A 70,169-nucleotide genomic window follows, 5' to 3' on the forward strand; every position below is an offset into this window, starting at 1 on the left:
ACCCGTAAGAGCAAGTCTATCCCTAAGAATTTTGTGCCAGCATCCAGCTTATTTATCCACTCCAGTGAACAGTAACAGACTCTAATGAACAGTAATAGGCCAATGCATCTCCATCCCTAAAAAAATGCGCTGGCACCCAGTGAAAAAATGTGCTGGCACAAATGATCTCCATTCCTACAAAATGCGCTGGCACTCAGCCCATTTAAAATATTTTTAAATTTTTTCTAAAAGAATAAAAAAATAAAATAGTTTTAATTTTGGATGGTCATTTGGATATGGTTTTTGTAGTGTTTGGCGGCGAATTTGGTCACGGTGAGCTAGGAATTCTGTTTAGGTTGAATTTTGTGAATTTGAATTTATTTATTTACCGGATGGATTTGCATCTAATTTTGGGAGAGATCAAACTATCGGAAATGTGCCTTAAAGGTCAATTATGAGATGATACTTTACAGACGTTTTACATATTAAATTAATTTAGTTTAATTTAAGGGCAGAGATATTGTTTAAAGTCGTCTCATTAAATATTATACATTCAAACAATAAGTCCAAAGAATATGTAATAAAGCCTTTCTTTCTCATACACATATCCTAAACATTCTTGTTCATAGGATTGTCAATTAAACATGACAATTCGATAAGTTCAGTGCATACTATGACATTATCTTCATAGGAATGACTAGTCTCGAGTCATTGGTGTGATAAACACAAAGGCAAGTATGTAGGTGCTCAAATAGAGAGTAAGTTCACCGAACACTATCAAATAGGAGTTCTCGTACTCATGTCGTATGAGAACTTACTAGTTGGGATAATGCACAGTAATCATTTGACTTGAGACACCACAATTGTCTTGCGGTTATGTCTTTGACCATTTGAGGATGCGTCATAACCTCATTGTTTGCTCCTTGCATTATTGGGATCACTGATTTATTCACATAAGCATGTGAGAGTACAACAAGGGATCTCTAACCTTCAAATTACTGAAGGAGAATACCCTATGATATTATTTAAGAGTCTTTGTCTAGAGCACATAAATATGATTTAGGAAGAGTACATTCCAAATCACATTCACAGTAATCATATAGACAAGAGAATCACATTGTACAGTAGACACGAATAAACTATAAACAAACAATGTGATCAAGAGTATTGATATAGATAAGAACTGTATTGCATTGCAATTCCAACTAAATAGGTTCTCCACCTCTTCTGCTTAGCTTGGGTAGCCATGACATACTGCTAATGTAACATCCCACATCGCCCAGGGGAGTGGATCCTGTAAGCCTTATATGTATATTCTCATCTCTACCTAGCACGAGACCTTTTGGGAGCTCACTGGCTCCGGGTTTCGTAAGAACTCCGAAGTTAAGCGAGTTCGTGCGAGAGCAATCCTAAGATGGGTGACCCACTGGGAAGTTCTCGTGTGAGTTCCTAGAAACAAAACCATGAGGGCGTGGTCGGGGCCTAAAGTGGATAATATTGTGCTACAGTGGAGTTGAGCCCAGGATGTGGTGGGGGCCCGAGTCGGGATATGACAGCTAAGTGTCACTCATGGCTTGTGGGAAGCCCTGAAGTTAGCAATCATTAATCTTCATTAAAGAGAGAATTAAAAAGTAAGTTTCAATTCATAATCGATTAGTAAGAGTTCTAATAGCCCCTTATCTAGCTCATCGAATGAGTATTTTTTCGCCACATCAGGGCTATGAGAATCGAACCAAATTCTTCCAAATTAGAACCTAATAGATCGTATACCGTGTAAGGTAAAGATTGAAGAATACAACATAGTTGAGTAAGTACAATTAAATGGTTTAATTGTTTATGGCTAGGATTAATTAATCAAACGAATAAGTATGTATAACCTTGAGTTAGTTTTGGGATTCAAGACCCAATGGCTTTGAACCGTCAAGCCCATTAAGTTGTAGAAAACTTGAAGGGCCCAAAGGCCCAATAACTCTATATGGTTGTCCATAAAGAAAGAGCTTAAGGTTTTTCCTTTTTGTTAAATGCAATAGACTATTAAAGGGGAGTTATAGCCTTAAGCTCATTTAGGGTTTTGTGAGGGAAATGGGAGAAAACACAACTGTCTCTTTTCTCTCTTGGAGGCCAACGCTTAAGGAGAATTTTACTAGCATCAAATCCTCGCCAAGTCACTCATCTCCTCTTCACACCTCACCTTAGAGGTTCCCTTTTTTGGGAACTTTGGAGACTCTATTCCTTACCTAAATTCAAAGAGCCTAGAAGATAATAAGCAAGGAATGAAGGTCATCTCGTGGGTGAGTAGCCTTTGCTTATGCAAAGAGGAATCTACAAAGGTATAATAAGAGTTCTTTCCTTTCCTCTTCAATTTGGATTGAGTCTTGATTCACCACACTGCAAGGCTGTGGATTTCATGATTAAGATTTGTTTTTGAGTGTATATGTACTAGTTTCCTCTCTTTAATTGTTAAATGCTCAATGTAAGTTGCTCAAATAATCTTAGTTTAGCCAAATTTTTCCTTCACAAACCACATGTAGTTCCAATTTAATTTTGGGTCGCTTGACTTCTGGAGCAGCTTTGTGCCATTTTATCATTTTGAGAACGATCGAAAATTTAGCTCATTAATTGGAAGTGGTTCGCATCTACTAATTTAATATTTGTAATGGCGCAAGTCCTCTAATTTGAGATTGTATGAATTCACCATAATTTGACGCCGTCGAAGTTGTGGACACTTTTATTTTAGACTACTTCAACCTGGTGTGTATCTTTCTAATCAAATAATTTATAGCCTGTCGATATTGCAGATTTTGTGATGATTTAGCCGTAATAGGACTTTCTTCGACTTGAATGCCAAGGGAAAAATCTCCAAATTATTGTCGACATGTTTTACTCCCCCCTTTTTTGTGTGTGAAATGTTTATCGCTAAACACGATGGAAGAGACAACGTCGATGAATCATGTAAGGTGAGGAGTGGGGGGACATTGGAAGTTGATAGAAGTTAAAAGCTACGATGAGTTTCGACAAAAAAAAAAGTACGATGAGATTTTGAGTAGCGGTGCTTTGATATTTTTGGAGCGTGTTTGTACCATACTTGACCAATCCCGAAACTACTGAGCACCGATCAACGTTATACCGTCAAGGACCCAGAAGAGTTTCCTTCCAACCATGAGGCCAATCACAACGCGACACATGTTGACATCAGAAGCCAATCATAGTGCGACACGTGTCAACATCATAAGCCAATCACAACATGACATGTGTCAATGTCAGAATGAAACTCGAAACTCTCTTCTATAAATAAAGATCATTATCTCACAATATTTCCGAATGTTATTTGTACTAAATTATTCACTAGTACCCACTAAAGGAGAGATTGAACCTATGTACTTATGTAAACCTTCACAATTAATGAGAACTCTTCTACTCTGTGGACGTAGCCAATCTCGATGAACCACGTACATCTTGTGTTTGCTTCCCTGTCTCTATCCATTTACATACTTATCCACACTAGTGACCAGAGCAATCTAGCGAAGGTCACAAACTTAACACTTTCTGTTGTACCAAAGTCTTCACTGATTTTATGCATCAACATTTGGCGCCGTCTGTAGGAACGACATTATTCCCACTCTCTTCAGTTTTGTTAAGCTGGTTTCCACCATTCGTACACTCTCTTTTGACCAGGCATCCCTTTCCAACATAGGGAGCGAAGGAAGCACACAGAATGACACCCCTCTTGCACCTGGTGCGAAGCAATGAAAGAATGAACAAAAGAAGTTTGCTCTTCAGGCTAAAGTCGATGAGCTGGAGGCTCAGAACAACAAGATAGCGATGAAGAATGAGATCTTCCAAGAGCAATATGAGAAGGTCTTTGAGACGCTCCACGAAACTAGGCGTACTCAAACACGCGAGCTCGTTGCCCCTGTAGACATCAACCATCATCTTGGTGCCCCCCAACACGGAGGGTCACCTCCATTCAACATAGGTATCCCTGATGAGGAGCGAGCTAATCATCAAAACATTGATCAACATGAGACTTCTCTTAATCCAGATACTTCGACTGAAGCAGGAGAAGTGGAGAAAGACACCTCATTGCAGAGGGGTTGGAAGAATCGAAAGCCGTTTATCGTGACTGCCGAGACTTTCTAAAGCAACGTCGAGAGAATCCTCTCCACATATGCTTGAAGATCAATGACCCAAAGTTTTTGAAAGACTCGATCTCATCTCACGACCCAGGCCAACTACCAATCTAGGGAAGAAATGACAGGTCCTAGATGAACATGAAGGTACATGGGACTCTGAGGTATTCCGACAGATTCACCCCAGAAGTTAGTACGGCGAGTCCAAGGAAAAACCACACGCCCTTGCTCAAACTTTCTTACTTCCAAGAGGCGATGGAGACTTACGAAAGAAAATTCCAGTGGTATATGACTCCACTCAAGACCCCATTGTCCTACAACTCCTTGAGGAAGTAAACAAGTTGTAGGTCGAACGTCGGGCCGAGATACCTGACTGGAACCAACTCATGCCTGGCCCTCTCACAAGGAGGATCATCGACACCCCCATTCAAGTGAACACAAAACAAAAGCTTGGTTTACAACTCTATACTGGAAAAGATGACCCAATTGAACACCTTAACCTCTTTGAGTCCACCATGGCATATTGGATGCACACTGACGAAGAACAATGTCTTCTCTTCCCCTTCACCCTCTCTGACGGAGCTCTAAACTGGTATTGCCGTCTTCCACCTGAGACAGTAGACTTAAATGAGTAACTGAGGAAACTGTTTGTCTCTCAACACATCTTCCAGACCGATCGCTTGCATTCTGCAGATGACTTGTACACTATTCGCTAGAAGCCAGACGAGTCACTACGAGAATATACCGGTCGCTTCAGCCATAAGTATTCTCGCTGGGCTAAGGCAAATGACAAAACCGCCCTCAAGGCCTTCACGACATGCTTACGTGATTGTTTCTTCAAGTACATGATCAATGCCAACACTTAGAAGACTTACCCTAATGTGATGACACAGGCTTACAACCACGCCTCTACCGAAGTAAGGACATACCAAGGGAACCCCCATATGGTTAACCCCTATCAACAAGTAGGAAGTGGAAGTCAAGTTCTACTAAGTGAGAAGATCTTGGCCATTCAAACACCAATTGCATCATCTCTTGCCTTATTTCGCAACTCGTTAAGTAACCAAACGTATCTGTCTCTTGGTAAGAGGAAGCATTTTTACTCTCAGCAAGCCCATTACAACAAGAGGGATAAAAGTTCGTATCAAGACAACCAGGGGTGAACGTACTACCGACTATTATGACTATGGGGCCAAGCCTCACTCTTTCAAAATGGAGGACTAGGTACTGAAGGAAATGATATTATAAGAAAGCATACACATTACAAATGTTTTGACTCTCAACCGCTTGAGATCTTTTGTCACACAAGCCATTTGGCAAATATTTAAAGAAAAAAGAATTCAAACAACTCATTCTGAGTCTTTAGCGTTCCTAGCACTGGAACACTTGGTCTATGCTGACCTATCCTTATACTCCAACTCAGAGCTTCAACATGCGTACTTTGACACAAAATATGTGATACTAAGTGTTACAACCAACATGGTTCACATATCAAAAGCATGGATCCCTTCATGCATAGCAAAACATTCATAAGCATCACTCATATCAATCAACATAAACATCACACATTCCAACATATTCATACATAAACATCATACATTCCAACACATTCATACATAAACATCATACATTCCAACACATCCATACATAAGCTAACTGTGCTTCGAAAGGTCAACATACTTTGTGTCATTCGACACTTGCTACAATGTGCCTCGACACCTTGCCCTTATTCTCACCAACCAGGTGATTAAATGTGAAGAAGGAACTCATCGTCATGCCACCAACCAGGTGATGAAATGTACAACCCGTAACTTCCTTCATGCCACCAACCAGGTGATGAAATGTACAATCCGTACTCTAATATCATTTGGAAACTTGCCACTCATGCCACCAACTAGGTGAAGAAGGAACTCATATTCATGCCACAAACCAGGTAATGAAATGTATACCCTGTACTCTCCTTCATGCCACCAACCAGGTGATGAAATGTACAACCCGTACTCTAATATCATTTGGCAACTTGCCATCCATGCCACCAACCAGGTGATGAAATGTACAACTCGTACTCTCTTTCATGCCACCAACCAGGTGATGAAATGTACAACCTGTACTCTAATATCATTTGGTAACTTGCTACTCATGCCACCAACTAGGTGAAGAAGGAACTCATCTCGTACTCTAATATCATTTGGCAACTTGTCATTCATGCCACCAACCAGGTGAATAAAGAACTCATCCCCGTGCCACCAACCAGGTGATGAAATGTGATGAAAGGTGATGAAGGAACTCACCTTCGTACCACTAACCAAATGATGAAAGAAACTCACCATTCATTCCCACCTACCAGAAGAAGAGTGGTACAACTTGTACATGTGAACTTCTAGCATTCAAAAATAATAAAAAACCCTCAAGCTTGACAACTCAACTAGGGGAGCACTTATGCCCAACAAAAGTTATAGTCACCAACAAAGTCTTATTGCAAGCCAACAACAACTTCAGTGCATGGCATATGAAGATCAAGCTATTCAGCCCTCTTGCATTTGCTTCAGACATTTCCCCTCTGTAACAATGCAAACACTACAACTCATAGAAAGTTTCACAAGCTCTTGATCAAGACATTGTGAAGCAAAACCAATATATGGTACCAACAAGAGCTTCATTAACAGAGTTCAACCACATTTCTTAAAGGTTTCTTGATCAAGACAGTGTGAAGCGAAACCAATTTATAGTGCCAACAAGAGCATCATCAATGGAGGGCAACCACAATTCTTAAAAGTTTCACACACTATTGATCAAGACATTGTGAAGCAAAACCAATTTATGGTGCCAACAAAAGCTGCATCAAAGGAGTTCAACCACAATTCTTAAAAGCTTCACACACTCTTGATCAAGACAGTGTGAAGCAAAACCAATTTATGATGCCAAAAAGAGCTTCATCAAAGGAGTTCAACACAATTCTTAAAAGCTTCACACACTCTTGATCAAGATAGTGTGAAGCAAAACCAATTTATGGTGCCAACAAGAGCTTCATCAAAGGAGGGTAACCACAATTCTCAAAAGCTTCACACACTCTTGATCAAGACAGTGTGAAGCAAAACCAATTTATGGTGCTAACAAGAGCTTCATCAAAGGAGGGCAACCACAATTCTCAAAAGTTTCACACACTCTTGATCAAGACAGTGTGAAGCAAAACCAATTTATGGTGCCAACAAAAGCTTCATCAATGAATGGCAACTACAACTCGTAGAAAGCTTCACACACTCTTGATCAAGACTGTTCGAAGCAAATTCAATTTATATGGTTCGTCCAAACCTTCGACTACTACAAGGTGTGGCTTGCATCACAATCTCTTGCTCAACAGTGTGGAAGCAAAATTTGTATATGTTGTCTCTTCCACATTTCCAAATTTCTAGCTTCAAAAAAAAAAAGGGAAATTCAACAAAGCTTCATCAATGGAGGACAACTACAAATTCTCAAAAGCTTCACACTATCTTGATCAAGATAGTGTGAAGCAAAATCAATTCGTGGTACCCAACAAAGCTTCACCCACAAAAGCTTCCCCCACCACAAAAGCTTCACCTACAAAGCTTCACATACAAAAGCTTCACACTATCTTGATCAAGATAGTGTGAAGCAAAATCAATTCATGGTACCCAACAAAGTTTCAACCTCAAAGCTTCACCTACAAAGCTTAATATATATATATATATTTTTTTTTTTTGAAATTCGAAAATTAAAAAATTCAAAAATTCAAAAATTCAAAAATTCAAAAATTCAAAAATTCAAAAATTCAAAAATTCAAAAATCCTAAAATTCAAAAAAAAAAAAAAAATTGCCTAGGCTTCCTCTTCTTTGGGCCTAACAACTTTCATAACAAATATATATGAAGGAGAAGTTTTGGGCTACCACTTAAAAAGGAAAATGGTGAAGTTTTGTTACTATGGAAATTTGGCTACTAGCAAGACACCTCCTTCGTCAACTCCCTCGACTGGAAACTTGGGGCACTCCTACCATATACTACTGCACCTTGATACTCGGAAGTCTCACGACCACTCAGTGACTTGGATTTTTTCAAGTCTCCAACAGAGAAGTTTTCCTCACTCAGGAAATTAAGGGACCATTACCTCAACCTACATGCTTCACTCACAAAGATTCAACATACAAGCTTCAACAAAAGGAAAAATTCAAAGAACTTAGTGAAGAAGGCCTTGGTGTATTTAACACAATACATTGAAATGAAGCAAAGCTTGTTTATTGATATCTCAGATAAGTTATAAATATGTACATATACATGAATCAAAATAAACAAAAAAGAGAAAACCTTCACAAAGGTTGTTCAGGAGAAGTCTTAGCAGTCAGGCAGAGCCCCATAAAGAGGAGGCACCAGAGGGTGATTATTCAGAGCCTCAGTATTAGGCAGAACCCCAGAAGGAGAAGGCACTGAAGGTTGATCATTTGGAGCTTCATTATGCGGTACAGCCCTAGAAGATGAAGGCAATAAATACATTTGGAACAAATCCACAAACCTCTTATGATCAAGTAAAATCTGACCATTAGATTCCTGCAGCTGGTCGAGCTTCCTTTTCATGTTTGTAGCATAGTCATGTGCGAGCCTGTGCAACTGTTTATTCTCATGCTTGAGCCCTATGATCTCCTGTTTGAGACTTATCACTTCAGCCGCCAATGATTCAACTTGGCGGGTTCGAGCAAATAGGCGTTGGGCCATATTAGACACAAAATCTGCACACTGAACACTGAGAGCCAGAGAATCTTTAACAGCCAACTCATCAGACCGTTTAGAAAGTAGTCTGTTATCTTTGGGAGTGAAAAGGTTTCTGGCCACCACCGCAGCGGCCATATCATTCTTCATCACAGAGTCCCTAACGGTAAAAGAACTAGTAAGGGATAAGAAGGATGGGCGCCATATGTTATCTTGAGAAGGCATGGCTGCCTCTTGACCAAAGTTCAAGTCAAAACGACGGTCGGATGGCCCAGACATTCTCAGAAATGATGAAGAAGAAATGAGGTGCAATAAATCTCTGAAGTAAGGGGAAAATTCCTACAAGCAATAACTCTCTGAATGTACTTCTTGCACACAATTGGTGCCCTTATAAAAGAAAGGGCAACATGGCCGTTGGTTCAAAAATTGAAGAGGCACCACTCTCCGGATTCCAAAGAGGCATAACTTTCCACACACAACATTTGCTCCTCGGGTACGACATATAACTTTGCCAAAGATCTCTGACAAAGTTTAGACACATAAATTTTGAAGGTCCAGCTACCCTACTATTACCCACAAGGGTAAAGGAACAGCACCACTGCTTGATAACTAGAAAGTCTCTATGTGTGTCAACCTCTGTGCTCTGTGGCAAGGCAGACTGGCAAAAATGCAAAACCTTTACTCACATTCGAGAAAATACTCCTAACAAGATTGCTTGCTTAAAATCGAAGAGGCACCGCTCTCCGAATCTCGAGAACCAGACTTCCAACATGATTACTTGCTAAAAAATCGAAGAGGTACCACCCTCTGAATCTTGAGAGCCAGACTCCCAACATGATTACTTGCTCAAAAATCGAAGAGATACATCTCTCTGAATCTCGAGAGCCAGACTCCGAACATGATTACTTGCTCAAAAATTGAAGAGGCACCGCTCTCTGAATCTCAAGAGCCAGACTCCCAACAGGATTGTTTTCTCAAAAATCGAAGAGGCATCGTTCTCCAAATCTCGAGAGCTAGATCCCCAACAGGATTGCTTGTTCAAAAATCGAAGAGGCACCGCTCTCCGAACTTTGAGAGCTAGATTTCCTTGGATAAAGCTTTTCTGCAATCTTCACACGCAACATCAGCTTTCCAGATACCACAGACCACTTTTTCAAAGTGCTCTGACAAAGTTAAAACACGTGAATCTTGCAGCTCCCACTACATTGCTATGACTGAGAAAGGTAAAGGAACAGCGTTACCACTCGCTGTTGGGATAATTTCTATATATGTCGATCTTCATCCTTCACAGCCAGGCAGACCTGCAAATAAAAAAAATGCTCCACTTTTCTTCATATCCGAGATGGCACTCTCAGCAGAGTCTCGAAATGCTCAGCTTCTTTTCCCCCCAATAATTCCTCTGCAAACAAGCCACACCAGAGCAAGAGTATCTCATATCATCAAGGTTAAAAGCAAGAGTATCCCATATCATGCTTTTTCCCTGTCTTTTCCTTTGGCCTTGTTCTTACTTGCAAGACAAGGAGAAAGAGAACAAGCAGTCAGCACTTGGAATCAAGCTTCTAGTCAGGAACTGACTGCCTGGAACCCCTTGCCTAATTACTTACCTGACATTGCTCTCGAGTACTCATCTTCAACATCTTATGCTTCCAGAGAAGATACCACATCTGCCTGATGAACAGATAGGGTAAGTGAGAAGGATACAAGGAAGCATGTGGAGACAAGCGTAACATAACACGTGCTTATACATCCACTACTTTGTCAACAACAAAAGTATCTCATATCATCAGGGTCGAACGTACTCTAGATTTGATGAACTGGTTTGACGCTCAAATTCTTGAGTCGGCCTTATACTCTGGAGGAAACCAGAAAACCCTCCAACCCAGTTCAAGAATAAGCCTGTGGAAAGTTACTTCTTAAAAAACAAAAGTATCTCATATCATCTATTCTACATTTGCTTCTTCTTATCCTTGTTGCTATTTACGACACAAGGAGAATGAGAATAATCAACCGGAAGCTGAAGTCGAACCTCCGATCCAGGTTGCTTGCTTGGAAGTTTGATTGCTTACCTTGTTTGTTACCTCATTCGGCAAATCTCCTAGCTCGGCGACTTGGGGGACTCCTACTATAGGGTTTGTATCGCACTTGACCAAGCCCGAAACTACAAGTAAGCTTCAAGTGAAATTGATACATTACCTTGTGCATCTTCATCGGTTAAAGATACCATCCCTGGATGAAGGAAAAGTACTTCCAGATAAAATGCCACATCTACATATGAGACAGATAAGGCAAATGAAAATGATACCACACTTCGGTACTTAGAAGTTTCGTGATTACTCAATGGATTGGATCTTACAAGTCCCTAACCGATGAGCTTCCCTCACTCGGGAACTTAGGGGAGCACTGTTTGTACCATACTTGACCAATCCCAAAACTACTGAGCACCGGTCAACGTTATGCCGCCAAGGACCCAGAAGAGTTTCCCTAAAACCAGAAGGCCAATCACAGCACGACACGTGTCGACATCAGAAGCCAATCATAGCGCAACATGTGTCAACATCAGAAGCCAATCACAACACGACACGTGTCAATGTCAGAATGAAACTAGAAATTATTTTCTATAAATAGAGATCATTCTCTCACAATATTTCTGAATGTCATTTGTACTAAATCATTCACTATTACTCACTAAAGGAGAGCTTGAACCTATGTACTTGTGTAAACCCTTCACAATTAATGAGAACTCTTCTACTTCTTGGACGTAGCCAATCTGGGTGAACCATGTACATCTTGTGTTTGCTTCCCTGTCTCTATCCATTTACATACTTATCCACACTAGTGACCGGAGCAAACTAGCGAAGGTCATAAACTTAACACTTTCTGTTGTACCAAAGTCCTCACTGATTTTGTGCATCAATAAAGTGATTAGGTTAACTTGTGAAAGAAATTTACCAAGATGCACGACATGAGTCTAGGATCACAGTCGATTTCGCATCCTAGAACAAGATGACTTGCACGTGAAGAAGACATGGCTGCTAAGGTTTTCAGAAGATTGTCTTCCACTCTTTCCCCTACATTAGTTGGACTTATACTTTGGTGAAATTGCTAAACCCTTTTGGTTTTTCCTCCTATCAGCTTGCCTTGCGAAATTGAAGGATGATCCACTGTTAGCCGTTGATATTGATGAATTGTGTAAAACACAGAATCAGAATGTCATGACTGATGTGATGGACGTCACTGAGTTTGAAGAGTGATTGGATGATTTTGGGATGTGAAAAGTTTCTAAAATGACATTTCAGCTTAGCTATTTCAACATGCTTTTAAGTCGTTGTGAAGTAGTCGTGTATTATGTAGAATGGTTTTGTATAGAGTAACCTGGTTGTATGCAATGATGAAGCTACATAGGGGTAAGGAGGGGCAACCGCCCTTCCCCTCGCCGGAAATGAAGCCCAGGAGTGAGTATCCGCCTCTCCTCTCGCCGAAAATGAACCCCTGTTTTCTGCTGCTGCGTGCTGCAATTCAGTTTTTTGAAAACCCCAAGCCAAACGGTGTCGTGTTGGACGTAGAAAAAAGAAAACCCCCTTAAGTAGAACGGTGTCATTTGTATTCATTGAAAAACGTAAATAAATAAGACTGACATATGTGACCACTCTTCCAAATTAACCTTATTAGAGCCCCCACGAACCAGCTCGAGAAGATAAGCCAACCTTCAAGCCACTACCCAGATTCCCTCTTCGTGCCTTCGCCCTTCCCCTCCAAGTTCCAGCCTTCAAGCCAAGCCACTGCCCAGCTTCAAAGGTTTTCAAAGCTTACCTGAATTCCTCTCCAAAACTTGACAACAACAATATATAAGCTTATAGCTTACCTAAATTCCTCAAAGTTGGCTACTTAATCTCGATTGAACCTCCAAATGACACGATTGAAGTCAAGAACACTTGAAATATGAGATTAAAGTCTAGTTTGTATAAAATTTCGAATTAAAAAAACAAAATTCCAAACCTAATTACATGTCCAAATCCTTTACCTAAACTTGTTTGGCTTGACTCACTGAATCCGTAGGCGAAAACCTTTTGTCAAATCGACGAGCAAAAAGAAAGTTACGAATTTTCAATGACTTTTTTTTAGGGAAAACGGAGGGAATCTGAGCTTTCCGGAGAAGCCGAGATTGATGAGAATATGAAGAACCAGATAGCATTCTGGTTTAAAAATTAAACCCACGTGGCTGACTAAATTTGTATCTTTTGGGACTTTGTAACGTGGTGAAACTAGATTTCACCTCATAAGCAATTATGAAGATGCATTGTAATTTTTCATCATTAAAAAAAATAGTGATATTTTTGGTGAATTTCGAGAGTTGTGAAAATTATAAGTTAGTGTATAAACTTCTTAAATTGGTTTTAGTGTTACCGTTGCAACCGTTTCAGTGGAAAGAGCATTTTCTACTATAACCATTGTGAAAACACCATTGCGTAACAAAATAGTTGATCAATGATTGAAGGATAGCATAGTTGTTTACATTGAGAGATATTTTTGCTTTTATTGATAATGACAATGAGCATATTATACGACGTTTTCACAACATGAAACGTCGCCAATAACAATTGTAATTTGTTTGTATTGATAAATTATGATCAACATTAATATTGTCTACTATATATCTAAATGGATTTAGTTGTCTACATTTTTGTGACCTCTTACCCTTTTATATTTCGCCCCTCCCCCCAACAATTCGTGGCTTCGCCACTGATTGTATGATATTGCATATGTAGTACTAGTTGTTGAAAGCACTTCCAGTTCCTTCTCTCTGATGAATTCTTTTAGACTGCATTTGGACAAGTGTATTAACATGAGGCATTTAGTTGGATTGCCTAATTCAAATTGTATACTTGGTTAAATCTCATTATTCTATATTTGAAGTGGTTTAGAGAGTAATTGTGAAAGAACCCGTTAACCTAGTTGTACAATGAACAAAGTTGGAACTCACAAACTTTTTTGGGTCGTGCCATTGGGAAATAGAATAGCTGCAAGTTTGATGAATGCATCTAATTAGACTACTTTCAAGTACATTAATAATATTGTACTAATGAATCCTAGCTATATAGTCTAAAATATTTCAATTGAAGTAGTTTGTCATACTAATTAATATTTAAGATAAAGTTAATAAATAATTTTCTTTTAAAAATAAAGTATATTCAGTAATTCACCTTTATTTGTTAAGAAAATTAAATTAATGGCATATCTAGTATTATACACTTTTTGGTCATTTTACACAGTCACATCTATTTTACATAAATGTTTACCAAATACTATAATACTACTTTTTCTTCCAAAAATACTTTTACAAAAAAGTTTACCAAACAATCTGCTGTTTTATTTCATAACTACTTATTCTCATAGCACAGCAGAAGCAATTTTTTTTTCAAAGCACAACAATACCAAATCAGCCCTTAATTATAGTGTTTTATTATTTTTCCCCCAAATTAATTATAGTGTTTTATTGTTTATATTATTGTATGTTGTTCAATAGTATTGATGTTACAACGTTAGTACGTCCGCCTTCATATAGATTTCAGGACCAGAGCGTGACATTTCGCCCTTTCATGGGATCCCTTGCTTCTTAATTCCACGTAGCAAACTCAAAACACCACTCCCACAAAGTGTATGATAAAATGATCCGGGGAAGTCCAATTTGCATGATTTTTAATTCTTTCAATTCTATTTTGTCATTAGAATTTGGAAGTGTTGTTATAGAAGACTCTCTTCTTCCGTATTTGGCTATGCATGTAGCTTCAAAGACTTGAACTTTCATCTGCATGCTTTTTCATTTTTCCCTGTACAAACTTTTTAGTCCAAATTTCTGCTACGTTTTCCTGGAAATTGATATCATATAAGATATAAACAGAGAGATCAATCACTCTCATTTCACTACATTCTTTAGCTAAATTTTTCTCTCTTTTGCAAATATTTAGGGTTAACAAAACAGACGTACTTCTTATGCAAAAATATCATTATATCACCTATACGTAGACCTGGCATTTTAGATCAACCCGTTAACCCGACTCAACCCACTTGGTTAAAATTAGCATTTTAGTGGATGCTTAATGAACCAGGTCGTTAATAGATGAACCTGTCCTATTAAATAACGGGTCATTTTGGGTCTACCCGAAACCTGTTAACAATCGTTAGTTGAGGGTGTACATGTAATTTACTACAGAAGACTTAGGAGCAAGTTGAGTCGGTCATTTCTTCAAACATGTGATAGGGGTGTAATGAAAGGAGAAATTGGTATCTTTGACGAACCGATGTGCGTGGGTGATCAGGCTTCAAGATGACAATGTGGAGATGGAAATCCACCCTCATTAGTAGAGAAGACATCGTATAATCGCAATCCAGGAATAAGGTTGATGTGTTTTCTATACTAATAAATTTTTAGTGAAATATTTAAAATAAATTGAAAAAAATTTAATAGATTGGGTTTGAGTGAAATATCTAAAAATTTAGCTAAAGAGAGAAAAATTTATTAACAATTCTTTAGCTAAATTTTTCTCTCAATTGCGCACCAAGCCGCCACCCCGCCCACCACCCAGACCTATAAACAGGCCAATTTTATTGAGTTTAGATTGGTTTTAACCTAAGCCGTTAAGTTAATGAGGTACTTTAATTTAACCCATTAAGCTAACAGGTTACCTAAATTTAACTTGTTATGCTAATAGGTCACCTGTTAACATTCATTAACAATTTTTTTTTTTTAGATATTTAATCCAACGGTTACAAACAGAGAGCCCCTTTAAAGTTAAAATAATTATAACCGTTTGATTAAAATCCAACGGTCCACATTAGTGGATCCCGAGGATTTGCCTCGGAGGGCATCCAATTCCGAAGAGAAGAGGGAAAAGCACTACCCTAGACTTTAGATGATTTTAAACGGTTCAGATTAAATATTCTTTATCTTCGGGCACCGAAAATTCCCGGTGGAGGACCCAAAACCCGTACGCCTACCTCTGCAAAGACACAAGGTAGTCGTAGTCGTCCCTCCCGTCTCCCTTACCCTGTGTGCTGTGCTTTTTCCATGCCAGAAATCTCCCGGGAGGCCACACACCGTCGATTCTCCGATCCCCCAAGTCCTTCCCTCAAGGTATTCGCTTCTCTTCAGCCCCTCATGCTTTGATTCTTATATACATCTTTATTCTGTTTTTTATACACTCTATTTTCTGTTTGGTTACTGAGAAAGTATGGGAAAAATTAAAAGAAAAAAGAAGAGAATTACGCACGTGATTTTTTTTATTTTTTTTCTGGGGGTTTATGTTTTGGCATCTTGATGTTTAGAATTTCGATTTGATTAGTTTAATTTTCTGTTATCTTACTAGAAATCTAGCATTTCCAATTTGTGGGATTGAGGATTTTGACGCTGACCCTTGTTTTTTTCTTTTCTAGGGTTTATAATTTGCTTCCAATTTTCAGCACTCGGCTTCATGTGTACGTAAACCCCATTTCTACATTGTTCTAGGTCATACCCAATCCGATATCGAGCGTTAAGTGCTACTTGTAGCTACTGCTGGAGTGTGTGTTTTCTAGGTTATATATCAAAAGATGATAGGGAATTCGTTGGTCCAAGTTTCCACATGCCCCACGATGTTGTCTTTGTCACGCATTTCTGCAAATAGTTTGCCTTATCTTCCTTCAAGATCACCAACAAAAGCAACCCGGATAAGAGCTGCATCGGCAGAGACAGGACATAGCCAACAACCCTCCTCTTCTTCTGAGAAAAAGAATCCACTTGCAGTTGTTTTGGATGTCCCTCGGACTATTTGGAGGCAAACATTACGACCGTTGAGTGACTTTGGGTTTGGTCGTAAAAGTATATGGGAAGGTGGGGTAGGATTGTTTCTAGTTTCGGGTGCAGTTCTCCTTGCACTCAGTTTGGCTTGGTTACGGGGGTATCAATTGAGGTCTAAATTCAGGAAGTACTTTGCTGTGTTTGAGTTCACTGAAGCTTGTGGAATATCCACTGGAACGCCAGTGAGGATTAGAGGGGTCACTGTAGGCAATGTTATCCGTGTTAACTCTTCCTTGGAAAGTATTGAAGCTGTTGTCGAGGTATGCTTCAGTGTCATAATAATCCATTTTCAATGCTGAATGAAAATACAGTATTAGTTTTTTGACCTTAATGAGATTACTGTTTTTGTAGGTTGAAGATGATAAAACTGTCATACCTCGAAATGCACTGATTGAGGTAAACCAGTCGGGTCTTCTCATGGAAACTAGAATTGACATTACACCTAGAGACCCGCTTCCGAATATTTCAGTTGGGCCTCTTCATCCTGAATGTGGCAAAGAAGGTCTGATTGTATGCGATAGGCAAAAGATGAGAGGACATCAAGGTGTGAGTTTAGATGCATTGGTAGGTATATTTACTCGTCTTGGACGTGAAGTGGAGGAGATTGGTATAGCTAACACTTATTCGCTCGCTGAACGAGTTGCTTCCATGATAGAAGAGGCAAAGCCACTGCTATTAAAGGTGTGATGTGCCCCTTTATGTTTTCTTCTTTAGTTGAGAATTATCTATGTTGATGAGGATAATTAGGGCCATTCATTTACATATTTTTATCAATCTTGGATGAGGACCTATTTGTTCCAGAATCTATTTGCTTCAAAATAAATTTGAAAGGCAAAAAGTGTAGGGACTTCCATCAGCCGTTTGGCACGAGACAAAGATTAGGTTTTCCTCTGGCACAACTGTGCATTTGTGGAAGGTCCTGGAAGACATCATTTACATATAACAATGGCAACTGCAATAGGGGTTTACATATCTTCCAGTTTTCTGAGGCTGCATATCTATTAAATAAAGTTTCTTTTTTTCTTTTGGTCTGATCTGTTGAATAAAAGTTGAAGTTACCTGTAAAATTACTGCACAGATACCAAAGTTTGTTTGCAACGGGTGGTTCGCAGATAGGAAGATACATGCAAATAAATATATTTGAATTGTTTACCTTCGTGGCGTGTATTCATGCTGTTTGTGTCTTTAAGATTAAAAAAAATCAAATTTTCTGTTATTTGTCATCTCATTCATTTATCTAACACTTTATACTAATTTTCAAAAGATTTCCAATTAAGATTCTGAGTCATTTGTGAAACTATGAGGCTTTTTGGAAGAATTGTTTGGAGTTATAGATTCTCATTGATTAATTGAATTTAAGTTTTCAAGGCATGAATTTGTTTTTTACACAGGTAGACTTCTGTTGGCATTAAAAGTAAACATAATTTTCCCCCTTTAGGTTACTAGAATATCTCTTCTCATAAGAAACATAATTTGATTAAAAATAAAAAGAACAATACAGATACAGGGGACAATATGAAAACCATCTATTGGCATACAACGATCCTTTATGTGTGTTATGTAGAAAAGTACTTGTACATAGCTTGAAATTTAGATTGCAGGACACTTTAACTTGTTTTGTGTTCCAGTTCGAGCCAATTTGGAACTCTTATATGGATCTTCTTATATATTCTCTTGTTGCTGATGCCCATTTGTCTAGACATGATTGGTTACATCATGGCAGTATTTTCTGATTTTATGCACTGGAATTAGTGTCAATTTGGTAAACACAACAATGGTCAATACAGCCATTCTGCAGAAGCTATAAATCACCTATGTTGCATTTGTATATCAATCAGTATGCGTGCCTGTCTGTCCACCCATATGCATTGGTGTACACTGGATGTTCACTTGCTTCTTACAATTTCAAGTTAATTCATATTTTTACTATACATTCAATATGTTCTCATGCACAAGTATTTGGCTTTGATGTAGTGATCTCTCAGATCCAAGCCATGGCTGAAGATGCTCAACCTTTGCTGGCTGAGTTTCGTGATAGTGGGTTGCTGAAGGAAGTTGATAGTTTGACCAGAAGCGTTACGCAAGCCTCGGAGGATTTGAGGTGAATTTTAATCTGTATTGATAAGAAACTCATTAATCTTCATCATCTATCTTTTATAGTCTCCTACATGTTAGAATGTGAGATCCAACCCAAAACCTATTGGAACTTGGTGGAGAGGTTCAAGATGGTTTAAACTATTAGGGAATAGTTCCCCGATTTATGGGATTCACAATCTCAACAATATGGACAACCTCTGTTTGAGGGCTTTTCATATAGATAGTTTAGAACATTCTTTGGTGTCTGTTGCAGGAGTTGAAATGCATGCCATTAATTTTGGCATGACTCTGGGTTCTTATTTTTCATATTTATTTCCATGGTAGTTAGCTCACTATATATATTTAGTAATTATGTGTGTTCATCTTTGTGGTGATGTTTGTTTGGGTGTTCTAGGTAATTGGTTCTGGACAACGCTGGGTAATTCTCTAATTTCGTACTTTCTCATCATGTTTACGGATACTAGAATATGAACAGTATATTATCAGTGTCATGGTACACAGTAAGAAGTTAAAGAGGCTGCCCTGACAGTTTTTCTAATAGTGTTCTGCTGCATTGTGATTTCTCTGTACCCAATAGACATGCATTCTTTTAAAGGAAAACTTCAAAACTTTTGAGTTTTAATGATAAGGACAAAATAAAGGGTCAAGTGAATAGGACCATGATTGACTTTTTAGTGTAAAAATGTGGTTTTTCGTTAAAATGAACAGTATCGGAAGCTTTTCATTAAAGTTCCCTTCTTTTAATTAATACCACTATGTTGTAGAGTCTTCATTCACTTTCAATTTTGTCCACCATCACCACTTGCCTACCTGCGTGCCACAGCTGATTTCATTATCCCTTCACACACTTGCATTATTCCGTCTTTGTTACCATCATTGAGCAATGACATCTACTCATAACACTCACAGTGCTTCCCTACAAGTTCATTATCATCAACACTTTCCCTGTAATCTGGAGTTTGGAATCCAAGATGAAAGTGTATTATCGAGCTATTTGTAGAAATAGTTAAAATTGTTCTTGGGAAGTACAAGTGTATTTATAGGAAGCTATTATAATTTGTAATAATGATTTGTGTTTCGGAAAAAAGCACTTCTTGTAAAAGCACCTCCTCTAGAAATTAGAATCATTCCCAGCGGCCTTAGAGACTGGTTGTTAGTGTTCAGACTGCAGAGATTCTGGTCATAATATGGTTTATTGAGTTAGTTTTATGATGACCTTTTAAAATATATCCCAAATCGTGTGATTTTCCAATGTCATCTGCAGAAGGGTGCATTCAGCTGTTATGACTCCTGAGAATACAGAACTGATTCAGAAGTCTGTATACAGTTTGATTTTCACTTTGAAGAATATTGAGGTGATCCTAGTTGCCAAACACTTAAATTTTTTTCTCCATATTCTGTGGCTTGTTTTTCTTCTTATCTTTAGAGTTACATGTATTTATCATACGTATCTGTTTTCTTGTTCAATTTTTCTACAACTCATCCACCTTTGCAGAATATAAGCTCTGATATTCTGGGATTCACGGGTGACGAGGCTACAAGAAAAAATTTGAAGTTACTGATCAAGTCCCTCAGCAGGCTATTGTGATGAGTGATGGCTGAAGGTGGACTTAGGATTGTCCTGTGTATCTTGGTCGAGCAGATGCCCGCACTTGGTTTTTAGCATTCGTTATAGTTTGGACAGGAGCAAATTGCGTGTGCCTCCTCGTGACCGTTTCTTTTCTTTGTTTCATTTTTTTAATGCGCATAAAGGTTTCAACTCCAGAGCTACATTTGCGTTCTCCAATCGGTCAGTTCAGGTGTGTTTATTGTTTTCTCATAACGTAGTTAAATATAAAGTCGCTTATGCGTTTGTGCAGACGGCCTGGTGCTTTCAGAAACCTTCTGTTCCAAGTTGAGAACGTTCGTTCCAACCTTCTGTTCTAAGTTGAGAACGTTTGTTCCAAGTATTTATTTTGGATAATGACGCGTTTTACAGCTAATTGTGCTTCATTAAGTCGTGCATTTTGCAAAGTATATTTAGTGGTAATACGTTTGTGTGGGCTCTCCCCTAACCAAAGGGTAATGGCAACCATCTCCACTATGTTTTTGGTGATCTGTCGATATTACTCTTTTCTCTGAACTTTGTCGATTTAACGATTAATGCTAGAGTGAGCACATGTCCGGACTATTGAAGAAAAATTGCTGTTTTGTGTTTCCGATTCACTTCTTTTCCTTTCAAAACTGTAAAGCTTAAGCCCGAAACGCACAGTAACACAAATTAGATGGAATCGATCCATAAGCATAACATCCGAACAAATTAACTCAAGACAAATATTAGGGCAGTCGCATTACGGTCTACTAGTATTCAGCCTTTACTAGTAAGTGAAATGTTTTTAAGTTCAATTCTCGTCAAAGACAGATGTAAACCGTATTATTGTAAGCTCATTATGAAGTTTATCTCACTCTTCTACTTCTTTTATGTTAGCTAATATCATTTGTTAAAAGAAAAAGACCAATATCTGGGCATTTTGACATCTTTCACCAGCAACGATAATAACATCTTTCACTAGTATTGGGCTCAAATGTTGTCTAGATTACAAACACTTTTCGACCCGTTTTAAATAAGGAAAACTAATGAAAATGACATGAAAACTTTAAGTTTTAATTAAAATGACAAAAAAAATGTTGTAAATAAATAGTACCAAGAGTGACTTTTTAGAGTAAAAATATCTTTAACGTTAAAAGTGAACATAGTAACAGAAGTGCTTCGTTAAAACTCCCAATTAATTAACAATATAACATTAAAAAGCTTCTCATATTAAGAAGAGAAATAAAAAATCGATTTAATAAAAAAAAAAGAAATACAAACCCTTTAAAGTAAATATACGAAAATAGAGTCTTGAAACTGATACCTGCATTCCTACAACGAAACAGGTCTAAATCGACATAATTTTAGAATTTAAACATTATCACCATCCTAGTGCAGAATGGAAGCAAAAATTCCAAGCAATGTATTTCGATTACGGTAAAAAAACAACAAAAGATAAGTTTCCAACTCTCAAGTCCTGGTAACCATCTCACAGCCTCAGCTGATTCCAATTCAAGGGTCTTGCACATTCAAACCTACAAAATAAAACGTCATTGAATCCGTAAGAAAAAAAAACCTTAATAGCTTCAGGAAGTGCATCCTAGAGATAATATAGTAAGAAGATGCAATTATGAGACAGAGGCTCAGGGCAAAAGGGATAGAAAAAGACATGAAGTACTTAGAGCTAACAGAAGACTCCGCGCAAAAGTGAGCGCAGTGCGTACAACTTATTTATCTATTGTCTACGAATAATATGAGAGAACGTTCTAGGATTCATACACCCGACTCCACTTAGTGGGATAAGGCTTTGTTGTTGTTGTTGTAAGAGCCAGGAAACATATATGGCATCCGCTAAAATGTGTAGCCACTTCATGCATATCTGATACAAGTGTTACTCTAGCTTCATAGTATGTTGTTAAATAACAGTTTTTTGTTTTGTACGCATCCCAGAAACAGATGATAGTGTTTTGACAACATATTACCTGGAGGGAGAGACTGCTTAAGCTTATCAGCCTTCTCTGTGTCAAAAACACAAAGTGTGTAAAGGTACTTGGAGCATCGAACCTTGAACTTCACCGCATCTTTGGTCTTCTTCATCTTCACAGAGCGTGCGTCTTTCCTTCTTGCAGTGAGAAGGAAATCCTTAATTTCATGGATTTGCTTAGGCTGTCAAAGAAACAGCAAACAAAAACTCTAAGCACCAACTTCAACTTCAACATATATATATGTGATAGAAAACACTAACTCTAAACACTAGACCCAGACTAGAATACGAAACAACTAAAACTGATGTATTATCGTCGATACAGTTTCTTCGAGATATGATCGAAAACAAACGAAAACTTTATATTAAATTGTTTTAGGGCTTCAAAACATTCTTGACACTGGTGAACATCGGCAGTTGCTTATAAAAAGACTGTTGTAACTAGTTATATACAACGCAAAGAATTATGTCAAAAAGTAAGACGCAGTTGCATTGACACCACCACAATAACAGCACCGGAATCTAAGATCAGAAAACCAAACAACTCCGAAATGCAACATTATTTCAAACCAGTTCAGCTACCTAAATATAAATACAACATTATTTCGAGGAAATTCCTCCCTCTTAACCTCTTCCACTATTTTCTGTATAACTTCTACATTTTCTCTAAACAATCCCTGAATTTTTCACTACATGCCAATTAACTCATACCTAAAACGCACCTCATCAGCCTTCCAAGAATCCGTGTATCCAATTCAAAAACCTCAACTATGCACTCACTTAAATGTATCAAAAGTTCAAAACCAGAATTTTCAAATAACCCCACAATATTTTCAAAACCTGAACAGAATACAACTCAAAAGTTTAAAAACAGCCAAAAGAGAAAAATCGAAGAGAACCCATTTGACTACATGATCCGTTCACATATATATATATATATATATATAAACATGTCAAACGGAAGCAAAAGAGGGAGAAGGAGAAATTGAAGATACCATTTTGATGGCGGAGAGCAACCCTTCGTTCCCTTTCCTTCCTGGTAAAGTAGATGGACAAGCTCCCAGCCGCGAGCTTGTGTTTTGAGCTTCTGTATATATCTGACGGCGTAAGACGCTGCCTAAACCCTACAAAAAAGAGTATGAGGCAATTTACCCGTTATAACCCTGAATAACAGGTGTTATTACGATAAAGTTTAGGAACTTTAACGAAAAACTACCAGTACTGTTTATTTTAACGAAAAACCATATTTTTATAATAAAAAATCAATCCTGATACTATTCACTTTACCTTTATTTTTCCTTATCGTTAAAACTTATTTTTTAAGTCATTTTCATTTATTTTTCTATAAAGTTTTGTAATATTATAATGGGCTTTTAATGGGCATCTAGGCCCAACTTAAATTAAAGAAAAATTAAATTATACCTTTTAAAAATTAAAGAAAAACGTACAATACAACGCGGCTATTACCCTTCCCTGATGCCCTTTCCCGTGACATTTCCGGCGGCCTCTTTGCCGAAATAGCCTACTGCCCAATTCTCATCCCTTGTCTACCCGCATGATAATTGTTTGTCTCCATCTCTCTTCTCTATCTAATCTTCATCTGTCAAATTCTTCCGAAGGCCACAACTCTGATTAATCCTTGCGTTTGAAAATTAAAAAAACTGCCTAGACACCTAGGTGCTATGCCCTGCCCGTGGTCCGACTAGTGCCTTACGTCTTTTGGAACATTGGGTTGCAGTACAGCAACTATTTAATCTTTCATTTTTTTTTCTTGGGTTTTCTGTTTTTTTTAATATTAAAAAACAGCAGGTTTTAATTTTTTTTTTAACGTTAATCGTTGGTTTTTTTATTGGGTTTTAACGTCATTCTCAATGGGATACAATTGTGATCAAAATAATTTAGAAATAATGGGTGTTCAGAGATCAAATTTGGGTGTAAACAGAATTTTTCTTTGGAAATTGGTTTTAGTAGCCCATTTACAAAACCACCAAAATAAAATAACGATGATCCCAAATTGCAATTTGTACGAGTCCTCTTTGATAAAAGTACCCTAAAGTTAAAAGCCTCTTACTAAAGCATATGGAGGAGGTCATCACAAATCAAAATAGAGAAAATCAAGGTCGGACCTATTCATGGGCCGGGTGATCTTGGGACCATTTAAAAGTCTGGAGAAGCACATTGAAGGACCTTTAGGGGTGGTTTGGGAGTGAGGTGCTTAAAAAAAAAACACTCATGAAAAAAAGCTGTGAGGATTTTAGGTGTTTGGTAAACTGAAAAAAAAGGGCTTATTTTGGAAGCTGCTGTGAGAATAAGCTGAAATCAAAGGAAAAAGCCGAAGCTGCTATTTGCAGCTTTGGAAAACTGACTTTTTTTTCAAAGCACACGGAGCTACAATGCTCCTTTAATGAAAAGACCTACTATCAGACTGTTTTTTTTTTTTTCCAAAAGCACTTTTACAAAAAAGTTTACCAAACACTCTGGTGATTTATTTCACAGCCGCTTATTCTCACAGCAGCTTTTTTTCAAAGCACAGCAAGCAATACCAAACCAGCCCTTAAGGAGTCGTTTCTGACATTGTGGGAGCCCTGTGCGAACTTAAAAAGAGGCCCTTCTTATTTGAAAAAAAATAAATTCTGGACAATATATTCATGTAGAATTCAACAATAAATATTCACTTAATTGGAATCAACATCTCATTCTTACTTATTAAATGATCTCCAATTGCCATGAAATTATGATTTATGGTTCATCTATGAAAAAATGGAGCATGACTGAAACACAAATATGGAAATACTCTTATATTTGTGGAAGAAAGTAATACACAAGTTTGTTTTTATTGCTAAAGAAAGTGAAAGAAAGTAATACACAAGTTTTTTTATTGCTAGAGAAATATTTAAGTAGAAGTTCCACTTAATCAATTGTAATATAGATTCAAATTTTTTAATCAAAATTTTTTTATTATAAAATTTATACAATTTATACATATGTGACATATAGGAGGATCAAAATTTTTATTATAAAATTGTAATATGATGATGATGGTTTTGCTTTTTAATCAAAAAAATTTTATTATAAAATTTATACATATGTGACATATAGGAGGATCAAAATTTTGGGACCTCTTCGAAATTCGAGACCATATGCCACTACACCTTTTGCACACCCCCAACGTTCCCTCTGCCTCTAAGGACCAACCGACTATTTGAGTAGGTGGTGGAGGAGAGGAAACCTCCATGGCTATTCAGTGGATCAGAGGTTTTAGCGAAGAAGAAATGTTTTAATTTTTTCTAGATGTGGCCAAAACAATGTGGTTTTGAAATTATTTTTTTTACGGAGTTTTGAGAAAAAAGTTGAATGGAGATTCACTGTGGAATGAGAGAGATACTTTATTATTATATTGGAGTCTTGGATTTTGTATTATTACAATTACTTTTTCCGGATTATGATTCTTTTCCCTTCGCTTTTCATTCTCTTCTATCATCTCTTCTCATATTATTTATTTTGTCTTTTTCTTTCTATAAAAAATTAATATAAGATGTTAACGTGACTTAACTGTGACCGTTCAAATAGAAAAGGAATGAATGAAAGGGAAAAAAAAAGAGGAGAGAATCATACTCCACCTTTTACGAGCTCAGAGCTTTCATATTAGTAGTTTGCTGATTGTTTGTTTCCTGATGAGGTTCTTTTTGTTGGTTTTTTTGTTTCAAAGTAAAGAGTATTTTAATGTTTGATTTATTAAGATATGATCGATATGAGTGGTGAGAACCTTCGTTCGAAAGTTAAATATAACGGGATTTTGTGAGGATGTGAAATTTAAAGAATCTCATATCGATGTGAGGAGAAATTTTGCAAAAGTTTATAAGTTAGGTTCTTTTTTATATTGCCAATTAATTTTATGGTGAAATCTCAACTTTTTTTATGGTATCAGAGTAGGTTGGCCGCATGTGAAGCACAATGGTCTCACGGGCTCTACGTCACACAATTTGTGTTGTCCACGTTTTTTACTTGAAAATTCGCCGCACATAAGGAACTTGTAGGATGTGAAGTTTAAAGAGCCCCATATCGGTGAAATGAGAAATATTGCAAGGACATATAAGTAAGTTTAACTATTTCTCATATTGTCAATTAACTTTATGATGAAATCTCAACTTTCTTCGAAATTATCCCTAACTCCAACACAAGCACCACTTTGACCAAAAAAATAAAAAATTAACGCACGCACCACCACTTTGTCCACCTCTCCCCACAACCACCAGATCCCAATTTCCAGTAATCCTAGTTCCAAATTACCAATTGATATTATAGGATGTTAAATAAATAAATTGATGTGTATTATATGAAAATTTTGAAACGTTTTTAGAGTATGTAACTTCGTTGTGGAGAAATTTAGTCTTTGTAGTTTATAATGTTGTTCAAACTATAATTATGAAAAAACATATTTATCGTTTTAATTTTCAATTTTTTTTTGTCAATTTTTTTTTTAAAGTTTATATTGAAGCCACTGAGGACTAGTTTGGTATTACTGTACTTTTTAAAAAATTGCTTCTACTGTGATTTAAGAATAATCAACTTTAAAATAAAGTAGTTGATCGTTTGATAAACTTAGTTTTAAAAGTGATGTGAGTATAAAAAAAATATAAAAACGTTTGGTACATTTTAATGTAAAAGTGATATTACTTTTACGTAATGGCAAAAATGGACATGACAGTGGGGTGGTGGCGATAATAGCAGTAGCGAGGTCATCAATGGCGATGGTGGTGGTGGTGTTGGTGATGGTGGTAGTAGTGGCAATGGTAGCGACAAATGTGGGCGTGTGTTGGTGGTGCTAATAGTGGGGTGTGGTGGTTGGTGTACATATAACAATGGTGGTAGGAGAGGTGGTAGTGGCGGTTGTGTTTGTGGTTGTGGAGGTAGTGGTGGCAACTATGGTTATGGTGATGATGGCGGCGGTGGCGGCAGTGGTGGTTGTGATGATGGTGGTGGCAGTTATTGTGGTGGTGATGGTAGCAATAATGGTGGTGTAAGGTCAGTCTTCATAATAGTAAGTAGTGACGTTCACTTTGTTCTAAAAAAGATAAAGTTGAGTGTAAAAGGTTAAACAATGTCAATTTTTAAAAACTAATGAGGGTATTACAAGAATTGAAAATATCCGTACTTAAAGACTAAACTCCGTTTTTTATTAAAGCAAATTTTAAAAGCAACATACATATTGCTTTTAAAAGCTGCTATCGAAAGACCATTACTTTTAAAATAAGCAAGATATTTTATTTCTATCACACACCTTTTTATTGCTTAATTTTTAAAGTGAAATTTTTTTTACCAAAAATACAATACCAAATAAGACATTAACGTTAAAACTCTGAATCCACCCCTAGACAAAATAAAAGCAGCGACATGGTCACTAGAAAAAAGTTACACATTTCATCAAAAGATATCCCACTAGCTAGAAAAAAGTTGCACATTTTGACCAACACATGCCTTTGGAAATAGTACTGTTTTAACCCTTCATAAACACTCCTTCATTTAGACACACTTTTACCTGGTTTCCGGTTGGTCGATCGATATCCATTAAGCAAAAGCATGCACGCACATGCATGCTGTGAGTTTGTGAGAGAGAGAGGAGAGAGAGGAGAGAGAGAGAGAGAATTAAAGCTCCATTTACAACCAAGAGGATATGATAAACAAGTAAGATACAAAGCAAAGTGATCAGCTAGGGTACACCGTCTTATCTCAGACTAGAAAAGTAGCATTCCACTATAAAATGTTGGCTGAAAGCCTGTACAGGAGAAACTATATAGTAATTAAATGTCAGGCAATAATATGCTCTTCAAATCACTGGAACCAAAAGGCAAACATGGGATTGAGTTGGTACATTTTTGCTTGCCACAAAGCTCTCTCTGGGGACCCTTTTTTCTTTATGTCAATTTGTATAATTCTACTTGACATTTAGTTCTTTATTCTGGCCACTTAATAGTATAATTTAAGAATGTTTCGCTTTATTGGTAAGTAAAAAATTTTAAATTTAAATTTCATGAATGACGAGTTTAAATATATATATGTGTATATATAAATTGACCTTCCATCATATAATTAGTATTATAATGTATCTTAAGTTTTCAACCCTGAAGTAAATTTATAAGATATGTCAAATCGGTCGGCAGATACCCAATTTTAACAGAAACAAAGGAAGATCAATCATAAACCAATATAATTTTGGTCAACATCTGCTACCGCATCACATAGATTAAAACTTTGTTTCAATGTTTAATTGTATACACTGAAAACTCTATAGTTCTTCGAGATTTTTTATACAATCTGGGATAGTTAATCATTAGATCTTGATCATTATATATATGTAATAAAAAATCAAATGGTTAAAAATCTCAAAGTATATACCTTTAGTATAAAAGCCAAAAACAGTGGAAATGAGAACTAATAATGTTGTTCAATATCTAGTGAAAATACATATTACAGAATACCTCTCAGGGATGGACGCAAGATTGTAAGCAAGCAATCTAAATGAAAATTAACACTGCTATCTATTTGGGGAAACTTAAAAAAGAGGACAAGAACAATAAAATAAAACCAAAAACCATACACAAACTCCCAAGCACTAAGCAAAAGGAAAAAAGTAGGACATAAGAAGGAAAAAAAAAAGATTTTGAAGAAAGGGAGGAGGATCTCCATATATGAAGTGATCTTCAATTCCCTTGAATCTTTCTGAACGTAGTAGGCTTGCAATAATTTTGGTAATTGGGCAGCCACACATTAACTAGCAGAGGGTTTCCATATGGAAGCCCATACTACTGGTTCCTCTTTCCATGTTAAGTATATTCCTGTTTGATCAATATCATCCCCTCCTCCTTCTCCTCCTCCTTGTGGTGGTGGTAGTACTAGTGCCCAGCCGGCTCGATACCTCTTCAGCAACGCCTTGACATCATCCACAACATCGTCGCTGAATCCAACCGGCGAAAATGCCACCTTGAGCCTGTCAGACCATTGGCTTCCTCTCTCCCTTCTCTCACACTCCCCACCATTTTTGTCATCATCGTGATCGTGATGATCACAACCCAAAACCCTAACTATGCTTCTCGAGCACTCCCTCTCTAGCATCAGTCTTTCATTGCTAGTTGGGACAAAGCTTTCCTCTAGCATGTCAAAGTACAAAGTGTAAAACCTAAGGCACTCTTCAAAGCACTTGACAAAGTCATGATTTACTGATGAGCTGAAAAGATCAGCTTCTTCCTCAACAACAGTCACAACGCGAGGCCGGAGCGATTGAAACATCCGAATAACCGCCCCTCTCTCTTCCACTTCCACTCTTCTCAAGGCCCCAATGCAATTCACAGCAACAGCCTCATCCTCCTGAACACCTAGATCCTCTTTTGTGAGCTCTCCCAAATTGTTTAACCCGCTGATCACATTAATCTCAAAGGGAACACCCATTAACCTAGCAAATTTCTCCATTCTTTGGCCAATTTCCTTCATCACTGACTTGACTATGCTGGCTGTTACCACGACGGTGAGCTTCAAATGCGGCGTCTCATCGTTTCTCGTGGCCAAAGCTTCTAACAAAGTAGGCCACTGGGTGCAAATGGTATTGCTTATATCAATTATGTGAAGTTTGGTTTCTCCCTCCAAGGCTTCCAATATAGCACCGTTTGAAGCCACATGACCAAAAGTTGTCCAAGGGCTTACCTCTTGGAACTTTAGTATTAACTTCCTGGCTGAATCAAAGGAGTGACTCTTTTCAGCTACTGAGGTTAGGGTTTTGTAGCACCGGAGACCTGATTCCGTAGCCTTGCAAAAGAGAGCCTGCAAAAAATAAAAAGCCAGTTTCTGCTCACAGTCCCCATAAGGAGAAGCCATCTCGTTCAACATCCAGAGAAGGTGATTAATTTTACTGGAGTCTTTTTCTGAGACTGCCCTTGCACACTCCATGAGAAGCCTTGAAGCCCATTTAGCACCCTCCGGACAAGGCTCGCTGGACCCCCATGAACGGCTTGTTGATGTGTGACTATTCTGGGGCTGCTGATTGGTGCTTTGCATGTCTATAGCTGCTGCCAGACCATTGATCTTGATCTGGTTTGAGTACTGCTGCAGAAAATTTGCTTCCTTATTAGGAGAGAAAAGAGATATGTCCATATCGACCACTTTAATTAATTATGAGCGTACAGCTACCTGCTAATTAAGCTCCTTTGGCTCTTTAAGAGAGTATGAACCACCTAATTATTTGCAGAGCTCCCTCGCTATCTCATTTGAGCTCAGAAATTGCCAGGATATGGAAAGCAAATACTATTATATTTGAAGTCCTTTTCATGCTAATTAGTTTATTTAATTATTATTGTGGCCTCTATTACAAAAAAGAGAGTCTCTTTCTTGCTAGTATTTTCCTATAATTTATGTTGGGCCATATTTATGGAAGCCATAGTAATAATGGGCAACTACATGGTTAGTTTAGTTTCCTATTTTGACAAACTATATATATATATATATATATATATGCGCATCTGATGAAGAACAGACAAGTATCTAAAGAACAATAGAAAGAAAAAGAAACTAATCATAAAGAATGTTTGGTACAAAAGATTTTAAATACAATGATATATTCATACTAAGGTGCAGAGAATTTGGGTTATAAAATATAAACCAACTATAATAATTTAGTATCGAACTCATCATTTACAAAATTCGAACTTAAGATCTGTCAGGCTGCCATTTACAAGTAGAGAAGATTACCATTAGACCGTAGTGCCTAGCGACATGATTAAAAAAAATCAAAATTAAATGCTCATCATCGTATACAAGTCCTTCTGTCCTTGTTAGCTTTCATGATAAGGCTAGAAAATCATTGTGCTGTTGGGATTATTATTTATAAATTAAGCCAGGTTAGACATATACTTCTCTATCAATACCCATCTTTTTGTAGAAATTAAAACTAAAATATTCATTAGGTTGATGTCATCATAAATATACAACAACAATCAATGGCGCCTAAGTTTTGGCAAGGAATAAAACATTTGTTCCCACAATTAAATATGTTTAGGATCCTTACTCAAAAGAAACTGGATCAAGCTAAAGGAAAGACAACAAACATCACATTTTCTCCTACTAAAACAAACAAAGAGATGATGATAAATGCTATGGTACATGATGAAATGGACAATATTACTAATTAATGCGGCCGAGTTTCACCATATTTCACCCAAACTTTTTGTCATAACAATCCCAATGGAGCGGCTCATAGATTGGCCAAATTGGCTTTGTATTATATGATCATGAGTCTTTTTGATTCGAAGAGCGTCAGGACTTAATTCAAGATAATCCTCCTTAAAAATTGTAATTCTTCTTAATTTTTCAACAAAAACCACTATCATTTCTCCTTAAAAATTTCCCAATATGTAAACATCACTTTTTATGTGAAGTAGTTTTTGGTAGTTTCTTTGACAATTAAAATATATTAGAGTTTCAATTTAACGTCCATGGTATATGCATGTGTGGATGCAAATTTTTTGTAAGGATTAATTGACTATAAAACTTGCAAAACAAATAACATTATTAGGCTAATTGTCAAACACTCCGGAGGGGGAGGGTGTTTGTCAAAAGGACTTTGATGCCTAAGTTAGAAAGGGCTTGAGATAAAATGAAGGGAGCTTTAATGAAAAAGGATTGGACCAACAAATATTTAACCAAAAACCATCACAAAATGTTATTTAACCGAAAGGGTTCAAAGTTTAATAAAAAACCATCCAAAACTATTGTCTACGGGTCAAACTTACAAGCCCAACCCGCTACAAATCTACACTTCCGTAAATACCCCTAAATGATTCAATATTGTCTTGACTCTTCACCAACCTCAACCCAGCACGAAACTGCTATAATAACTCCCTATCTTCCTATCAAATCGAATTCCCCCATTTCAAAAACAACTAAATCAAAGCTCAAATCAAAGTTGAAAAATGAAGTATTCATCGGAACAAAGCCGACAAAACAAGTTCAAAGAAGTTTAATGGCAGAAACCGACGAAAAGGTGTCTGGAAAAAAAAAAGAACCAAAACATAAAACTGTTTCTGGAGAACCCAAAACATAACATTGTTTGTGGAAAAAAAATCAGATACAGTGTTTGTTTTGTCTGTGCACATACAAACACTGTATCTGGAAAGAAAAGAACCAAAATCCAAAAACAGTGACTTAAATTCTAGAAACAGTAATTTAGATTCCAGAAATAGTCTATGTTTTAACCTTTGAATGTTTCTTTTATTTTATGCATCAGTTGATTATATTTAAGAAACATGATGCTTATTTTGTTTTGAATCCAAATATAGTGAATTTCACTATTTCCTTTTTAGCTTACATTTAAGAAATAACGTGTCTATTTCATTTGGATCCAGAAATAGTGATTTAGATTCCAGAAATAGTAAATTAGATTCCAGAAACAGTGTTACTTAAAATTCAGAAACAATTTATTTTTACAATTCAGAAACAGTGACCCGTCGCTATTATTGAATAGTATGCAAATCTCAAATTCATTTTCTGGAAAAACAAACGATGAACTCCACTGACGAAGAAAATTTGAAAAACAGTACCTCAAATACACTATGAATAATAACGACGATCACATTTCAATGAAATTTTACAAAATATAAATTAAATAGCATGAGGATCTATATTTTTATTTCAAAGAAAAAGAAGAAGGTCTGCAAAACAACGTTGAACTTTATTAACAATGAAAATTTGGAACTCAACCTAAAAAAGTTAGGGGTAAAATCGATAAATCATAATTTATTATAGTTGGGCCATTTTTAGTTGGACTACTTTAATATGGGACTTGTACTAATCATTAAACAAAACTTATAACATGGTTTTTTTTTATTAAAACTAAAATTTTTCAAGCAATTTTCATTAGTTTTCCTTAAAATTGAATTCAGGGAGAATGGCCATTACCGATTTCTTTGGTTGACTTGGCTATTTATAGGAGGGATGTACTGAGCTAGTCTAACTAATAGAGCAAACCTCTAGTAGGAGGTTTGTCCTTTTGCAGGTGGCCTGTCGTAGGGAAAACACCTAAGAGCAGTTCCAGCCATGCTGGTTGCTCGGGCCACAGGGGAGGAGAAAGGGCCCTCGGGCCGGTGGGTGCAGCTCCAGCCGTGTGGAGGCCGAGCGACGGTGGGAGCCCGAGCGAAGGGGGGGTGGGGAGTCGACGGGCCTGTGGCCCGAGGGTTTTACAATTTTTTATGTTTTTTGTGTCAGAGAGAGAGAGAGAGAGGGAGAGAGAGAGAGAGGGGGGGACCGGTTGCAATTTTTTATTATTTAAACAAACAAAAAAAATTATTATTTTAATTGCTTATTGCCAGGGGGGAGGGTTCCAAGGGTGGAGATGTAAATGTCAATTACTGTTCATTAATGGTAGTTACTATTCATTTAAGGCAGTTACTGTTCAATAGGGTGGATTAAATAGTGGATTGCCAGGGGGGAGGGCTCCATGGCTGGAGTTGCTCTAAGGGGAATCCGTAGCGTCGTTCCCAACCTAAGTCCAATTGGTAGAGAGGTGAGAAAGAGACTTCATGGGCCAGAAAAGCATCATGATATCTGCAGTAGGCCGAAAAACATGTTGGCGATGGGTAGTTCTGCTAGATCCAAGATGATCCGCCCACGATGTCAAGGATAAAACCGTCATCTTGTGCTAGTATTCATATCAAATGTCATTAATTTAGGGTTGTGCTATCCCCTTTTTACTTTTCACACACCCCTTGTTAATTTCTGTTATTTGATCTTCTTCAATTCATATGATCTGACGATTGAAAATGAGAAGTACAAAAGGGTATGTGGATATCACACCCCTTAATTTATATCTCCACGATATGTATACTCAATTATCACATTATTATATATTTACCATGATCAACCTGTGATATTTGATTATATTTGATAAGTACTCAGTAAAAAGAATGTTCAAAACGAAAAATTTTAAATTATCATATGAACTAATGCACTGTTATCAATTTGTTATATGAACTAAAATTTGAAGTGATTTTCATATAAACTTTCTGAAATCATTGGTTTGCCATATAAACATTTCAACTCTCCACTTCCCTTCTAAAATGTCTTCAACGAAACAAAATCTAGGTTTCTACAAACTGAAAATGATTATGCAATGGAATAATATTTTTTTTATTCTAAAACAAAAACAAAAATGAAGTCATAATGAGTTTTCAGTTTGTAGAAACCTAGATTTTTTATTCCAGAATATGTGATATATGTGATATAAGTGATATAGGTGCTATAGTAATGAGTTTGAATTGCAGAATATGTGATACAGTAATGAGTTTTTTTTAAATTTTTTTTTTTTAACAAAGATACAGTAATGAGTTTGAGTTCCAGTATATCGCATATCATTATTCGTTGTGATATAGTAATGAGTTCGAATATATATATATATATATCGCATATCATTATTCGTTGTGATATAGTAATGAGTTCGAATATATATATATATGTCACATATCATTACTCTAGAATATGTGATTTTTTTATTCCAGATTATGTGATATAGTTTTCAGAATAAAAAAATGTATTATGTTTTTTTATTACATCTCTAGAATAAAAACTCACTACAAGAAAACATGGCTTAGGTGGCGACAGACATTCGTCACATAAACAAGAAAATTTGTCACATTTGACTATATGTGACAAAATTCTAGCGTCACAATTTTCATCACATATACACAGTCACCTATAGTCCGTGTAAATTCGTCACGTATTTATAGTATGCGTGACGCTACTTGCGTCACTTAGTACCAATATGTGTGACAAAGTATGCATCACAACATGCAACATTATATTTTTGCGTTTTGTATCAAATTTATATGTGATGCTTTTGTCATCACCCAATATGATGCCATAATGATATAGTTGCACTTAGCGACGGTGAAATTGTCACATATTCCTTTGATATGTGGCACAACTTAAGTAACATATGTTTAAATCAAATACCTATTTAGGATTAATATTGACAAATTAATTGTTTTTTCCTACTTCGTAATCTAGAATTGCAATTCATAACAATTATAGGTTGTTGATGCATAAAACCGGGAGGTCTTGGAACAATGTAAATCCGACCGTGAATCTGCATGAAATGTAAATAACACAAGATGTATCGTGGTTCACCCCAAGGTTTGGGCTACGTCCACACTAATTAGTATTTATTTAAGGAAGAGAGAGCTATGAGAGTGAGAGCTTTGAGAGGGGGTGAAAGGGCATAGGAATTGGCCTATCTTAATTGTGAGGGTAAGGGGTCCTTTTATAGAATAAGAACTCCTCACTTATTACATATTTGCTTTTTCCTTTATTACATAATTACATTTAAGTCCCTCGAGTATTTATACCAGGTCTAAATACGGAGGCCCTAAATATGGTATAAACAGTAGTCCCCCAAGTCTTCAGTCAAAAGAGTCTTTTGGCTGGAGACTTGAAATTCAGTCCATATGTGGGCCGAAGTAACTAGATGTTGTCTTGAACTGATGCTCGATATGAGGCGGTGCTCAATCTGAAATGATGCTCAACTAGAAGTAGCATATGCTGCGAGGCTGCGAGGCTCGTGGCTTATGTTGCCTTGGTTGGCTCGGCTTGTGGCGTTGAAGGTGAGGGAGTTCCTTTTATAGAATAAGGGCTCGCTCCTCAATACATGAATAATGGGTTAGGAGTGATGCTCGCTGCGAGACGGTTGCTCAACTGGCGGCGATGCTCTCAAATGATGGTGAGGGAGTCCCTTTTATAGAATAAGGGCTCGCTCCTCAATACATGAATAATGGGCTAGAGTCCCCCAAGTATTTTTCATAAGGCCCAGTTGAGGCCCAATATATGGTGTATATAGTGTAGTCCCCCAAGTCTTCGGTCAATAGAGTATGTTAGCTGGAGACTTCAAATTGAATCCATGTATGGGTCGAAATAACGGTTGTTTGGAGGCGGTATTTGTATACCCTGCACTGAAACTTTATAGGTAAAGCTTTGCAAGTGAAGCTTTGAACCTAGAACTCTGTAAATGAAGCTTTCGAAGCTGGAGCTTTTGTAAATGAAGCTTTTGAAACTAGAGTGCTGTAAATGAAGCTTTTGAAGCTGATTGACATGAGTGATGCTCATGAATGTTTATGTTGATTGACATGAGTGATGCTCATGGATGTTGTTATGAGTGATGCTCATGAATGTTAACATGAGTGATGCTCATGAATGTTAACATGAGTGATGCTCATGAATGTTGACCTGAATGATGGTCATGAATGTTTATGTATGATTGTCATGAGTGATGCTCATGAATGTTTATGTATGAATGACATGAGTAATGCTCATGTATAATTTGGAGTATTAGGCGTACTTTTGATCACCTGGTTGGTGGTATGAAGGAGAGTACAAGTTGTACATTTCATCACCTGGTTGGTGGCATGAATGGCTAGTTGCCAAATGATATTAGAGTACGGGTGTACATTTCATCACCTGGTTGGTGGTAATAGCGGTAGGTTGCAGAATAATTTTGGAGTACTGGGCGTACTTTTGATCACCTGGTTGGTGCTAATAGCGGCAGGTTGCCGAATAATTTTGGAGTACTGGGTGTACGTTTGGTCACCTGGTTGGTGATAATAGAGGGCCTGGCTCTTTTGGGCATATGGGCCTTCGCCCTCAACATGACATTGCAGCCCATTATTTTGGGCTTGCCCTTTTTTTTTAACCCTCTGATGGGGTTTATACAAATGTCACCAAAAGATAAGAAAAATAAATTACATCATATAAAAACAAAGGTTTCGACACAAAAGTTTCGACAGTTGCAGATCGTTGGTGCGTTGCTTTTGCTTTTGCTTTTGTTTTCTGCTTTGCTTTTCGTTTTCTGTTTTGCTTTTGCTTTTCCACCACTCTTTGTCTCTTCACCTGGTAGACAAAATGAATCGTTATAGAATTAATAATAGTAAGCTTTTCTTGATCTCCCCGCTCCTTGCTTTTGCTTTCATTTTCTCTTTGCACTATGCCTCTCTCTCTGTCACTGTCTCTGTCTCTGCTTTTGATTTTTCTTTTGGCAGACTCAGTGCATCTCTCAACTCATTTGCATTAATGAACCCACTTCTGTCTCGGTCGAACCTCTCAAATATTCCCCTCCAACATTTCCAGAGATGGAAACTCACTCGGTTTCCAACCTCTCTAATAAAGAGCTGATCCACTGCACCACCGTCTGAAATGGGTTGTTTTGAATTGGGTTTTGGGTCTTCTCCATTTTATGTGCTCTGCAACAGTTACTTTTCCGGTCAATCTAAGCTTCCTTAGCAGTGTAGGGAAAGAAACCTGCAGTTTGTTCTTGCCTTGTTTGTTGGATGGTGGAAATTGAGTTTGCAGAGAAGTAAATTCGGGTGTAATTAGAAAAATGGAGAGGATTAGAAAGAAAAGCAAAGTGAAGAATGGAATCTCCATAATATTATCTACGATGTGCTTTTCTGCACAAGAACCAAGGTGGTATCCAAGCCATGCTCTTCTCTCAGATCCAAATTGGCTGGCCACTCCAAAGATATTACTCCCCCGTCGTCCGTACTTATACACAGTCTCTGATACTCGAATTTCTTTCCACTAAACTTGCCATTTCTCTTCCCAAATCAATTCGGATTCTACTGCTACTTAGCCGCACGAAGTGCCTGTCCTCATTCACTAACTTTTCGTTCAAGTCTTCTAGCAATTCGCTGCATTGAAACGACATCATCGGACACCGTAGCAGCACGAACCGGTTAAACGGTGTCGGACTGGTGAACAGAACCCACTTCTCGATATCCGAGTCGAATTTCTGCTCGACCGAGTTCGGGTTCGAGTTCGAGTCTGGATTATTGTAAAGGAAGAGGGCGGTGCGGGAGACGAATCCAAGAGCTGGAGCAATAACTTCGAGGGAATTAGGGGACGGGAATCGAGAAATGAATTCATGGAATGGGATTCTGATTCTGAGTCGACTTCGCCGAAGAACTCACTGGCATGTGTACGAATTTTTTTTCTTTCTTTCCCTCACTAGAAAATGGAAAACGAAGTGGGTTTTTGGGTAGTTGGAGAGTTAAGAGCTACCAAAAACAGTGGGAGTGGGAGTGTCTCTGAGTGTGGGTGTTGGGCTTCTATAAACTCACGGCGGACAGTGTGAGATTGAATGAAAAAATGAAAGAGAACCAACATAGCTTTTCGTGTCGTTTCCCACAGACGGCGCCAAATGTTGATGCACAAAACTGGAAGGTCTTGGAACAACGTAAATCCGACCGTGAATCTGAATGAAATGTAAATAACACAAGATGTATCGTGGTTCACCCCAAGGTTTGGGCTACGTCCACATTGATTAGTGTTTATTTGAGGGAGATAGAGCTCTAAGAGTGAGGGCTTTGAGAGGGGGTGAGAGGGCATATGAATTGGCCTCTCCTAATTGTGAGGGTAAGGGGTCCTTTTATAGAATAAGGACTCATCTCTTATTACATATTTGCCATTTCCTTTATTACATAATTACATTTAAATCCCCCTAGTATTTATACAAGGTCTAAATACGGAGGCCCTAAATATGGTATAAACATAGGTAATACTTCACATTTTCATTAATCAACAATTTAAGCACATAAGTCGAATACATTCACCAAGTGTACGTCCCAAAAATTAAAGTCATGGTAACCTATCTCAAAAGAGAAGTCTAAAATAGCTTAGTGCTAACAAAAGACAGCTTCAGGTACTAACAAAATAGAAGTCTGCTACGCCAAAATAATGAAGGGCATTAACACTTATAGACAACTTTGGTGCTATTATAGGCAACTTGGTACTAACAAAAGAGAAGTCTAACTTCTAAGACACATTTAGGTGATAACAAAAGTGGTATACCATGTGGAAACTTGAAACTAACAACAAAAGACATAATATCACAATTAGTCATCTTCCAAATCATGTTCTTCCAACTCAGGATAAGTATCTTCACTCTCTAAAATATCACCATTTGATTCCGTAAAGTTGTTGTTGGTCTTCCCCTGACTTGCAGCAAAAAAAGCCTTGATTTTTATGAACATATTTTCATCAACATTCTGTAAATCCAATCGAGCTTTTAATTGTTCATTCTCTTGTTGCAATATGAGGAAACCATATGATAGAAGCTTGATTTGAGATCTCATATCAGTTAACTCAGAACTTGAAGCCATAGAAGAACCGCAACCATAAGTATCCGTTCGAGGAAAAACACCTACACCATTAACAGATTTTCCCTTCCTCCCAAGGTTTTCAACCATGATTCCAAACTCATCATCTAATGACACATGTACGGAATCTAATGAAGTACCCTCAGGTGCTTCTTCAGTCAGCTTCTCCCTTAGTTCATCATTCTTTTTCTTCATGTTATCCTTTCATAAAAAATAGAAACAATTCAGTTTTTTTTTTTTTTTTTCATTTCAAACATATCCAGCTATAATATGCTTAAGAAAACACAACTTGAGTGCTTGTATGTGATCATTAACTTATTTAGAAGGAAACCACTAAGTATAATTAGTTTGTAAATATAATTTGTAGCTTTTGTTTTAATATCCAACTCATTTGAAATGACAAAACTAAGTGGCTCATGAATAACTTACATATTTATCTTGAGCAACATCATTGATCCACTTGCCGTTCTTGTCTTTGTGGAGAGCTCCCCAATTGTCAATCACAGATAATGGATCTCCTTTCTGCTCAATAATGAAGAAACATGCATGAGATTGCATAATGAATTATTATAAGTACTTTAATGTCATTACCATGTGAGCCTTCCTAGAATGTTGGATGAATGGCCTTGCTCCTCCTTTGTGATGATACTTTTGTTTCTTCCTATTATCATAATTTTTGTTTGAAAGCTCCTACATTAATTACACATGTGATAGATGACAAGCAAAAGAAGAGTTAGTATTGTAGACATGTACAATTTGGAAAGCTCCTACCTCCCAGACTTGTAATATATATTCATGTGTTTGAGTTGTACATGCATATTCATTCAAATTTAACAGAATACTACTGTCTAACATCTTTTCCAATCAGTTAGATTCTAATTTCCATAAACACTATATAATACATGTAAAAGCACCTATATATTAAATAAGTTGATAACATTTAATAGATTATCTATTAGGCGATATGGGGTGACTGATGCTGCATATGACTGATTCTGCATATAATTGATGTTGCATATGACATGCAGCATCAGTCACCCCATATCGTCTAATATCCATATGCAGCATCAGTCACCTCATATCGTCTAATATTATCACAGCTAATTTATAATAGAAAAGATTGGATATGATACATACCAAAAAGTGGGTAGTAGCGTAAACATTATAGCATAACCAATCCCAATGACTCTTTGGTCTCCCATTCCATATCTGATCGTTCGACAGCTTAGCTCGTCATCTTGTAGGTGTTCCACATGACAAGTAATACTTATACAACCGGGGCCTAAACACATAGTACAACTTCGCCATCTTCTTATCAACATATTTAATAATCTTCGGATGGGATAGCTCTACCACAAATAATACCTATTGTTAAACATAAAATATACGAGTTAGTGTTTGAAATCATTATGAATAAAATGAATTAAAATCAAACTCAAAAGCAACTTATCCCGCAATGTCCTCTTTTCTTGAGGTGAGACCTTCATCCATTTCTTGTAGCAAACTGGTGAATGAGTCCGAACAATATTCCCTATCTCGGTAGTGAAAAAACCTAATACAACCAGATCATTTGGAACTTGAAGTTTGAAATCAAAGATGATCGGCATCTTCTTCCCACCATTGGCCTCCAAAATATTGTGGAGGCCTTTCCCACATGACTTTTCACGTGTCATCTTTTTTGCAGTGAAGTCAAAATCTGTCTTTATAAATTTTAAATATATATATATATATATATGATCAATGTTATAACTTGTTTAAAACAACATTAACAAGAAGAAATAAATTAACTGTAATTAGCCTTTCTCAAATACCTAAGTTCATGTCTGTTGGCTCTTCAGGTGAAGGAGCATGTGGTGGAAGAGATGGTGGTGGCGGTGGAGAAGGTGGTGATGGTGGATGCGGAGGTAGGACAACCCTGACTCGTTTCACCCTCTTTCCTCGTTGCATAGAAGTCATCTAGTAAATTGGAAAAGGAAAAATAATAACAGACTAGCATCATAAATAATTATCATTATAAGCATATCAAAGAGTCTCCTTGCACAATCTCAAGTTGAGACTTTCTTATTTAGAAGTGCTTTCCCTTTATAACTAGTTAATGTTTGTATATTGGTTGTTATTATATTTTCTCCAACTAAGTGTAGTGGAGTGTTTCTTGATAGGAGCATATTTATACGACTTAGCTAGCTTGTTCTTGTGCATTTGTGTTGTTATTTCTTAGTTAATTATGTATTTTAAGCTATTTTCGTGTGTTTGTAGGTCATAATAACAAAGTTGGCAAGAAAGTGCATTTTGGAGCATTTTAGAGCATTTTAGAGCCAAGATTGGATAATGCAAGCATGGAGACATGAGGATGGACGTTTTTGAAGATTTGAAGGCTAGAAATCAGCATGTGTGTGTGCAAGTGTGTTGACCTACAACTCCAAACATTCACCCACTACACCCATTACATCCACTCATTACCAAACACTCATCCACTACACCCATTACATCCACTCATTACCACAACACTCACCCACTACACCCATTACATCCACTCATTACAACTCCATACACTCCTCTCCCTAGCCTATAAATACATCTACCCTTCACCATAATTTGGGGGAGATCTATCCAAAGACACTACATTCACATCTTACAACCTTCATCCAAACACTTCCATTCATTCTCACATCCATTCCTCCATACAAACAAACCTTCAAACACTCACCAACACCTTGTGCCGTAGCAAAGGAAGGGAAGGAAAGTGCTTGGATGTGCTTGCTGTCCAACTTGGATCGTTTGAGTGTTTAGGTGTTTTCTTTCTTTTGTTTTCAATGTCTAAATTTGTTTATTTTGCTTTGTAAGTATGAGAAACTAAACCCCCCTTAGCTAAGGGGGAATTCGAAACCATGTTCATGCTTGCAATATGAATTAATTACTTTCAGTTGTGATTCATAAGTTGTGAATTCAATTTACTTATCCATTTGAATTAAAACTGATTTGTGTATGTTGGTTGAGAGTGCACGCTTAATTTCCATGCATAAATATGATGCTAGGATATAAGGGAGTTTCACCTAATCGTTATGAACTTATATTCACAAGTAGTAAAGGTTGTTCGTCACAACCGTGTTAAGTAAATTCTTGGCATAAGTTTCATGCAATTCATAGTTACAAGTGTTTCGTCAATGCTTATGATTTTCATAGAACTTAATGATTCTTGCTTGTATCTCTATTATGCAATTCATGTAGGGAACTTGTGGGGAATGCTTTGGGTTGTTGTATGCAATCATCCAATTCAATGAAATTAGGAAAATCTGAGGATTAATTTAAGCGTACCTAATTAATCTGGGGTGTTGAGGTTCATGGTTTATTGAAAAGCAACTGGAAATCATTTTATATGCAAGTGTGTCATGTGTGGAGAAAGACCTTCTAGCTAGCCCATCATCCATTCAAATCACCAAATTCGTCCAAAATCTGTTTTAAGTCTTTAGTTACTTGTTTTTACTTAAATTCATCCAAAACCAAATCCCCCTTTACTTTAGAGTGTCTATTAGTTAGTACTTGTTTTAGATTGTGTTTTTAAGTGTTTTAAGTCAAGATAAAATCAATTTTCGTCCAAACTTTGTGTTAGTGGCAGAAACTGCCTTAGAGTTGTTTTTAGGCAGTTTTGAGTCTCTATAATCTGTTTTGAGTCTTGTGGCTTTGTTTTGAGTCTTGTAAGTTTAATTTCATACTTTTAAGTTTGTTTTCACATATTTAAGTCAGTTTCAAGTGTTTTAGCAATCCCTCCTAATCCCCGGCCTAGAACGATCCCTACTTACATTCTTTACTACAATTGACAACAAGAGGGTTTAATTTGTGTGTTAAGTTAATTTTCGCACCATTTCTTTTCATTATTGTATCTTGGGTGGCACAGATCCTCATGGACCTCACTCTTTCCGAGCTCTCCTTCCCTCTTTCCTATTAATAGGTGTGTAATCTTGTAATGATCATCAAGCATGAATATACAAAGTATTCAGACACAAAACTACTAAAGTATTCAAATACTCTAGCAGCAAATTCAACAATTTATCCATCTATCATATTTCATATACATACTGAAATTCAACGAATGTAGATGAAAATCTTCAATTAAGTGAAAAAAAAAATGTTATGACAAACTCGACAAGGACAAAGCATATGATTGTTCTGGTCCACATGGCGACAAGCAGTGTGAATGAATGACTGGACCCCTTCTCTAATAATCTGAACTAAAGTGATTCCGACAACAAATCCATTGTCTATCTTCAGTACTAGTATTGGGCCTCAGATTTTGACATAGTTCAATAGGTTGCCATAACAATTTTTCAAAAATTTGTTAAGATAGACATATAACATAACAAATATGAATGTCAATAAATTGAATTCCATAAATTCAAATAACAGGAAATTCAAGAGCAGCTAGATGCTAAACAAACAAGCAGGGCATTAAGTATTCACACCCATCTAGGTACAATTTTTTTTTTTAAAAAAAAAGCCAGCATGCCATTAAGTATTCACACCGATATTGAAAACCCTAATTTAGAAATATACATTAACATCATCCTAAAATTTAATTAAAAACTAAAAATGGAAAAAAAATCTTCCACCCCAATAACACGAGCAGGATTTCTATAGCTAGCGTTTCTCCAATATCTCGAAAACCCAATACATAAAATTAAAAAAATTTCAAAATTTTCACGATTAAGACAAAATTCTAAGAGAGAAAAAAAATGCAGTAATTTCAAGAGAGAGATTTGAGTACCTTTGGATAAGAAATTGGGAGAAAGGGTAGCTGAGATACTAAGTCGCCTTAGGTCAAAAGAGAGTAGAGTGTGATAGCAAGCAACAGAGGTATGGGGAAGACAAAAGAGTGATGGTACTCGCCGCCACCAGCAGTTGGTTAGCAAATTTAGGAAAGGTGAATGTCGGCTAAGAGAGGAAGTGGAGTGAGAGTAGAACATATGAATTCTAACGAGTTGGGGCTTTTGGATTTGATTTACTTTTATGTTTTTTTTTCTTTTTTTCTTTGTCTTCAATAAAAGAAAGGTGATGATTTGCCCTTCCTCACACTAACCCAGGTGGCCTTATCTTATGTTTTGTGAAGAAAGCAAAATTTTCGTCACCCAATATAATTCATCGGGCGGTAAACTTTGCCGCCTAAAAATTTAAGACTTTTAAGTGACGAACAACATTTCAAAAAAATTATGTATGTGACGGTTTCTTAAAATTCCTCACTTATTACACCAAATTGTGATGAATTTTTGGGCGTCATAAAAAATGTCGTCACCTATTCCATGCTTTCTTGTAGTGACTATACTTCCAGAATATGTGATATATGGTTTGAGGACTGTATTGTTAAAGAGAAACTCATTACTTCATTTTTGTTTTAGAGGAAACTATACTTCCAGAATATGTGATATATGTTTTGAAGATTATATGTTTTGAATTGCATTTTAGAGATGTAGGTGCTCAACAAAGCAAATGAAGTAATAAGTTTCACACAAACAAATTATTCTTATTACTGTAACAACACCGGTAACATAATTTATAGAACCTCCTTAGACCTCTTTCCATGTTTTTACTTGCGTTTTTATGACATGTTGATCCATTCACCATCAATTTGTATTGCAATTTAAATTTTAAATTGTATAAATGTTTTATCAATTTGTATTTGGAAGAGAAATACTACTTGATTAAGTGCTTGTTGGTGATATGTCTTGTACTTTTAATGAAGAGATTTCTAACATTTTAGCCTCTAGTGAGTATGGACAATGGTATAAGACAGAATTTGGGAGGGAGATGATATGCATTCTCATTGGAAAAATTGTGTAGTAGGACCCAAGGATTTTGGTGATTGAGAAACTTTTAAAGTGAGCCCTTCCATCCACATTCCAGCAAGAAAATTAAATAAATTTGATAAGTATCGAAAAATAAATACAAAGTTTGCTGGTGTACACAAAGTAGACAAAAGTTGCTGGAAAAGTTTCACTATCTATGACCTAGTAAAATAATAGTTCTATGGCGAAAGCTTCAAAAATAGTGTTATCGGGGCTGCTATTGTGATAGAATCTTACACTTAACAATTATTACATTTAACAATTATGTTTATGCACTATGGTGCGAGTTCAATCTTAAAAATCTTCTCTCTTAACAATAATATTTCACTCTCTAACTCTTTCTTCTAAAAATATTGAAAATACTATCGAAATATGGATGATGGACCATGTTGAGCCTGTAAGCAAAAAACACATTACGACACTCATTGCAAAGTGAATAAAAACAGAGTGATCAATGTCGATAGATTTCCTTTAATTTATAATAATTGCTAATTATTATTGTTTCTTTCTTTTGGAAAAAGGTTACTAAGAGAATAATTAAAAGTTTTTAAAAAGTGTTTCACAATTTTATAAATAAAAATATAAATGAAAGATGGATGAGAAAGGGAGGTGGTCTCTTAATACATTTGCTTACACACTTTGTATGTATGAATACATTTGTTTAGAAAATGAAAAGGAGAGAGAGGGAGAGAGAGACCGTGAGGAAAGTGGGAGGTTTTTTTTTTTTTTTTTAATATTGGAGGTATTTTAACATCATCTGTAGGTAAGACTTCAATAAAAAACAGTAAAATTTAGACCTGTTTGTGTGATAGAAAACTAAGTAGTCATTTCATCTTATTTTGGTTGACAAAGAGGGTTTCATTAATCAATAGAGATAATATTGTGATATTATAATTTTTTTACAAGAATATAATAGTTTGAAATTTCATTGATCAGTCAACATAAATATAAAAATGTCAATTGGTTACAATGTTCTAATGACCAAGAAATAATCTGAAGTGAATTTGCTCAAACAAATAACTACATTAACCTCTTAAACGGCTACCACATGTACGAAGACTAGAAACGCCACCAATACTAATTTGCCATAAAATGATAGATGCACCAGATATATATTAGCAAATACAACATGTCATGGCTAAGTAAAGAGGGCACATAAAGTCATTGCGGAAGATCGAGACCATATAAAGTCATTGTTGGTAGATGCGACGACATAAATCATCGCTCAGGCGAAGAACACATCTAGCCATAGTTGTAGCATGGCCACAAAACAACAAAATTGCCCTATGCTGAGAAGGGACCCACCAGTTAGCTTATCAAGCCACAACTACCTGCAACCTCATCGCTCGACCAAATTTGAAGTTTGACGCGACAGAGCCGCCACATCTACCACGCCTATAGCGGCGAAACCCAACATAACTGGTTGTTAAAGGCGGTGTAAGCGCCAGATCCCAATGCATAGGGTTGTGCAGCCCACATAAGCCGACATATCAGTGCACACGAGGTGGTAAGTGGTTTAGCCATCCGATTTGAGGGCATAAAGTGGCACAACCACAAAACAGGTAGGTGAGGTTAATGCCACTACAGATAGAGGTAGATCCGACCCACCAACAACAAAGAACCACCCAAAATCCTAAATCAAGCTCTAAATCAAAGAACACGGCCTTGAATGAAGGAAGATCTCGGCTTTGGGGCGAAGGAGTTGCTGGGTAGCACCTTGGAAGAGAGAGTAAGGGGAATTGCCGGAAAGGACAACACAAATAGTCAAGAAAGGGGAAGGGATGTGGTTGTAAGAAGCATGAGGGATAAGGAAGTGGTTGTGGAGGGGCTAGAAGGATGGGGAAAAAGTTAGAAGGAAGAGAAGAGGTTGTTGCCAGCCCAAGCCAGAGCAAAGGCTGATGACGACTGAGGTTGCAGCTAGGGTTTGATTTTTGGAGGAAAGTATGATATTATAAATTTTTAAAATTGACTATCACTAGCTATTGATTTATTAATATTTTTCTTTAAATGTAAAATGAGGTTGTTAGGGCACAAAAATTTCACTACAAGCACAACAATATCTCATAGCCTAACTATCGTGAAAGCGTCACAAGCCAACTTTATGTTTACGAAATCGAGGGGTTTGTGAGTTTACGATCATGTCATGCCAATAAAATAATAATTTATATAATAGATGTTTGTATAACCACATCAAGCCTACACAATTCATGCATATTTAACATGCCAAGTCATGCTACGACATTAACGTTGTAAATAAATCATGCAAACCACGCTGCATGCTACAGTGGGCACAAGCCACATATTAGGGCTTGCCAAGTAGATCGTGGTTTGGATGGTTATGGAAGTTTATTAGGCCTAAGTGAAGTTAAGGTTATGGAAGACACTGAGCTATTTGGGAGCACCAAAAGTCCTAACCCATAGTCTTTAGTTGTTTTAAAAACTAAAAACTCGTTTAGTAATCACTTTTAATTTTCAATTTAAAAAAAATCGAAATCTAGAACCAAAGAAGCTTTCACTTTTTGGTCTAAAAACTGAAAAAATTACAAGCTAGAGTATATAGAATTAGCTACCAAACTAGTTTACAATTTCACAAAAATCATTATTTCATTTCAATTTGTAAAGAAACCAAACAAACCAAGATTTAAGTGGCATCTTATGTACCTTATTCTTCTCCAATGATTTGACTAGAAGACAAGACTAAGAAGCTCTTTTTTTTAGTACATCCAATACTATCTACACTAATAAAAAGATTGAATTAAACCTTACAATAGACTTGTCATAATAATTTGATTCGAATACGCTTTTAACGAAAATTCAAACCTAAGACTTTTTACGTATAAGTGATTTTGTAAGAAAAATATCATTAAATCGTAGTACTAAGTGGTTCGATATTATCCCAACCTAAACTTTTTGCTTTGTTTAACTATATAGAATGCTTAGAGAAATGTAGCCCCCAATCTCCTATATGCCTAACCCTAATTATTCAATTCCATTAAAAAGGTGGATGGTCATAATTAAGAGAAAATAAATAAATTACTACATCGATATTTTTATATTAAGAGAAATGAGAGTTCAACTAAGCCACATAATGGACAGCCTAATTTGGTATCAAATTTGTCATCCACGATATTTAAACCTAAGACCTCTCACTTTTAAGTGAAGATGAATACCATTAGATCGTAATACTGAGTGACATAATCAAGAGAATTAAATAAACTAAAAATAATTAAAATAATAGTTCATCTCGTCATGGTCTTCTGATTTTAATGAAGATTCCGTTAAAGGGGTCCATGCCTTTGCAGCTTTCCATAGCTTTCCTTGTCTGCATGTGTCTCCCAACTTCATATATACAGAGAGAGAGAGAGAGAGAGAGAGAGATCTAAATTGGGTGATGAAATCATGAACGTCGTCGTTGTCAACTTGTCACGTACGGCCCACGATCTTTAGTGTTAAACTTTTATTAATTATTATATACTTCTGGCCTGCAAATTATGAAGTATAATGGACCCAAAAAATGAAATAAAAAGTTGAGGATCATGGATGATAAGTAATAAGGTATCAAATATCAAAGAAAAATAAAAATAGTATACAAAAAAATTAAGGGCATCTGAATTATATATTCGCGTCATTTTATTTTTAAAAATATATTATCAAAATTAATTATCGTAAATACCTTGCTCTGATATTATATTAAAATTAAAACAATTCTCATTCAAAACCAATTGGTATTTAGTAGTGGTTGAAGAACTCCATGATCTTCACTTTCCCCGTGTTTTTTTTAATACAATGACATTTTACTCAAGTGAGGAGGATAACCTACTCTAAGGGAAGGTTAATTGAATCAGGTCAAACACTAAGTATCAAACTCAACACAAGTATAACGTTCTAACCATCCATATGAGTCAAACCTGAAGTCTCACAAATAAAGAAAAATACCACTTATACCGCATTACTAGTTGGTTCCAATTTCCCTATGTTAGTTAAGTCTATCAACATCTGAAAGCATATCTCTATACCTAGACCTGGCATTTTGGACCTAACCCGATCCGACCCAACCCGTTAATATTAGTATTTGGATGGATGCTTAACGGGTCGGGTCGCTAACGGGTGAACCCGTTAATAACCCGTTAAATAACGGGTCACTTTAGGTCAACCCGTTAGACCCGTTAGCATCCGTTAGTCGATGATATTTACTAATTTCAATAAAATCTTAACAATAAAATATAAACTCTATGCAAAAAAAAAACAATAATAATCATAATTGTTAACGGTGAAACGGGTCGGGTTCGAATTATCCGTTAGCTTAACGAGTTGGATTCAGATGACCTGTTAACTTAACAGGTCAGGTTAAACCCGACCCAAACTCAATAAATCCGACCCGTTTACAGGTCTATCTATACCTATGGGATGGCTACACGGAAAACGATAACGATGAGAATTTGAAAAGGAAGTTCACGAGAAGTAGTGAACAAAAGCTTGATGTCTCTCTTTATCCAACACCTCACAAGTCATAGGCACATTTTTTGTATGCGTCTCACTGTAAGCGTCCGTGGAGGGATTTTGAACATGAATCTTAGTTAGGTACAAAATTATTGTATTAGCTAAAAGGATTCATTGATTTCACTTGCTCAAAAAATAAAAAATAAAAAATAAAAAATAGATATATATTAATATTACAAATATTCTTCACATGTAACATTCTTTTCGGCGTTGCATGGTATAGACGAATTAATAATTCTATGAAAATGTGGAAGCATGCTTGAGTAGAAAACTACAGAAACAAGTGAAGAGGGTAACTAGGCAAGTAATAAAAGTGGATTCACCAGAGAAAAATACATGAAAACTATGAACTCGTTTGGATGTGCTTTTAAAATGATTGAAAGCGCTTTTAAAGAAAATATTTTTTGGTTCCAAAAGCACTTAAAGTACTTTCTGCAAGAAGCACCAGTATGTGCTTCTTTTAGAAAGTACTTTTAAGTGATTTTCCAGAATTTACTTGCATTTTTACTAAGGATTGGTTCCAAAAACATTGTCACCAAAAACGTTGTCAATCATTTTAAAAGCACATCCAAACGAGCTGTAAGACGACAGCAGCATCTGATCATTGCAAGAAATCGGAAAAGGTGATAGTGATTCTGAGATATTATGTGGATGATTCCTACTGCTGGCGCAGTTACAGGACAGATCTCGATAGCCTATCCATATGAACAATTGCTAGAATGTACTCCCAAAGTGCATCGCGAATTTAGAGTGGAAAATAAAGAGGAACAAGTTTCAAACTTTCATCAAGACAGGGATCAGAGAATTGTACTTGAGAACGCAAAGCCTTGTCTGAATCAAGGGTGCCAAAGGCAACATCTGAGGAACCTATTTCGTGCATCCATCTCTTTGAGTGCTCCATGTATGGCTCTAGAAATCCAATAAACTGAAATGCCACAAGGAACACAATCATTTTGTTGCTTCACGAAAATTCAAAACTAGAAGCTTTAGCTAATGTAATGCGTTTTAAGTAAACGATACAACTGTGGTTAAGCTTAAAAAGGTCGTACCCAGTGCACAAGGCTCCCGCTTTACGCAGGGTCTGGGAGAGGTGAATGTCGGCTAGCCTTACCCCCATTTATGGAGAGGCTGCTCCCAAGTCTCGAACCCGAGACCTACCGCTCATGGGCAAAGTTATAAAAAAAAAATCCAACTGTATTAATTGGACACAATCTAGGGCCATGGTGAAACCTTAGATTGAGAGTACGGATAAAAACAAAGTTAGAAATGGATGCAGATACCTTACTACCATCACTCGACCACCGTGCACCATATCCTTCAGCAACCCTGATTTCAAAGATGGCGCCATGTGGTTGAACAATATGCACATTTAACCAGCAACAATGTGTCATTAAACGACTGATCACATCCAATGCAAGCCTGTTTTTATTGGAATCTAAAAGGAGAAAAAAAGGTAAAAAAGCCTGATCTTAATACAAAAAATACAATAGTTTACATGTATGAATAAAACTTGGTTTTAGACACTATGAAAACGAAAAACTGTAAAAACTGTATGCTTAAAAAGACTAGTGGGGCACAAAGCTTGTCATATTCAACCGTGGAATTAACATTTGCAATTTATTACCACAACCCAAAAACATGACAAAATATTAGGAGCTTATCGGATCATTCAATGCTTTTAAGGAGGTCGACATCAGATCTAGTCATTATTGCCCTTATCCTCAGGCCTCCAATTTTATGTAAATATCTAAGAAATATGAATGATTCTTCTTGTATTAGCCGTTGTATTTACTATTATCTATTACACAGATAATAACAGATGTGTTGTTATATTTACTATTATCTATTACACAGATAATAACAGATGTGTTGACTACTATCTATCAAACACAATCTATGATAAATATAAATGAATGGAAATAATATACTTGTAAGGCTGACACAATATCAAAAAGAATCATATTGCATAAGAGTACTCTACCCGTGAAACAAATAACACTATCTTCATGTGAAAGGGTGACTTGTATTGCATTAGGATAATTTATCTGTCCCACGAGCAGGGACAGAGCTAGGATTTTTTTTCTCGGGAGGGCTTTAACTCTAGGTTACATAACCTGTTAAAATCTTAATATAATGAGAATACTTCAAAGACTCAAACATACAACAAAAGCAAGAAACAAACATGCAATGCAAATATGTAAAAGATAAACTACTTATAAAATCTTAATATAATGAGAATACTTCGAAGACTCAAAAAATTGCACAAAAACAAGCTCAACAAACATAAACAACCGAGTACAATCCTCAATCACATAACCTAAATTAGGGGAAACATGTGAAGTATTAAAGCTTCTCAACACTTACTCAGGTGGGCTGAGTTTGACTAAATCATTACAACTACTACTAATTTCCCTTCTAATATTCTCACTTGGGCTGCAGCCCAAGGCCTGCCCTCAAAGGGATCCATCCCTGCCCACAAATAAAATAGTTCAATTTTTTTCTCCATAATTTCTATTCATTGTAGGTCTTGTTTGATAAATACCGATGAGGTTTCCACGAGATACAAATTTGGAAAAAACGGACATATACAATAAAAGTTGGTGATTTGAATTTTGTAAAATGTAGTACCTATTATATTGCACCCTTTGACACTTAAAAGATGTATAAACAGTCAGACTCAGAAGTAAATATGATAATTATATGTGTCACTCAACCCATAAAAAACAAGATGGTAATGACATCTCCAGAACCTAGATTTAAATCAAGGCACTAAAAGTTGCTCACCGTTTCCATCTATAGTACCCCAATATTTACTGCTACTCTGCTCTGCGTGTTTTGCCAGGGCCCTAGCTCCATGAGTCAATGTGCTATGTTCAACCTTTAGCCAGAAAGAACAAAGTTCATTAAGCATACAAAGATACATAAAATCAATCTCCAAAGCCTCTAGCAATAAAAGACATGCCGAAAAGAGAACTGCAAATTTTCAGTATATTTTATTCCTTAATCAATCTATAATCAGACTTTGTTATGACAACCTGATCGACATTTAATTGACAGGGTCCAATGTCTGTTGAAATATATGTTACAGAAAACACCAGAAGATTGATGTGAATACACATGCCTATATGAAAATCAACAATCAAGCTTTCCTTTTTCTGATTTGATCATTTTAGATGTTAAAAAAGTTTAAATAAGTGGTTCCAAAATGCCTACCATACAAAGTAAAAGGGAATGCACAACACATTTTTCCAAGAAAGGATTATCAGTGTCTTACATTCAATTTATATGGCAGCATAAACGATGACAGAAGAGTAGATTTTGGAGGGGGAAGAGCCTCTGGAATAGTCCCTGTGGTATGTGCCAGACCAAGAAGGCCTTGAAGACCTCCCTTATTCAATCCCTGAATAGAACAATATACCTATCAAAACTTTCATAAGACAGTGTGAACTTTTATCAACTCAAGGCAGCTTGATTACAGAATTCCTCAATATGATGGTATCGAGCACAAGGTTTACAAGTGATCAGACTAAACTAATGTACCCTATCCACACGATGAGGTGAATGTCTAAGATTGCAGAAAGAAATACACTTACAAAGAGCATGCCAGCTAATAAATCGCAAGGCTGGAGAGGCAATTTTGAAACACTAATCGCAAGGACACCATTTGACATTTCCTTCTCCTCTGTGTAAAACTTTCTGTATACTTGCACACCTTTAAGTAGCATGCCCTTTAGTCTTGAACAATTGTAATCAAGGCCATAAATCACTTGTTGATGATAAAAAATAAATTATTAAGACATTTAGGGCCTATTTGTATTGAATGAGTTCTGGTAATGGATTTGGATTCGGAGGTCCAAATCCAAAACCTGTTGTTTGGGGCTGGTTTTAGTAATTGAATTTGGATTTTCCCCAAAGACTTCCAGAATTCACAGCTAAATATAGGATCTCAAATTACTGCAAAATCCACAGTAAGCCCTCCCTCCTTCCTTTGATCAGTGTCTCTATGATATTATGTATCAGTTAGCAAAATCCAGAAACAATAAACTTCTGACTCTTCTTCCAACACATAAATTAGTTTCACAACTCATATTGTAAATGCAAGTGCAAGGGATATGCTAAACTTTGCACCAAACCAGTATCGCTGCCTTTTCTTCCCCCATCTTCTGCTCAAAAAATTCAGTTCTTTCTTATGCAACATTAGAACACAGAACACACGAACTAGCTCCACTTTTAATATGGTCATTTGACAGTTAATAACTTAATAGTACATGATATATCATTACAGCATGTGATTGAAGTGCTATTTTTCACTTAGGCAGATTGTTTAGACAGTTTTCTCATAATCAAGGACAGGCAAAAAAATTTGCACAGAATCTCCCTTTTACATTCAAAAGATTATATTTTCATAGTATTATATATATAGCTTTCTGAATAAGTTCCAATTCTTGTGAATATCAAGAATTGAGATACTCTCACAACAAACGCTATCTTTTTTAGCCATATATTGAACCTTTTTATCATGGTAGCATATAAGCTAATAAATAATAACTACAAAGTAGCACAGTAGGAAATAAAATATAAGCAACTACCTTGTTCGATGGTTTCAACACCAGGAAGGACTTTAGATAGACCCTCAGCCTCCATCATATCAGAGAACAAAGAATAACTGCGAACATCCTGCAAATCCATTAACTCATAGCAGAGCCAAGGTGAATATAAGAAACGAGAAACTAATAACAAAAAGCATAGGCACCTGAACTTCAATTAGTATACATTTATTGAAGAGAATCAAAGATCCTGAGACAATTCTGCATCCATAGAAAATAAAAATTAAAAACATGAAAGATAAATTCATTCGATATACAAAACCCTAGTAGATGAATAACAACTATACACATTGTAACATTGATGTGATGGAAGTAAAACCCAAAATGAAGAGAAATCTAGATAAACTCTTTTCACTTAATCACACAAAGCAACAAAAGCATGGTCCATAAAATACATAAGCTCGTGCAACGTCAAAGCCAGTTCACAAGTAGCTATGAAAGCATAATATGCTGCAAGAATGAGATATTTTCTACACCAAATTAATATAAAAAAATGCATATAGTGAATAGAAAAAACATAAAGCTTATAGTGGACAAGAAATTAAATAAAATATACAATCACCAAAACAAAATCAGTCACCAACAATAATCAGAGCACCGCTCCATTACACCCCCCATGAAACTTTTTTGTTCGGGAGGAAACATGATTATAGTATTAAGAATGTGAAGTACAATGCAGACGGAACAGCAGTGCGAGATCCACAACCCTCGTCATACAATAAACAAGAGAGCCAAAACAAAGAATATGACACTACAGCATCCACCCACGCCTAAAATAGAAACAGAAGACACCCAAACAACAGCCAGGGCAGCTAGAGAGAGAGTAGACAATCATGAAAGACAAAGAGGCCAAAGCCGACAGAGACCCAATTTTTCTCTCAAAAATTAACTTTTCCTTTCCTCCATCTTACCCAGAAAATAGCTAGCACATTATCCACATTCAAAAGCACAAAATTCTAGACACAAGTATCTACATGAAAAGGCCGCACCCTACTCAACGGTTGAGTGTCACCTAGAAACCTGAAAACAATTATAATGCAATCAAAAGGTCACTGAACAATGAACAAGGAGATGGTCAATGCTCTCAGCATCCCCATACAGTGAGATGTGGCATCTTCAGTTGATGAACCTCACTAAGTATTCACCCTTCCACGAGTAACAATTGAAGCAAAAACTGAACCTTAGCCTTACAAATCTACAAGGGATGGACTGAAAGTGGGAAATTGTAATCCTCAAATAAGGAGCAGCAAAAGTTAAAACCTAAGGCTTGAAGACTCAAGATTTTTCATAAATTCCAAAAGGTGAAGGCCCAAATATTCTCAACCAATGAGATCAAGGAATACTGCAGTCTTGAGCTCACTCAAATTTCTGTAAATGTTCAAGGGCCAAATCCTTTGGCTTCCAAAACTAGATCTGATAAAACCAGTCTACATAATGCTATGCCTTCTAAAAGCCCTTTTCTCAGTGATATACTCTTCTGCCATCTCATATGCTACCACCACTCTGTGTATAATTTGGCTAGCTCTCACCAAAGGCACTTTGGGAAGGCAAGATTGAGTTATCAAGAACCTCCCTAAATCTGAACGGCAGTACTTTGGCTAGAACTTTTTATAAACTAGAAACAAGGCTAATAGGTCAGTAAGCATGAATCTTCAAGGAGTCCAATTTTTGGTTATTGAGTGCATGACTGTTGCATTTGCAATCCCAAAGATGAAAACACTATGACACCATCGTACCCATGCAAACCAAATCTCATGAAAATTCCCTGATTGCTAATCTTGAAACTGAGACAACTCTTGTATCCCATGCTACTGTTGTCACTCCAGACCTACCTTAAGAGGGAAGGAACACCCAATCCTTGAAATCTTGAGCCTTACACTCTACCAATTATTCTCCTGTCTGTGTTTTCTTGTTTCAGTTCCTGGAGCAAAATAGTGGCAAGAGCTGCTTTGAAACACATCACTGGGGTCTGATTTGAAACACATCCCTGTAAGAGATGGAGGACCCGAATTTATACCTATGTTTATCTTGTATATGCATTGTCTTTGTGGTGTTACATGTTTTTTACACAATTCAAAATCTTGTCTTAGGGCTTTCATCGAATAAGTTGATGGGTGTGAAAGTTCATTTTAGATTGAGCCTTCAGTTTTAATGACTCTTCATCACTTTTACTTAATGCAAATTACACACACCATTAACAAATAATGTGAAATCTACGTACAAAATCCATGGAAAAAGAACATAGCAATGCGTATAAGTAACTAATTAAATAAGACTCTTGGTTATCATATTAGACACCAAAACCCATGCCAGTCAATTGATTTTAGAGATCAAACTTCAATTCGAAACAAGAACTTGTATGGTACTTTAAACTGAAAATACAGATAAAACTATACCAATAAGCCTGCACAGAAACCGGTATATGCATAAAACTTGAATGGTCGTACCTACAGTAATCACCAATAGCACACCTTCCTTCAATTGTTTTGAGGCCATCTACAGGCAACGTCAATTAAGTTGATAGAATAAGCTTCAATTCATTGAGGATGGTTTATCATCCTATTTAAAATAAAAATTATAAATCTTGTCATGTGCCTGCAAACAGTTAATTTTATAGAAATAATTACCTTTAAGCTGTGAAAAGAAAGGCTCCTGAACATGAAGCTCAAAGTCAACAGCCCTTAACATCTGGTGACAGGCAACAAGTTTTTCTTCACTAATTAATCAAGCTGCTCTTAAAACTGAAGACATCAAGAAAAACAAGCAAAACCGAAAAGGCCAATTGTACTCTACATTGAATAATTCAGATCCCTTCTCCGATATCAGCTTCTGCCATCCATTTTTTTCTTCTTTCAAGGAACTTTCCTGAACATCCGAGGCCATATTGTGACGTGTGCCAAGAAAGGTGCCAGAAATTATGGATTCGTGCAAAGCCAATGCCAGACGCTTGTATAAAGGGTAGGGTGGAATCCCTTGAAAACAATCTGCAAACAATTGCCATATTTGAACACAATACAATCAAATAGTCCCATGAATATAATTCAGATCAAAAGTCAACCTAGACATCATGCATTGCAAATATACGTTTATGGTTCTATGCATACATTTGCTAGTACCATGTTGCCAAATCATATGACTAGTTACAATAGTTTTGATTAGTTTGGACATCTGTCAAGATTAGTTAGTTAAAACTTAAATATGATTAGTCATCCGTCAATGTATAAATAGCCGAAGTTTAGCGTAGTTGTAATTTAGTTCAGCTCAATTGAATGAAATCAGTTCTTCATTTCTTCTTCGTGTTATGCTTCCTTAAGAAACCCTAGAATTTTCTTCTCTTCGATTCTTGCTGTGAGAAAAGCTAATTTTAAGGATTATGACGGATTTCATGGCTTCGATATCAGCATACATGTGTGTGTGTGTGTATGTATATATATACATATATACACACAGTTGTTAGTCATACACATACGTATGCATGAACACACACACATTGGGCAAGTTCTCTGTTTGTTAGATAGGAAAAAATTTGAAAATTCAAAACTTTGAGAAAATAAACCCATAAAATTTTGGCTAGAAATTGTTGGAAAGCAACGGAAACAAAATAAAATAGAAAAGGATGAACTGATTTACCTGTAGTATCGGAGAGGGAAGGGGGGAAGAGGTCGTCGTTCGGTTCGGGTTCGGGTTCGGGTTGGAGTAGTTGAGAGCAGAAGTCCTTGGGCAACCCTAGATCGAGTTCCAGGGTTCCATTTACGAAAGATTGGAGAGTGAAGTTGAGGAGCTCTTCGAGAGTGTATGCCAGGTTAACCCGCTCTGCCATTTTCTTGCTCAGCTTTCTGTTTCTTCTCCCAGTTTTCTTCCTCTCGTTCGCCTGCCTATTGGACCGCCTTTTCTTCCCCCTTTTACCAACCAAACAAATCAAAACACGTGTTTGGCGCCAAACTACTATTTTGGCTTTTTAACCTCTCACACTCTGATTATCATTAGTGTTTTCGTTTGATTTATTCAATTTGATAGTAAAACAAAAAACAAAAAAGTGTGTGAGAAATTAAAATACAAATAGACGATACAAATGGGATGGTGTGGAGCACATGTGGTCGTTAGATTTCATATGTGAGATAACATGCTTTGATACCATAAAAGAAGTTAATGTTTCACTTTACAACCTGTTTGGGTTAAAACTTAAACTTTGGGCTTAGAAGGAAGTTGGCCCAAAAAGAGGAGAAAAGCCCAAAGCTCAGCCCAAGCCCAGAAGGCAGAAAAGGCCTTTCCTGACTAGGTGCAGATCATTTGCACCACTTACTCACCTACCCAAGGGCCAAGTGGTATAGACCAGCCAGCTAATCAGCCCAAAAGTATTTTATAGTGGCAGTACAAGTAAATAGCCGATGAGTCACTATCCTTCAAAACTGCATTCGGGCAAGATTATTGCTACAGGAGGCCAAGCCAAAGTGTCTATAAAAGGAGACAGAAAAATCAGAGTCAAGGACACTCAAACAAACCAACAAATACAAGCACAAACTCTGCTCAAAACCAGATTTGCCTTCAAAACGAAGCTGTAGTCAGCCCAAGCCTTCATCCCTTTCGGGATAAACCCTTTGTAATAGCTCTGCTATCATGTTCAACTCTTGTTGTAGTATCGATTTCTTTCTGTAAACTCACCTCCCAACCCCTTTTCTAAGCTTTCAAACCTCCTGATAAACCACAAAGATAAGAAGTTGCAAGACGATCAGCCTTGCCCGACCTTCTTTGTTTTTGTCTTTTTATTCATTTAGCCTAGCAATATGTTGTATACTACAAGTTGTATCCAAGTTATTTCTAGTAATATGGTTATTAAAAGACTCTCTCAGTACTTGAATCCGATTTGAATATGTCTTCACAGTTTAAACCAGATATAAGTTCTAAGCCTTCGGGCATGTAAGATTTGATCACTCAAAAAGTCCTTGGCCTCAAGGCATAAAAAAGAACTTGATGTGGACTTAACCCATCCACGACAAGCTTTGATAACAAGAAGTCCGAAGTTACTTGAGGCGCAAGTAATCGACCTGTCACTTAGTTTTATTTCTATTATATTATGATTACCATAGAACGTTCGAGTACGGAATGAATTCTGATGAGAAGCCTCAAGGCCTATTCAAGGCCCTACAAATGCACCTATTTGGATTCATCCTGTTCCTCGGGCTAGAACATTGAGTATAGAAGGAGTTCTTATGGGAAGCCTCAAGGCCTATCTAATGCCCTACAAAGACACCTATTTGGATTCATTCTGCTCTTCGAGCTCAGGTAATCAAAAGTATAATGGTTATAAGACTCATATAACCAAGAAAATGAACCTTATGTATTCGAGTACTAAGTTAGTTATTAATGGGAAGCCTCAAGGCCTACACTTAAGGCCCCACAAAGACACCTGTCAATAACTAACAGAGTATCTCGAATATATATAATTAAAACTCAAACATCCGTTCTACATCTGCCATGTTGAAGATGGCAGTGGCACGCCTGAGCACTTAAAAGTTAATCTTGATTGTGAGCCTTAAGGCCTACACCTAAGGCCTCACAAAGACACCTTTCAAAGTTAACTTTGTCCTTCTCTTTCAGTCTTGTCCGACAAGCCCGCCAGTAAAGCAGAAGCCCGACAGAAAGCATCAACCGGCGCCGACCTCTCGGGGAGCTGTGTGCTCGTCGGCTAGGAAGTATCATCGACGGAAATTCCTGCCCCGAACACAACCAATCGGCAATATGGAGAGTAGCCTAGTTTACTTATAAACCTATGCAAGTCTCTCCTCCCATCAATGGAAGATTCACTTTCAACAGTATTCCCTCTTTCAAATATTTTCTCTTGTTTTTTTTCCATTTATATCAGTGTATGTACATGTACAATTTTGTATCTCTAGTCTATGTATAAGAACTCCGATGGAACTCGCTTGCGCTTTTCATTCCATGTATCTGAGAATTGGTTGCTATATTCTATGCTAAGCTAGGATTTGGGTTGTTCTTAACGGCAGTAGCTGCGCCCAACTCAATCACATTTTCTGTTGCAGATACAGAACCATCTGCAGAATGATGGTTTCGTTCATGACTGGCTTGTGTTGTCCACAACAGAACCAACAACACCATTAGTATTGCAAGAAAGACCATTGCTGCCCAAACCATCTTAGCGTATCGCTTCAACGGTTTGCAGTGTTTGACAAGGATTTCAGAGAATGCATCCTTCACTGTCTGACATTCTACTAGGCTTTCCATTCCTGGGTATGAATTTAGTATACCTTGTATTGAACTTGTGTAGAGTTCCACCAGTTTGTAAGCGCTGTCCGATATAACTGTTCCATTCTTGCAGGTTCCACTGTTGGAGTCTGAACAAGTAAGTACTCTCAAGACCTTCGGAAATTAAATACAGATGATCGAGGGTTAGACAGTGATAAGTTCCCAACATGTTAAAGCATAAGAGCCTTGGTCAAATTCATAAAACTTGTATTGAGCATACCTCTGGGATGTCTCCTATTGGAACGGAATTACTTGGACATTTTTGCGGTTGGTATTGGTACTCTGGTGGTTCTGAGAAGGGATTGCAGACATATTCTATATTCTGAGATGATGTTTCCTGTAGAGATGATATGTTTGCATTTACCTGGAGATTTACCAAAGGTATAAATTTCAGATTTGCAAGCATTTTTATGTTGAATGCAGTCGACAAATTAATTTAGACTGCTAAACCAAAAGACATTAGTCACTCTGCTAAACCGAAAAACATTAATCACTCTTACCTCATTAACAAGGCTATATATCCCGGCACCAACATCATTTAGAAGCGATTTTGCGGACACCAAATCATCGCAGGGGAGGATTGAGCTCAAGCTGTTGTTGTTCGGATTTTGTTGGAAACTTTCGAGAGCTGTGCATGTATCGTTTGAGAACCTGAAGTAGAACGAACAGTTTTCCATTAACATTCCCAAACCTTTTGTTGTATATTGTTTCTTGTGTTCATTTACGGAGTCCTATCAATTGTTCTTTGAGAATATACATATATAGAACACTTAAGGAAAGGAAAAGAGCTACACATACTCTGCCAAGAAGAAATACAGCCCGAAAAATAGCCAGCAAAGAATAGTTAACAACCAGCATAGTATAATGAGCCTGCAGTAAACAGAGAAAAAACATTGTGTTAGGATTTATATCGTTCTAAATAGTTGCAGAACTAATTTAGTACTTGTACAAATCAATTTAGTAAATTTTTTACACTTACAGTTGAACTAGCCGTCGTAACTTCAAAACTCCAGACACTGCAACAGGGAGAATTACAACTTCAGCAATAATTACAGTTGAAATGATATACAGGAATTCCGGCAGTTTTAATAGCAACTACTGGACATATCGATTCTTAAAAGGCTTATATTGCTTATGTTGCCTTGATCAGACCTTCATGGAATCGACCTAATGTGTGGTCCTGATTAACAATCTGACAACAAAACATTTACGAAGAACTAGTAAAGCAGATGATAAATTTTGCAAACAACTCAAACACCCACCTGACAGAGCAATCACTGCAACCAGGCCCAAGGAAATAGGCACTGTTGTTACAATATACCTGCAGGCGCAAATATATCACATTATTATTAACATCCAATGAAGGGAGTCAATTGTTACTTGAGACTTGGGAGGGAACTGAAAGTAGAAAGACTTACACTATCTTGAGACCCTTGTCAATCAAACGCCGGTTCTTCTTAGCCTGCCTTTCTATATCTGCAGCTGCAGTATCAAGCTTTTGGGATGTGGAGGTGAGGAAGCTCGAAACCTCAGTGTTTCCGGTTGAATCAAAGTTGTTGCTCATTTCTTTCATGGCTCCTGTTGTGTTGTACACGGTACCTGATGCTTCATTTGCAGTAGTTATGATAATGTCCACCACTGATTTCGCTTGTGAATGAAATCTCGCGTTGCCCCCTAAAACTAATCCGAATGCAACTCTGCACGCATGGATGATAAAGGAACCAGTATCATGAAATTATATATTTGGAAGTCATTGGAGAAACTTGTTATCATTTAGAAAAATACAGAATTTGTGTGCGAAATTAGATTTACGTGTTTTAAATTCGGTGCTAGAGTTGGACTGACTACTTACATTGCAAAGACGGTGAAGAATATGGCGAGGAAAATGTGCCATTGCCAGAGGTAACACTGCTTATGACAAAGTAATCTTTTCTTCAGCTTTCCACTCTTCCTATTTTTACAACAAAGTTTGGCTGCTAATAGGAAGCATCCATATAAAATTCCACACAAAAGCCACAGCATCCCAAGTGCATATCCATGAATTCCAGTAAATATCGTTGACTGCATAAACACCATCAAAGTTAGTTGCTTTTGGATCAAATTCGAATTCGAAGCAATGGATGTGCATTTGAGCGCGGGCGTAGAGAGAGAGAGAGAGAGAGAGAGAGAGAGAAAGAGAGGAAGAGGAAGGGCTTACACTCCAGTAGTGCTTGTTGGTAATGTTGTATCCTCCTCTATATTTTTTCAAATCATCTAAAGGATCCACCCTTACAGTATCATCTGACTGTGTCAAGGGTTCTGATACATTATTTGCCTGAAGCAAATTGCTCCCTGGAAACAAGAATTGAGGTAGTTAGAATTGAATCCCATTCCACTCCCTCAGTAATCATGTTTGGGAATTAATGCACTACTTAAGCAATATTAATCGATCTATGCTTCTATCTATATTAAGAATCTGTGATTTTCTCGACATTTTTCATCCTCAATATTGTAGTGGTGGAAAGTAATAATGCTTATACCCTCTAGTGTAGGTTCAATCCACACCGATCTTCCTCTCTCTTAATATTAACAATTTAACTCACTAACATAATCGTTTTAAAAAAATAAAAAGAATCTATGATTTTTTTTCATGACTTGGATTTTTTACTGTGTTTGACTTGCTTTTTCTTTATTTAAAATTTTTTGAAACTTCGAATTGGAGAGCATTTAGAAGTGTTTCCAAGATTGGAATCATAATAGGAATACCTTTTGGAATTTTTTTTTTCGAACACAGAATTTCGGGTGCACAAAAGCTCTTAATTAACCAGCTAAAAGATAAAAATAAATAAAAACGACGCGTGTTTCCATGGCAGGCCGTGTTGAAAAACTTACCAGCAACAGTGTATACAACATTTATGTGCTTTTATCTTACGTTACAAATGGGGAAGAAATAATGACGCATAAATTGTACAGCACCAAGATGCAGGAAAGTTCACTACGAGCATATGCTATGCAACTCACCTGGTACTTGTGGTGGGGGTGCAAAGTTGGTCGACCCAGTAGACTGTCCTTGTATTTCTGTGATCATCCTCAAGGATAAAATCAGCATCATGGAAACAACTAACGATGTGCTATATGCGGGAGCCATCTGTAACCTTAACCTGCCCAAGTAAGTAATAGATCGATGCTCTGATTAGCAAGATGATCACAATTCTTTTGCAGAGAGAGAGAGAGGGAGAGGGAGAGAGAGAGAGGAATGACAATTTGAATGATTTTCATGCTTTAGTATTGGATTAGTTGTGATTAATTTATATCGGGTGGTGCTACATATCCACATACCCATTTTATCTTTCACCACCCTCGGTTAATTTGTATTTATCTTCTTCAATTTATTGGATTGAATGGTTGAAAATTGAGAATGATGTGTGAAAGATAAAAAAGGAGTGCGTGGTGGATAGCATCACACTTTATATTTGAGCAAAAAACGTTGCAAAAGGAAACTAAATTCTCAAAAGAAGCATATTTTGGGATTTGCATGAATTTAATACTAATGACATTTCCGTCTTCTACAAAATAGACTAATTATGTATCCATTCAAATTAGTTTTTATCAGATTTTTTATTAATTTTGTGTTGGATTTGTTTAACCACTACAATATGCTGATGCATGTATATACACGTTTACGTACTTAGAATGTATATGGAATTTCTTCTTCACAAAATAAAGAACAATATTAATTAATTTAGGCAGCAAAATTTTGATCAAGAATGCCTCTCAGGTTAGTAGGGGCGCACGGCCCACTAGGAATGGGTAGCAAACAAAAAAAAATTGATCAAGAATATAGGAATTAGGTAAAGTGCGTATTAGTTAACAAAGCGATGTGATATCCACACACCCCTTTTTACTTCTCTCACACCCTTTTAATTTTCGGGCGTTGGATCGGATGAATAGAAGAAGATCAAAGGACAATAATAAGGAGTGTGAGAAAAGTAAAAAGATAGCACATCCCTTAACAAATTACTTTGTAATGAAGGAAAGAGATGGTGTTTTACCGCAGAGGCAGAAAATAATGATGTTGCGGGTTCAATTGCCACCAATCTCTCTCCTTTTAATAAATAACTATTTAACTCACTAATGTTATCGTTTGTAAAAAAATAAAAAAGACGATGAAGTTCAATGAATTGTTTGTAAAAAAAGAAAGATATGTTGAAGTTCAATGAACGGCAGGAAATTTTGGGAAGAAAAAAAAGTTAACAATATTTCCCGGAAAAGAGGTCGGTGTGGACTAATTTACTAAAACAAAACCATTAACGTGCGGTAGAAATAAAGGAAAACTCGTTTTAATTGAACTCCACGAAGTTACCTGAAATTTAGAGATGAAGAAGTGCAGGTTTCTCAACGTTGAATGAATACAGATCAGTTGCCTCCAATTCTTCTTCAATGGCTTCTTCTTTGCAAATCACTAATTGCTTTAAATAACTCAACCAAATAACTAAATAACTTCAAAATCTCTGTCTATTTCTTCCAAGTGATCGATCAGCCATCTGTCTCTTTCAAAAACATCAGAGATTATTTGATGAATTTATGTACGTGTACTTATCTAGAAACTGAGACTCTTCAAATGCTTGCATGTCTTGGCGTCCTTCTCTCCGTCCAAGTGCTAAAAGGCCAAAACCAAAGTCAAGAACCTCAACCGAATAATCTTTTTTTTTAATTTTCAAACTCGCAGAAGAAAAGGCTGCTGCTCCAGAGCCTCCTGATTAAATTGGAAATTAAATAAGATAGAGATGGAGAATATATGAAGGCTAACGAAACCGTGTCAAACACTATATACTTGTTTCGTCTGCAGATATCATCATATTGCTAGAGAGAGAAAGAGAGAGGAGAGAGAGAGATTTGGTTTAGTTTTTCCTGCTTAACCCATTTCTGACGTTCAAACTACTTCATAACTAGGTTTATATATAAAAGTGTATATACATAGACATATTATATATATATATATAGGAATTGCTTAAGGGGAGAATGGGGACACGCTCCCCACCGTTGGATTTGAATTAAATGAAATCCTGTGGTTGAGATTCTATGGCCTGTGTTTTAATCTCAACCACACAATTTCATTAAAGTCAATCTAACGGTGGGGAGCGTGTCCCCATTTTTTTTGAAAAAATGGGGATCCCTTCACTTAAGCTCCCTATATATATATATATATATATAATAGGTATCACTATCACCCACATTTGATGGAGTTGGAAATTAAATACATATGCTTCCCTACCAGAACCTCTCGAGAGAGAGAGAGTCAAAAAACAACAAATACTAGTCTGGTCAAGTTAAACGACTTTCAGGTCATGGAGTCGATCGATCGAGGGCAAATACATCAGCTAACTGTTGAACACATATGCTTTGATTCATTTTCCATTATTTTTTCTAGTAAGGTGGGTGCGTAGAAAGAAATGTAAATACGGCCAAAGCTCAAGAACGCTAGAAATTTTTAGTTGTTATAGGAATACGGATGGTATACCACGTGTTTTTATGTAAGTGATGAAAACTTTTTATTTTTAAGTTATTAATATTTTAACACATATAACCCACTATTTATATAAAACACCTTGTGTACCATCTTATCTGACAGTCACACTCAAAAATCTCTTATAGAACGTAACTTCACGTTTTCAAAAGGAAACCCCCTTAAACAAGATAAAGGTGGCTTAAAGCCTAAAGTAACAAAACCAGAGACGGCTCTCTCTCTCTCTCTCTCTCTCTCTCTCTCACGTTTTTTTAACGACATAAATAAACTACAACGAAGATGCCCGACAAATTTTAAAACCATACATGTCAAAATTTAACCTACGAATAACTAAACTAGAAAAGTTATTAAACTGGATACAAAATTAAGAATAATAAGATTTTTTTAAGTCAAAATAATCTCTGAGATTGACATAACTCGTCACTTTGATCTTCAACATTTGAAATCAATAAAAGTAGTCATGAGTTTGTCCACTATTAATCATTTTGCTCATTCCGTGAAAATTATGTTAAACAACGACCAAAATGACAAAAATATCTTCAACTTAATAAACAATGAGCCAAAATGATTTGACAAAAATTATGACTATTTTTGTCATTTTATCTTTATTTAATGAAATTTTTTTATGGAATAACCAAAATGTTTGATGGTGGACAAACTCAAGGACCAATTCTATCGATTTTAAATCTCATGAAATGTGAGAAATTATGCAAATCTTAAGAGCCATTTTAACTAAAAAACAGAATAATAATGACCAAGAGTAGCAAATCCGTCAGCTACTATATTTGCTTCCCTATATATATGTAATAGTGACATAAGGAATTTTCTCGTTCTCTTCCTTTTCGTCTATGCTTTGTAGACGGTTCTTTTCTAAGTTTTTCTAAAGAAATGGAAAGTCAAAAAACATACAAAATAAAAGAAGAAAGAAAAGCAGCCCAAAATTGTCAAGGTTCTTTGCGTCAGGTACCGATGGTTTCACGGCAAAGTAGCTCATGCGCTACGTATATCCAAGATGTGACTGGTATGCATTGGACTTTGGAGGTTTCTAGGGTTAGGAGTTAGGACCATATATGGTAGATAAGATTAAATTCTTGCAACACATTTTTTAGGAAAATATCCCAAAATTTGATAATTTCTTAATCTTGTGAAAAAAAAAAGGACAAACCGGCTATGCACACTATGCACAAAATCGAAATTACTAAAATGCCCACATATAATGAGTTGTTCCTTCCATTTTCTGATTTCTCTCTCTACTCTTTCTTCCTTCCTCAGATCTCCGAGCTCCGATTTCGAAGAGATGGAAGTCCAAAGAGATGCGAGAAAAGTAAGCTGGGTTTTGGGTTCACCTCGTACCTCTGATTTTGAACAAGGGGATGCGAGATAGAGGTGAGAAGAATGAGTTAGGTTTTGTACCATATTTTCTATTTTGGTCGGAAAGTTCTATTTTTTCCAGCGACTGAAGTTTCGGCAAGCATAGTAAGGTAGGGTGTTTAGTTCCAAGTTCCTTCATCAATGATTTATGGAATAAATAGGTTGTTTGTAAGATGAATTAATACTTGAAGTTAAATTAGGGTTTGTGTTTCATGTTGGGGCGTCTTGCTTGTGGAATAAATTTCAAGTTTTGACGTGCTACAAGACTGGGATGGAACAATTTATGGTTAAAGTGTTCAATTGCATAAATTTGTGAAAATTTTTCCGTCATGTGCATGTGGTGTGCATATGGTATGCATGGCTACATTTTAATATGAGAAACGGGAATATTCACTAGTTATGATGCACGTATGTTGTGCCCCATAATTTAGCAAGTATGACCACAACCTAGTTTGCCTCAGCAAAAAACAAAATTAAGAAAAAACTTAGAGGACGTTGTAGGTCATGCGTGTTCGTGAAATAACAATAACGAATATCATGTTTTCCACATACACGGTTAAGCGGTTGATATACGTAACAAGACTTTTGAAACTGTCATTGTAACCTTATATACATAACAATTATGTTTTAATTGTATTCACTATACCAATATGTTACCGTTAAAGTTTCTCTCATTCTGTGCATATCATATGCATGTATTGTACATATTATGTGCATGTGGTGTGCATATAGTGTGTTATGTATAGATTGTGTGTATTTACATCTTTGATATTTTTCGCATTAACGTAGTTTACTACTTTTTCCTTTAATTTAGAGGCAGACCCTGCAAATACGAAAAAAATGAACGAGTTTGTGAAACATTTCCTTTGATTCAGTTGGATTCGTTTGTACCCATTCAAACTGTAATTTTTTTTTTCTTCAAATTCTTAAAATATTTGAACCCAATCAAATTTGATACCAAATTCAAATGAATGAATCTTAGATTCTTCGTATAAAGTTTAGGGTCATTTATCTGATTACGTCATTTTTCTGATTTCGAAGAGAGAACTGTGAGTTATGGGTTTTTAGGTTGAACTCAAATTTGTGAGTATAACATGTGCATGTCGTGTACATACAGTGTATGAGCGAGCTTAATACGAAGAGAGCGAAAAAGTACACGAAACAATTTCGTCCATATCCTTCTCTCTTCCTTCTCTCCACTTTGATTTCTCTCCTTTCCCTCAAATTTATCTCTTCTCCAAAAGACAACTGACATTTAATACGTTTTTTCATTTAATTGCAACAAAAGCCAAACCCTAATTTAGTGTTTGTAAATTTAGATTGAGAGAGGGAGCAAAGGAGAAGACAGAAGAAATGAAAACCCACATATAAAACAGAGAAATGATAAAAAATCGAAAATCAAAATTTAAGGATTTGGGTTCCTCCAAGAAACACCAAAACCAATCACTTCAAGTCCAAAAATTCATCAATCAAAAAGAAAAATTAAGCAAACCCAGTTCACAAAACCTACGAATGAAAAGGTAAAAATCGAAGAATATGAGTGAGATAGAGAGAGTTCTTGTGCATATTCGAAATGTAGAGAGAGAAGAGAGAGCTTGGATGAAGAAGATGGGTGGGTTAGATGATAGGAGCATATTTATGCAACTTTGTTATCTTATTTCTTACCATTTACTTAGTTAATTTCAATTTATTTTGGTAATCTAAGTTATTTTCGCATTATTGTAGGTGCAGTTGGTAAAAATGACAATAAATAGTCAAATGAAGCAATTTGGAGTATTTTTGGACTTGGATTGGATAGCATGCGTGGATAGCATATGAGCTGGACGTTTTTGGTGTTTAAATGATATTAGACATGTGCTAAAATCAGGAAAAATTAAAGTTGAGGCTTGGAAGGTAAGGAATTACACAAGAAAGATGAATCATAGTTGGAGAGAAATATTATCTTATCCTATCTTATTCTACATTATCTTATCTTATCTCTAGCTGCAAGGAGGAATCCTAATCACATTCCAACACTCTCAACTTGATTTTTAGAGTTCTAAAATAATTCAAAACACCAAAACCCTTTCCTCCTTGGATTCAGCCGTTCATTCCCTATATATATGAAATTCTTGCATTGATTTAGGTGTGCCGCGCCTACCATTCATCCATTGAAGTTGCTGGAATTTTCAGAGTTCTTTCTCTCTTTGTTTTAAGTTTCAATGTTTATTTTAGATTGCTTTTCAGTTATGATGAACATGTGTAACTAAGTTTCTTTTTAGCTAGAAATGAATTCAAAGCCATGATCATATGTTTTATATAAATTAATTACATCCAGTTATTGTTTCATAAAACGTGAATGCGGTTTACTTATCTGCTTTATAGATAACTTATTATTATATGTTTGTTAATGATGCATACTTAGTTTGCATGCAGAGATTTGATGCTAGAATATAAGAGAATTTCACCTAATTGTTATGAACTTATATTTGTAAGTGGTAAAAGTCACTAGTCATGATTGAGTTAAGTAAATTCTTAGCAGGAGTATCATGCTTTTCATAGTTACAAATGCTTTTGTCAATGCTAATGATTTTCATAAAACTTAATG

At 36.5% G+C, this 70,169-nt stretch overlaps 6 protein-coding genes across 10 annotated transcripts; 2 read left to right on the top strand and 4 right to left on the bottom strand.

The window, feature by feature from the left end:
* The first annotated feature begins 15,738 nt into the window (after positions 1-15,738).
* Positions 15,739-20,742, top strand: LOC103432757 (protein TRIGALACTOSYLDIACYLGLYCEROL 2, chloroplastic). Of its 3 annotated transcripts, XM_008370959.4 has the most exons (7): positions 15,763-15,961; positions 16,261-16,923; positions 17,015-17,344; positions 18,649-18,764; positions 20,025-20,115; positions 20,256-20,382; positions 20,511-20,742. In XM_008370959.4, exons 2-6 carry the CDS (start codon positions 16,417-16,419, stop codon positions 20,346-20,348), a joined length of 1,137 nt encoding a protein of 378 aa, XP_008369181.1. In that variant the 5' UTR covers positions 15,763-15,961; positions 16,261-16,416; the 3' UTR covers positions 20,349-20,382; positions 20,511-20,742. The 3 variants fall into 3 exon arrangements, 2 of the variants coding, with proteins under 2 accessions (XP_008369180.1, XP_008369181.1); XM_008370958.4 differs by having other exon boundaries at positions 15,739-15,961; positions 20,256-20,742; XR_011579656.1 differs by having other exon boundaries at positions 15,749-15,961; positions 18,638-18,764; positions 20,256-20,742.
* Positions 20,743-21,560: 818 nt separating this feature from the next.
* Positions 21,561-23,451, bottom strand: LOC103432755 (large ribosomal subunit protein eL38z/eL38y). The gene is made up of 3 exons (XM_008370957.4): positions 23,310-23,451; positions 22,313-22,496; positions 21,561-21,865 (listed from the first exon to the last, which is right to left on the bottom strand). Exons 1-3 carry the CDS (start codon positions 23,310-23,312, stop codon positions 21,843-21,845), a joined length of 210 nt encoding a protein of 69 aa, XP_008369179.3. The 5' UTR covers positions 23,313-23,451; the 3' UTR covers positions 21,561-21,842.
* Positions 23,363-27,412, top strand: LOC139194947 (uncharacterized). Its single transcript, XM_070820108.1, has 2 exons — positions 23,363-23,419; positions 27,023-27,412. The coding sequence occupies exons 1-2, from the start codon at positions 23,363-23,365 to the stop codon at positions 27,410-27,412; spliced, it is 447 nt and encodes a 148-aa protein (XP_070676209.1).
* Positions 27,413-28,740: 1,328 nt separating this feature from the next.
* On the bottom strand, positions 28,741-30,774 carry LOC103432758 (protein SHORT-ROOT-like). 3 transcript variants are annotated; one of them, XM_017331786.3, is made up of 2 exons: positions 30,496-30,687; positions 28,741-30,411 (listed from the first exon to the last, which is right to left on the bottom strand). In XM_017331786.3, exon 2 carries the CDS (start codon positions 30,361-30,363, stop codon positions 29,083-29,085), a length of 1,281 nt encoding a protein of 426 aa, XP_017187275.2. In that variant the 5' UTR covers positions 30,364-30,411; positions 30,496-30,687; the 3' UTR covers positions 28,741-29,082. The 3 variants fall into 3 exon arrangements, with proteins under 3 accessions (XP_017187275.2, XP_017187274.2, XP_008369183.2); XM_017331785.3 differs by having other exon boundaries at positions 28,741-30,408; positions 30,496-30,633; XM_008370961.4 differs by having other exon boundaries at positions 28,741-30,774.
* A 19,664-nt stretch (positions 30,775-50,438) lies between these two features.
* On the bottom strand, positions 50,439-60,811 carry LOC103432759 (uncharacterized). The gene is made up of 12 exons (XM_008370963.4): positions 60,708-60,811; positions 58,072-58,340; positions 57,235-57,425; positions 57,069-57,129; positions 56,889-56,937; positions 54,588-54,642; positions 54,424-54,511; positions 53,428-53,546; positions 53,109-53,234; positions 52,619-52,712; positions 51,115-51,269; positions 50,439-50,759 (listed from the first exon to the last, which is right to left on the bottom strand). Exons 2-12 carry the CDS (start codon positions 58,259-58,261, stop codon positions 50,580-50,582), a joined length of 1,308 nt encoding a protein of 435 aa, XP_008369185.3. The 5' UTR covers positions 58,262-58,340; positions 60,708-60,811; the 3' UTR covers positions 50,439-50,579.
* On the bottom strand, positions 60,263-65,648 carry LOC103432798 (uncharacterized). The gene is made up of 11 exons (XM_029100924.2): positions 65,048-65,648; positions 63,706-63,845; positions 62,903-63,036; positions 62,558-62,766; positions 62,124-62,402; positions 61,968-62,026; positions 61,685-61,721; positions 61,504-61,575; positions 61,206-61,356; positions 60,926-61,069; positions 60,263-60,819 (listed from the first exon to the last, which is right to left on the bottom strand). The coding sequence occupies exons 2-11, from the start codon at positions 63,830-63,832 to the stop codon at positions 60,409-60,411; spliced, it is 1,623 nt and encodes a 540-aa protein (XP_028956757.2). The 5' UTR covers positions 63,833-63,845; positions 65,048-65,648; the 3' UTR covers positions 60,263-60,408.
* Between the last annotated feature and the right edge of the window lie 4,521 nt (positions 65,649-70,169).

The sequence above is a fragment of the Malus domestica genome, chromosome 04, assembly GCF_042453785.1.
Source record: "Malus domestica chromosome 04, GDT2T_hap1".
Taxonomy (NCBI): Eukaryota; Viridiplantae; Streptophyta; class Magnoliopsida; order Rosales; family Rosaceae; genus Malus; species Malus domestica.

Excerpts from the sequence above, each read along its gene's own strand:
- LOC139194947 (XM_070820108.1), top strand. The coding sequence starts at position 23,363 with ATGGACAAGCTCCCAGCCGCGAGCTTGTGTTTTGAGCTTCTGTATATA. Across the intron at positions 23,420-27,022 it reads TTCTGTATATATCTGACGGC|TGGGGTGGTGGCGATAATAG; the intron begins GTAAGACGCTGC and ends TGGACATGACAG.
- LOC103432757 (XM_008370958.4), top strand. The coding sequence starts at position 16,417 with ATGATAGGGAATTCGTTGGTCCAAGTTTCCACATGCCCCACGATGTTG. Across the intron at positions 16,924-17,014 it reads GTATTGAAGCTGTTGTCGAG|GTTGAAGATGATAAAACTGT; the intron begins GTATGCTTCAGT and ends CTGTTTTTGTAG. Across the intron at positions 18,765-20,024 it reads CAAGCCTCGGAGGATTTGAG|AAGGGTGCATTCAGCTGTTA; the intron begins GTGAATTTTAAT and ends TGTCATCTGCAG.
- LOC103432798 (XM_029100924.2), bottom strand. The coding sequence starts at position 63,832 with ATGGCTCCCGCATATAGCACATCGTTAGTTGTTTCCATGATGCTGATT. Across the intron at positions 62,767-62,902 it reads CCAACAAGCACTACTGGAGT|TCAACGATATTTACTGGAAT; the intron begins GTAAGCCCTTCC and ends GTGTTTATGCAG. Across the intron at positions 60,820-60,925 it reads CAATAGGAGACATCCCAGAG|GTCTTGAGAGTACTTACTTG; the intron begins GTATGCTCAATA and ends TAATTTCCGAAG.
- LOC103432755 (XM_008370957.4), bottom strand. Across the intron at positions 21,866-22,312 it reads TAAGCAGTCTCTCCCTCCAG|GTTTGAATGTGCAAGACCCT; the intron begins GTAATATGTTGT and ends TTTATTTTGTAG.
- LOC103432758 (XM_008370961.4), bottom strand. The coding sequence starts at position 30,459 with ATGGACATATCTCTTTTCTCTCCTAATAAGGAAGCAAATTTTCTGCAG.
- LOC103432759 (XM_008370963.4), bottom strand. The coding sequence starts at position 58,261 with ATGGCAGAGCGGGTTAACCTGGCATACACTCTCGAAGAGCTCCTCAAC. Across the intron at positions 57,426-58,071 it reads TTCCCTCTCCGATACTACAG|ATTGTTTTCAAGGGATTCCA; the intron begins GTAAATCAGTTC and ends AATTGTTTGCAG. Across the intron at positions 57,130-57,234 it reads AGGGATCTGAATTATTCAAT|ATGTTAAGGGCTGTTGACTT; the intron begins GTAGAGTACAAT and ends GCCTGTCACCAG.